The following is a 72,089-nucleotide window of genomic DNA, read 5'->3' on the forward strand; positions in this document are numbered from 1 at the left end:
TGAGCGGAGGGAAGGGCCGGAGATTAAATGATGGGGGGATTATCAGGCACACTTCCCTTATTTGGAGCCATGATTACTGATCAATTTTTAAAGTACAATAGATTAATATATGTTTTGGGAGACAAATTAAACTTCAGGTTTTTGATGTTAATATGTGATGGAGGAATGGCTGTGCAGAGCGGCGGAATGGATTTGAATGATACAATGGAATGATCACAATGTTGTAAATGTTTTTAATGTTCAATAAATAATATATTTTTTTAAAAAGTAGATAGCACACTCGCCTCTGAGTCAGCAGGTTGTGGGTTCAAGTCCCACTCCAGAGATTTGAGCACAAAAATCTAGGCTTACACTCCCAGTGTGGTATCTGAGGGAGTGCTGCACTGTCAGTGGTGCCGTCTTTCGGATGAGACGTTAAACTGAGTCCCCGTCTGCTCTCTGAGGTCGATGCAAAAGATCCCATGGCACTATTTCGAAGAAGAAGCAGAGGAGTTATCCCCGGTGCCCTGGCTGATATTTGTCCCTCAATCAACATCACTGAGTCAGATGATCTGGTCATCATCACATTGCTGTTTGTGGGAGCTTGCTGTGCGCAGGTTGGCTGCTGCGTTTCCTTCATTGCAACAGTGACTCCACTTCAAAAAGTACCTCATTGGCTGTAAGGCACTTTGGGTTGTCCTGAGGTTGTGAAAGGCAAATAAATGCAAGTCATTATTTCTTTCTTTCAAACACAGCAGAAATGGACTCTCATGCCCCTCACCGATCTTCACCCTTTGACCTCCCGAAGCCGTTGTCTCCTTGCTGGGATCTGGGTCCAGGGGCATCACTCACCCTTGTGCCCTTACTTAATGTCCACCTCAGACTCACCTCCAGCATGGTTCGCTAGAGGACAGTCAAGAGTTAAAAAAAAGTCTTGCCTTTACACAACATCTTCCTTGGCCTCAGGACGTCCCAAAGCATGTTACAGCCAATCAACAGCTTTTTTTTTGAAGTGTGGTCACTGTTGTAATGTAGGAAACACAGTAGCCATTCTGCAGACAGCAAGCTCCAACAAACAGCCATGTGATCATGACCAGATAATCTGTTTAATCAGGGTTAAATATTGGCAAGAACACTAGGGAGATCAATCCAGCTCTTCTTCAAATAGCACCACTGGACCTTTTCCGTCCACCTGAGAGAGCAGATGGGACCTCGGCTTAACGTCTCATCCGAAAGACGGCACGTCTGACAGTGCAGCAACTCCCTCAGCACTGCACTGGGAGTGCCAGCCTAGATTTGGTGCTCAAGCCTCTGGAGTGGGGACTTGAAACCCACAACCTTCTGACTCCGAGGCAAGAGTGCAACCATATGAGCCATTGCTGACACTTTAGAGACCCTGGCAGATTTCTCCTGGCATAACCTCAGCTTCTGAAACCAATTGTGGTCCCCAGCACTGGCCTGGATCAGTCAACGCAGCCCAGACTCGGGACTGAAGCTCAAGACTTTCCTGGTCAGTATGGCTCGGTGAACTCATTGAGTCTTCAGGGAGCCTTCCTGAAACTCCAAAAAGAGACCGGTTTATGACAAATTTAAACTTTATGGGCTAGATTTTCAGTATAGACAGTTTTGGGGCGCTAAGCTTAGCGTCCGCCCGAAGTTATCGCCCGCCCCAAAGTAGCGCCCCGTTGCCGGAAATTCAGTGGCTTCGCCCTAAGAGGTTGGTGGAGCGCTAAAAGAGGCGTTCCACTAGTATCTTTAGGCGCTAAGCCGGCGGTGGAGAGCGCAACACCCGAGCTCGGGCGCAGCGCACGGCAGACACTCTGGTGCCAGTGAGCTCTTAAAGGGGAAGGGTGCATGTGTTTTTTTCAAATGCAAAGTCTGGGATGATGATGATGATGATGATGATGATGAAGAGGAGGAGGAGGAGGAGGAGGAGGAGGAGGAGGAGGAGGAGGAGGAGGAGGAATAGGAATAATAATAATGATGATGTGGTGGCCGGAAACATAAATACACCGTTCACAACAACACACTGGTTCCTTCCGCACAACACATGCAGAGTGCCTTTTATACGAGTGCCCTTTAATTTGCGCTCCCCAGGGTGTGTTGCGTTCCATTTTACAAACGCTCTGGACGCCAGCCGCACAATGGGGCGGTCCGACTGAAGTTTGGATTCGGGGCGGCCAAAGGGCGTTGCACGAGGATGTGACGTCATTTTCTGCGCGCGCATCCGGGCGGCCGCTAAACTTTGCGCCGGCGCTAACGGGCAACTTAATTTGGGGCGGGGCGCAAACTGCGCTGCGCCCAGGCGCTACACGCATAGCGCCCGAAAATCACTTCTCTTAAGGCGCTAACTGCTGGCGCAAGCAACTGAAAATCTAGCCCATTGTTCCTTCCTTCCAATCTGAAATATTTTTTTCTTTCAACTGAGTGTTGGTGACACAGTGACATCCATAGAGTTACCAGCAGAGGCCCACTCAATAACCCCAGGGTGCTTTCTACTTCTTGACGCCTACTTATTCAAATGCACTTTTATTTAAACTTCCTAGAAGTGCATTATTATAGAGTGCCAACTGACTCATACTCATCTCTCTTTCACGTTATTTTTTCCAGTTTTGCCTTGGCTCCTCGCCAATGTTCGCTGTAAAGAAAGAAAGACTTGCATTTCTATAGCGCCTTTCATGACCTCAGGATGTCTCAAAGCTCTTTACAGCCAATTAAGTACTTTTGAAGTGTAGTCACTGTTGCAATGTAGGAAACGCGGCAGCCAATCTGCGCACAGCAAGCTCCCACACAACAATGTGAAAATGACTAGACTTTTTTGTTATGTTGGTTGAGGGATAAATATTGGCCAAGACACCAGGGTTAACTCCCCTAATCTTCTTCGAAATAGTGCCGTGGGTTTTTTTACGTCCACCTGAGAGAGCAGATGAGGCCTCGGTTTAACGTCTCATCTGAAAGACGGCACCTCCGACAGTGCAGCACTCCCTCAGCACTGCATTGGCAGTGTCAGCCTAGCTTTATGTGCTCGAGTCCCTGGAGTGGGACTGTGAACCCACAACCTTCTGACTCTAGAGGCGAGAGTGCTGCCCACTGAGCCACAGCTGACACTGCGCTTTGTTCCGCATGGCCTGTTTCTTTTACTGCGCGGTCCCTTTAAATGTCTTCGCGTGCGCGGTTTTTACAACGAGCGAGCGGCCTGCGCAGGACCTTTAAGATTACCGCGCGGCCGCACGTGCGCACCTCAGCGGGAACGTTGCTCCTCACGCACGCGAGCACACAAATGTGTACGCGCGCACACAGACTAGCACGCGCGCACGCTCTTTCCAGCAGCAGGAAATCACCGGGCGGTGATCAGGAATGGAGACCTTTCCCTAACCCAGGGGCACTGATGCCAGTTGTTGCCCGCACTGTGTTTTTTTTACAGTATAACATCTCCAGGTTTTGATCAAAGCTGTAAACATTTCACTGCAGGAGGTAGCCCGTGCGGTATCTCGGAGTGTCCGAATATTTAAAGTACTATGCCCTGGGTCAGCTTACAGTGTAAGCTGCCGTTCTGTTTATTTTAATAACGAATTTTACAGTTGTTCTTTGATGCAGATTTAAGTGCTGTTTTACAGCAGGGCGTTGTGATTTATAAAACTCCCGGTTTTGTGAATTTAGAAGCAAAGGCTCACAGTGATTCATTCAGAATCAGCAACCACCTCACAGCCTGACCTAAAATATTTACACTGATTAATGAGATTAAATGGCCAATACGAGCCCAAAAGATTGGGGATTGCCAAACTCTGCAAGCCAACAATATTGCAAGCTAATCCATAAGTGCTCTGTACCCATTATATCATACTTACTCTTCTTTGTGGTGTTCGGACCCAAGGCACTTGGATTAATGTGATGGTGCTTCATTTGAGGGTCAAACAATCAAGGGAAGCAGGAGTTGATGCTGGCTTTTATGACTCAGGGTCAATCAGCAAAGCATTACAAAGTTACAAAGGGGGAGAAATTCAGTTGATAGCGCCACCGATTAACGCCTAAAGAGGCCGAGAAGTGGGGCGCTAGCCAATTTCCGGGCGGGCACAAGGCGCCTAGCGCCTCGCCCCATATTGAGCATGCATTTAGCGCCGGTGCTAAATCTTAGCGCCCGCTCATGGGCGCAGGCTGATTATGACGTCATTTGAGCGTGCAACACGTTTTGGGCGCCCCGGACTGGAAATTCAGTGGCGCCCCCCTCCGTAGCGCCTGGCGCTAATAGTGACAGCTTACCTGGACCTTACCAAGTCACTCTCGGGCTGGAGGAGCGTTATTTAAAGGGGACTGGTGTGGTTTAAAAGCGGCAGCCATTTTTGGAGCACAACTTCCTCGAGAGCTACAAAGAGTTGCTGAGCTGCACACTGAGAGCCATTTGACCACTGAGCCAGCGCAGGCAGATGATCTTCGGCCTTCTGACCATCACCTTGCTGTTGGTGAGCCTTGACAACGGGGAACCATCCTGTGGGCACTTATTATGGGGGCTGCATTGGAGGGGAATGTCCTGCTGCTGAATCATCTGGAAAGGGCACTGAGACGCAGGGAGAGGGGGGCGGGCATGGCCAGACGGAAGAGGGCCAACAGACGTCGCCACAGCAGTCCTTACGCTGGCAGGGTTATCCGACAGCAGTTTTCCTACATGAACATGCCAGAGGAGCAGTGTGTCAGAAGGCTGCGATTTAGATAGGAGGTGGTGACTGAGCTGTGCCAGCTGCTTCAGCCAGATCTGCAGCCTCAGATAAGGTGCAGGACATCTCTGTAGGCGGCTGAGAAGATGGCTGCTGGCCTGAACTTCTACGCGAGCGGCTCTTCTCAGGCTGCGCGTCAGAGGCTGATCAGAAGTAGCTTCTAGGCCCCTCTCACGGAATGCTTGCTGCCATTCCAAGAACAGGAATGGAACCGGTCTGATACCCCCAAGCCTGTGAAGGGCAAGATGCATGTAAATAACAGGCATGGCCATTGTAAATGAAGAAAGTGTTTCATTACACAAAATGTGGTTCCTTCAAACATGAGAAAGCTAAGGCAACAGAAAGCAAAACTAATACACTGACACATAACTGCCTCTCACACCCGGGAGACTGTCCAAGACATAAATCACAGTCCGACCATCTTCCTTGGCCTTGATTCCACTGCGCCAACCAAAGCATCCAATGCCCCATCAGTGAGGCGTTCCGCCCTCTGCCTCACCCTTTCCATGTCTTGCTAGGCTGGTGCGCCACAGGTAGGCTCCCACCGCTTTGAAGGCCTACAAGGCAGTGAGTGTGTCTGGTGATGCCAATTGACCTGCCCCTTTAAGAGCTGGCCAGCGCCACTGTGTCTCAGGGAAAGTGATTATTGACAGCACCCTCGCTGCGCCCCGCCGCCACGAAATTGGGTTGCGCCACCGGGTTAGCGCCTTAAGAGTAGCGTGCAGCGCCTGATTTAGCGCCGCAATCACCTTTAGGGGCGCTGCAACCCAATATCGCGCTAGGTGGCGCTAAATTGGGCCTGGATCTAAACTTTGCGCATCGCCAGGACTAGCGCCCCAAACGCGGCTATACCGAATTTCTAGGCCCAAGTGTTTACAGCACAGAAACAGGTCCATGCCGGTGTTGATGCTCCACACCAGCCTCCTCCCACCCCTACAACATCTCACCCCATCAACATATCCTTCTATTCCTTTCTCCCTCATGTGCTTATCTAGCTTCCCCTTGAATGCATCACCTCAACCAATCCTTGTGGTAGCAAGTTCCACATTCTATCCATCCCTCTGGGTAAGGAAGTTTCTTCTGAATTCCTTGTTGGATTTATTCATGATCTAGACGAGGGAACTAGATGTAATATCTCCAAGTTTGCAGACGACACAAAGCTGGGTGGGCGTGTGTGCTGTGAGGAGGATGCAGAGAAACTCCAGTACGATTTGGACAGGTTGGGCGATTGGGCAGATGCATGGCAGATGCAGTATAATGTGAGGTTATCCACTTTGGTGGCAAAAACAGGAAGGCAGATTATTATCTGAACGGCAATAGATTGGGAAAAGGGGAAGCGCAACGAAACCTGGGTGTCCTTGTGCACCAGTCGCTGAAGGTAAGCATGCAGGTGCGGCAGGCGGTTAAAAAGGCAAATGGCATGTTGGCCTTCATAGCAAGAGGGTTCGAGTACAGGAGCAAGGATGTCCTGCTGTAGTTGTACAGGGCCTTGGTGAGATCACACCTTGAATATTGTGTGCAGTTTTGGTCGCCTTATCTGAGGAAGGATGTTCTTGCCATGGAGGGAGTGCAGCGAAGATTCACCAGACTGATACCTGGGATGGCAGGAATGACGTATGAGAAGAGATTGGGTCGATTGGGCTTATATTCGCTAGCGTTTAGAAGAATGAGAGGGGATCTCATTGAAACTTATAAAATTCTAACAGGACTAGACAGACTAGATGCAGGAAGGATGTTCCCGATGGCGGGGGAGTCCAGAACCAGGGGGGTCACAGTCTAAAGATAAGGGGTAAGCCATTTAGGACCGAGATGAGGAGGCATTTCTTCACCCAAAGAGTGGTGAACCTGTGGAATTCTCTACCACAAAAGGCAGTTGAGGCCAATTCATTAAATATATTCAAGAAGGAGTTAGATATATTTCTTAAGGCTAAAGGGATCAAGGGATATGGGGAGAAGGCAGGGACAGGGTACTGAGCTTGGATGATCAGCCATGATCTCATTAAATGGGAGAGCAGGCTCGAGGGGCCGAATGGCCTACTCCTGCTCCTATCTTTCTATGTTTCTATGTTTAACATAACTTCGCTGCTTTTCAATTCTATCCCTCATGAATGAACCCCAGTGCTATCACTACCCGTGCTTACACAGCTGAGTAGATATTCTGGCCCCAGCACAGATTTAAGTACAGACGTTCTGCGCCGTTTCTACTGATCTTCCCAGAAATCCAGCGCTCAGATCAGCTGAATAAACTTTTAACACTCACACCGCACCAGACCGAGGTGACGGAGGGGATGTGATTAACAGTGAGGCAGCAGCTGTTGGAGGTCTCCCACTCGCTAAAGGGGAACATTGCAGTTGGCAGCGTCGGCCGATGGGAGAAGGAGGGCATAATAAAATGAAAAAGTGCCAAGAAATTGAGGCCGAGCTCAATCAAAACTGAAAAAAGCATGAATGAACGAATTCCTAAGGCAACTGCAGAAATAGTACAACACACCTTTAAGAATTATGGATAGTCGCTTTGTTACTGGGCTAATGATCCAGAGGCCATGGCCGGGACAAACCATGAATAATGTGAGTGCAAATCCCACCCTGGCAGGTTGAGGATTTGAATTCAGTTTTAATTTTATAAAATCTGCAAATATAAAGCTGGTATGAGTTAAAGGTGACCTTGAAACTGTTGGAATGTCGTAAAAACCCACCTGGTTCACTATTGTCCTTTAGGGACAGTGCCACATGTGGCTCAGTAGGTAGCACCCTCACTGCTGAGTCAGAAGGTCGCGGGTACAGTCCCACTCCAGGGACTTGTGCACAAAAATCCGGGCTGGCACTCCCAGTGCGGTGCTGAGGGAGTGCGGCACTGTCGGAGGTGCCGTCTTTTGGATGAGACATTAAACTGAGGCCCCATCTGCTCTCTCAAGTGGACGTAAAAGATCCCATGGCACTATTTCGAAGAAGAACAGGGGAATTCTCCCTGGTGTCCTGGGGCCAATATTTATCCCTCAATTAACATCACTAAAACAGATTATCCGGTCATTATCACATTGCTGTTTGTGGGAGCTTGCTGTGCGCAAATCAGCTTCCACGTTTCCTACATTACATCAGTGACTACACTTCAACAGTACTTCATTGGCTGTAAAGCACTTTGGGATGAACTGAGGTCGTGAAAGGTGCTATATAAAGGCAAGATTTTTTTTGGAGTGGGATTGGCAATTTAGTGGTAATTGCAGATTGTATTGCCCTCTGGGCTCATGTCCATATGTAAGGGAATAGAAACTCTCTTTCTTCATAATTAACGCAAACTCTGTGTTGCTGAGGAGCTCTTGTTCAGGTGTCAGCCGCGGCAGCACTCTCACCACTGAGTCAGAAGGTTGTGGGCTCAAGTGCCGCTCCAGAGACTTGAGCATGTAACCTAGACTGACATTTCAGTGCAGTGCGGAGGGAGTGCCGACTTTCGGATGAGACGTTCTGCCCTCTCAGCTGGGTGTAAAGATCCCACGGCAATATTCGAAGAAGAGCAGGGGGAGTTCTCCCCCCCGGTGTCCTGGGGCCAATATTTGTCCCTCAAGCAACATCATTAAAACAGATTATCTGGTCATTATCAAATTGCTGTTTGTGGGAGCTTGCTGTGCGCAAATCGGCTGCCACGTTTCCTACATTACAACAGTGACTACATTTCAAAAGTGCTTCATTGGCTGTAAAGCACTTTGGGATGTCCTGAGGTTGTGAAAGGCGCTATATAAATGCAAGTCTTTCTTTCTTTTTACCCAGTCTGGGCCTATATGTGACTCCAGTCCCACACCAACGTGGTTGACTCTTAATGGCCCTCTGTTGTATCAAACAGGGCAACTCAGGATAGGTGATAAACGTTGGTCTAGCCATCAACGCCCACATCCCAAGAATCAATTAAAAAAAAATCAAGATTCAAAAGCCAGTCTTTATGTTGGCTGCAGGACCCATTTTACCCGGGCTCTTAGTTTTGTCAGTACATTCCTGATGGAAAGCTTGGATATTTAACCATGAAAGGTGTATGAGATTCGCCCCTTTGACTAGCCTTTGGAACACTTTGTGTGAGAGCTCACATCGAAGTGATTCATTTCTAAGTAATGTCAGGAAAGACGGCAAGATTAGAATCAGGCGAGATTCAGACCAGCTTGTCCCAAACTCCTGCCTACCTCCTACACCACAATTATTATCAAAATTGATATCCTGTGACGAATGGCCGCTTGGGTGAGTTTATCAGAGAGCTGCCATTGCCCAAAAAAAACATAACCCAAGAAGACCCAACGTCTTCAGAAAGGGGAACGAGGAAATGGAAAGAGAAAGTAAAGAAAGAAGCTTTTCACGACCTCAGGAGGTCCCTAACAAAATAAATGACCAGATATTCTGTTTTAGGTGTTGGTTGAGGGATCATTGTTGGACAGGACATCGGGACAACTCCACTGCTCTTCTTCCAATAGTGTCGTGAGATTTATAATGCCTGCCTCTCATTCAAAAATCACTGGAGTGTCAGCTTAGATTTTTGTGATTCAAGTCTCTGGAGTAGGAATTTGAACCCACAGCCTTCTGACTCAGACATGAGAGTGCTTCCAACTGAGCCAAGCCTACTGAGGGAGTGCTACCTTGCCGGAGGTAATGTCTTCATGATCAGATGTTAAACCAAGTTTCTGCCCATTTCAGGCAGATGTTGATGATCCTATGGCATTACTTGAAGAAGAACAGGGAGTCCTCCTAATAGTCTAGCCAACATTCTTCCCTCAAACACCACCATCAAAAAACAGATTATCCGGTCATTCATCTCACTCTGCTGTTTGGGGAACAGTATCCCAGCGTGGGTAAGTGCTTTGGGGGAGTGGGAGTGAGGAGAGGAGAGGAGTGGAGAGGGTATAGGAGAGGAGAGGAGAAGAGAGGAGAGGAGGGGAGGGGAGGGTGAGGGGAGAGGAAAGGACAGGAAAGGAGAGGAGAGGAGTAGTGGGGTGTTGAGTGGAGAGGGAGGAGTGGAGAGGAGAGGAAATAAGAGGGGGGAGAGGAAAGGAGAGGAGGGGAGAGGAGAGAAGATATGAGAGTGAGAGAAACATATAAGCTTGTGAGGGGGCTTGATCGGGTGGATGCGGGGAGGATGTTTCCACTGATGGGTGAGACTAGAACTAGGGGGCATAATCTTAGAATAAGGGGCTGCCCTTTCAAAACTGAGATGAGGAGAAACTTCTTCACTCAGAGGGTAGTAAATCTATGGAATTTGCTACCTCAGAGAGCTGTGGAAGCTGCGACATTAAATACATTTAAAACGGAGATAGACAGTTTCCTAGCAGATAAGGGAATTAGGGGTTACGGGGAGCGGGCAGGGAAGTGGACGTGAGTCTAGGTTCGGATCAGCCATGATCCTATTGAATGGCGGAGCAGGCCCGAGGGGCCGTATGGCCTACTCCTGCTCCTACTTCTTATGTTCTTATGTTATGTTCTTATGAGAGGAGAGGGGGAGGGGAGAGGAGAGGAGATGAGAGAAGGGGAGAGGAGAGGAGCCCAGCGGAGAGGAGGGGAGGGGAGAGGAGAGGAGAGGAGAGGAGAGGAGTGGAGTGGGGAAGAGGAGAGGAGGGGAGAGATGGGGAGAGGAGAGGAGGGGAGAGGAGTGGAGTGGGGAAGAAGAGAGGAGGGGAGAGATGGGAAGAGGAGAGGAAGGGCGAGGAAAGGAGATGAGAGGAGGGGAGAGGAGAGGAGAGGAAATGAGAGAAGGGAAGAGGAGGGGAGGGGAGAGGAGTCTAGCAGAGAGGAGGGGAGGGAGAGGAGAGGAGTGGAGTGGAGAGATGGGGCGAGGAGGGGCGAGGAGAGGAGATGAGAGGAGGTGAGAGGAGGGGAGAGGAGGGGAGGGGAGAGGAGTCCAGTGGAGAGGAGGGGAGTGGAGTGGGGGAGAGGAGTGGACTGGAGAAGGGAGGAGTGGAGAGATGGGGAGAGGAGAGGAGATGAGAGGAGATGAGAGGAGAGGAGGGGAGGGGAGGGGAAGGGAAGATAAATAAAATAACAACTAAAGAAAATGGAAAAACACACTAATAGTGCCATTTGCCAATGTGAAGGTACACTATGAAGGCTGTGCTGGGAGTGAGTGTTAAGGCAGTGTCGAAGGGGCTACACTCTTCACTTAGCCAATGCTGTAATCTGTCTTAGGACCAAACGAGCAAACAGGTCCAACTTTGCTCATTCAACCCGGATAAAATCCTAATTAAGTGTAAACAGATAATTTGCATGTACAAACAACGAGGAGTATAATTAATGCTAATTAGGTTTGTAAGCGCTCAGGCTCACCAATAATAATTGTGGAGAGTTTCAGGTTTTACTACACGACAACAGCAGCACCTGCTCAATGGTTTTGCCTGTTCGGCAGAGGGGCAATGCAATCCATGTGACCATGGGGCAGAGTTCATACGGTGTTAAATACAACACGAACAAGAGAGGAGTTAGCCCAAACAGAAAATGCTGGCAATACTCAGCAGGTCAGGCAGCATCTGTGGAGAGAGAAACAGAGTTTTGGGGCTGGATTTTGTCAATCGGGAGCTTTTGGAGGCGGGGCTCCCACTTGTCGGGTTTTAGTCCCGCCTCCTTCGACGTCTGGCCAACCCACGCTATTTTTCCTTGATTGACCTTGTTAAACCCGCCCAGCAGGCTTAGCAGGCAAATTAAGGGGAAGCCGGTTACAGAGAACGTCAGCGTATGACGTTTCATCTGTCAAAAATTGACTGAAAAGATGAATTGTCATCGTTTGACAGCTCTGTGAAGCTGTCAAACACTGACATTCTCTGTTTGATGAGTTCTTGTATTCAAGACACATCAAACCTCTTTTGTGAGCAGAAATTAGATGGTTGTTGCATCAGCGAATGCAGCAGCCATCTGTCTGCCGGGGAGATGTGAGACTCTCCGCATCCCCAACGGTTGAAGCCTGCAGGAAGAAACAAAGGTAAGTAAACATTTTCTATCACTTTTCACTCACCTCACAGACTCACCTCTCCACACTTGCACCCATCACTCACCTCCACAGCGCACTTTTGCACCATTCCGACCCCCGCAGACCCACTACTCACCTCAATGACCCTGGCGGGGTTTCCTGATGTCAGGAAGCCCGCACTTCTGGTGGAAAAATGGGGATAATCCTCTTAACTGCTTGTTAACTACCTGTTAACAGACAGTTAAGTGGTTGTAATCCCCTTCCCGCCTCCGGGAGACGGGACCCGGCGTGGGTCGGCTACCTGCCTCCTGAGAAGATGGCACAGAGGTGGGTTGGAGGCGGGATGGATTCCGGCCCCAGATTCTGCCACTTTCCCGGCAGTCCCACCTCCAAACCCGCCTTCCCAGGGCTGGCAAAATCGCCCCCAACGTTTCAGGTCAATCACCCTTAGTCAGAACTGGAAAAAGTTAGAGATGGAACAGGTTTTTAAGCAAGTGTAGGGGCAGGGAGAGGGGGGAGGGGAGGAAAGAACCAAAGGGAAGGTCTGTGATAGGCTGGAAGGCAGGAGAGATTAAGAGACAAAAAAAGGATGATGCTGCGAGGCGAAAGGAGATGGTAATGGGACAAGTCAAGAAACAAAAGATGAGTCTAGATGAAGTGTAAATGGTGATGCCAGAATGATCAACAGCTGCCATGTGAGAGAGAGAAAAAAACAAAATGAAAAAAAAGATAGGGGCCGAGGTTATGGTCTGAAATTGTTGAACTCGATGTTGAGTCCAGAAGGCTGTAAAGTGCCTAATCGAAAGATGAGGTGCTGTTCCTCGAGCTTACGTTGAGCTTCATTGGAACAGTGCAAGAGGCCGAGGACGGAGAGGTCAGAGTGGGAGTGGAGCGGGGAATTAAAGTGACAGGCGACCGGAAGCTCGGGGTCACCCTTACAAACTGAACGGAGGTGTTCCGCAAAGCGGTCGCCCAATCTGCGTTTGGTCTCCCCAATGTAGAGGAGACCACATCATGAGCAGTGAATACAGTATACTAACTTTCAAGAAGTACAAGTAAATCGCTGTTTCACCTGGAAGGAGTGTTTGGGGCCCTGGACAGTGGGAAGGGAGGAGGTAAAAGGGCATGTGTTTCATCTCTTGCGCTTGCACATGAAGGTGCTGGGCGAAGGGGAAGGGGTGTTGGGGGTGATAGAGGAGTGGACCAGGGTTTCGCGAAGGGAGCGGTCCCTTCGGAATGCTGAAAGGGGAGGTGAGGGGAAGATGTGTTTGGTGGTGGGATCACGCTGGAGGTGGCGGAAATGTCGGAGGATGATCCGTTGAATGTGGAGGCTGGTGGGGTGAAAGGTGAGGACAAGGGGAACCCTATCGTGGATCCAGGAGGGAGGGGAAGGGGTGAGGGCAGAAGTGCAGGAAATAGAAAGGACATGGTCAAGGGCCGTGTCAACCACAGTAGAGGGGAATCCTCAGTTGAGGAAAAAGGAAGACATGTCGGAAGCACTGGTATGGAAGGTGGCATCGTCAGAGCAGATGCGGCGGACATGGAGACACTGGGAGAATGGAATAGAGTCCTTACAGGGAGCGGGGTGGGAAAAAGTGTAGTCCAGGTAGCTGTGGGAGTCAGTGGGCTTGTAGTGAATGTTTGTCAATAACCTATCCCCAGAGATGGAGACAGAGAAGTCGAGGAAGGGAAGGGAAGAGTCGGAGATGGACCATGTGAAGGTAAGGGAAGGGTGTAAATTGAAAGCAAAGTGAATGAAATGTTCTAGTTCAGGGCGAGAGCAGGAAACGGCACCGATACAGTCATCAATGTACTGGAAAAAAAGGTGAGGGAGGGGACCTGAATAGGACTGGAACAAAGAATGATCCACATATCCCACGAAAAGGCAGGCATAGCTAGGGCCCATGCGGGTACCCATAGCAACACCTTTGATTTGGAGGAAGTGAGTGGAGTCAAAGGAGAAGTTGTTCGATGTGAGAACAAGTTCAGCCAGGCGGAGGAGGATGGTGGTGGAAGGGGACTGGTTGGGCCTCTGTTCAAGGAAGAAGCAGAGCGCCCTCAGGCCATCCTGGTGGGGGATGGAGGTGTAGAGGGATGGGACGTCCATAGTGAAAAGGAGACGGTTGGGGCCAGGAAACTGGAAACTGTTAAAGTGGCGGAGGGCGTCGGAAGAGTCGCAGATGTAGGTGGGAAGAGATTTCCAGCATCCGCAGTGTTTTGATTTTGTTGTAGAGGAGTTAACCAGATGGGTAGACAATGCATGTTTGCTGTACCTGACCTGGGAATACTTGATTGGGCGTGGTATGAAGGGAACTAATCATGTCCCATAAGAATAACCAAACATGAGAGAAAAGCAGAAATGCATCGAATATCTAAGCGTATAAGAGCACTTTGCCTCCTTCTGCACACCTCCTAATATGATCATAGGAACACAGGAGGAGGCCATTCAGCCCCTTGAGCCTGTTTCGCCATTCAATGAGATCATGGCTGATCGGTATCCTAACTCCATCCACCTGCCTTGGCTCCCTATCCTTTTATACCCTTGGCTAGCAAACATCTATCGGTCTCAGATTTTAAATGATTAATTGAGTTCGCATCTACTGCTTTTTGTGGGCGAGAGTTCCACACTTCTTTGCGTGAAGAGGTGTTTCCTAACTTCTCTCCTGAATGGCCTGGCTCTGATTATAAGGATATGTCCCCTTGTCCGAGACTCCCCCACCAGTGCAAACAGTTTCTCTCTCTCTCTGCCCTGTCAATTCCTTTCAAAATTCTAAGAACCTCAATCAAATCACCCCTTAACCTTCTATATTCCAGGGAATACAAGCCTAGTTCATGTAATCTCTCCTCATAATCTAACCCTTGGAGCCGTGGTAACATTCTGGTGAATCTACACTGCATTCCTTCCAAGGCCAATATATCCTTCCTAAGGTGTGGTGCCCAGAACTGTACACAGTGCTCCAGGTGTGGTCTAACCAGGGTTTTGTACAGCTGTGACAAAACTTCCTCCTCCTTATATCTAGTCCTCTAGTTATAAAGACTAACATTCCATTAGCCTTCTTGATTATTTTTTGTACCTGACTGTCTTGTTTTACACACTTTGTATAAAACTAATAAATTGCAGGACAACGGAGTATTACAGTTTAACTCTTTTATTAAGCATTAGGTCTGATGGTCTTACTCATATCAGCACCGTGGGGAAAAGCATGGCATTAGGACCCCTAGCCTGGGTCTTCAAAACAATAGTAGTCCTTACAGATGCCTGCAGGCCAATGACAACTCAGCATGTGATCACATGTGAATATAATAGGTATTCCTTACAGATGTCTGCGGGCCAATGATAATTCAATATGCAAATGTTACACTGACCACTACATTTTAGTGATCTATGTACGTGGACTCTGAAATCTCTGTGGATCACCACTGTTCCTAGCTTTTCACCATTTAACAATACTCAGATCCATCCTTTTTTTGGTCCAAAATGGATGACCTCACACTTACCTGTGTTGAAATCTATCTGCCACATTTCTGCCCACTCGCTCAATCTATCAACGTCTCTTGGTAATTTTATGTTCCCGTCTATACTACTTTCTCAGCATGTTCCTCAGAAATCAATCTGCAGATCTCTTGATGGTTCTGCACATAAATGCACTGTACAGTTTGATCTCAATGCAATGAAGAACCGAAAGGAATAAGAATATAGGAAGGAATATTTGAAAGAAAGAAGGCTTCACTACCTCATGATGTCCCAAAGTGCTTTACAGCCAATGAAGTACTTTTGAAGTTTTGTCACTGTTGTAATGTAGGAAACGCGGCAGCCAATTTGCGCACAGCAAGCTCCCACACATAGCAATTTGATAATGACCAGATGATCTGTTTTAGTGATGTTGATTGAGGGATAATTATTGGCCAGGACACCGGGTATCACTGCTCTTCTTCGAAATAGTGTCATGGGATCTTTTACGTCCACCTGAGAGAGCAGATGGGGCCTCGGTTAAACGTCTCATCCAAAAGATGGCACCTCCGACAGTGCAGCACTCCCTCAGCACTGCACCGGAGTGCCAGCCTAGATTTTTGCGCTCAAGTCTCTGGAGTCAGACTTCAACCCATAACCATCTGACGCAGAGACGAGAGTGCTGCCCACTGAGCTAGGGCTGACTCTGAACTTAGACTTTAGGAGGAACAACTGGAGATCATTCAGAGGAGTACTGATCCCTGTAATATTGCAACACTCATCCACTTGCCTGGATGAGTGCAGCTCCAACAACACTCAAGAAGCTCAACACCATCCAGGAGAAAGCAGCCCGCTGATTGGCACCCCATCCACCACCTTAAACATTCACTCCCTCCACCACCGGCGCACCGTGGCTGCAGTGTGTACCATCTACAAGATGCACTGCTGCAACTCGCCAAGGCTTCTTCGGCAGCACCTCCCAAACCTGCAACCTCTTCCACCTAGAAGGACAAGGGCAGCAGGCGCATGGGAACACCACCACCTCCAAGTTCCCCTCCAAGTCACACACCATCCTGTCTTGGAAATATATCACCGATCCTTCTTCGTTGCTGGGTCAAAATCCTGGAACTCCCTCCCTAACAGCACTGCGGGAGTACCTTCACCACACGGGACTGCAGCGGTTCAAGAAGGCGGCTCACCACCACCTTCTCAAGGGCAACTAGGGATGGGCAATAAATGCTGGCCTTGCCAGTAATGCCCACATCCCATAAGATGAATTAAAAAAAAACAGATCAGACATGCCTTAAGTGCGGTCTGTCCAGCGCTAGCTGAATTCAGTAGGGGGTGCTACAATTAGTCCTGGTGTCCCCTAAGTTGGGGAAGGAGTGAAATCAGGCAGAGCTCTCACTCCTGATTGCTATTAGGTGACCCCTTGGTGTAAAACTGCTTGTGCGCTGCTGTCAGATGAGGGCAGCATTGGCGCTTCTCGGAGAGCTCCTTGTATTGGAGCAGTCTGCGAGCGCTCACAGTCGCAGCTCATACTGTGATGCATTGGCCACTTGGCCAATGCAGCAGCCAGCTGCCTGTGGGCCTGTACCAGCAAATGTCAGAAAAGAGCGGCAGAAAATTGGAACCAAAAAGTCGACTTGAAGCCTTCGCAGCGGGAAACAGGTACTACAACAGGTGGGACCCTTGACGGGCCTCAAAGTGCCCAAAGAGGGGTTGGGCATTCGCGACTGCAGAACCTCATTACTGTTTCTAATTGCAAATCATTTGTAAATATTTGTTGATTTTTATGATAATGGCTTTGCTCCCGTTGGCGTTTTCTGATGCTGCTGTAGCTTGACACCGTTGCTGCCATATGTCCTGCAGCCCTGCGCCTGCCAAAATCATGTAAAATTCTTTGAGGACGCAAAGCGGAACAGATGCACCCGACAAGATGCTGCATTAAGTCCTTCCTGTGCAAAGGTACAGCTGTCGCCAGCCTCTCTTACCCCACCCAGAGCTCCCTTCCGGATGCTCTCCGCGCAGTACAGGAAACTCTCGTTTAAACGGCACCTAATTATCCGGAATTCTCTAATAACCGTCAAAATTCTGGAGTAGGATTCGAGGCTTCCGTACACTGTATATTTGTGGCTGTGTAACCGGGGCTCTCGTACCTTGGGCCATTGTCACTCCATGTCCCTTCTTCGTTATCCGGAATTTTTAATCAACCGGCACCATCCCGGTCCCGTAGGTGCCGGATACCAAAGAGTTTCCTGTACAAAGGACCCGAGGTCCTCGGACTGCAGCTTGCAGGCTCAGGGAGGTCGTGGGCCGACAAATGATCTGGTTGATTAAGGGAGTAAGCTCTCGCAAAGTAAACACCAGGGAATTGGTCCCTAAGTTTTTGCACTCTGGGTTTCCGTCTGGCCCGGTCCAGCCCGGCCCAGCACTGCGACCTGGAGCAACTCCCGCTGTGCTGCGTAGAAGTGGGAGAGAAACCCAGGGCGTTTGCCCTCCCGAAACAGGATCTCGGGATAAGTACATGCGGGGAAGTGACCAGAGAGGGACTGGGCTGGAAAACAACAACAACCTGCATTGATACAGCGCCCTTAACATAGACGCTTCACAGGAGCGATTGTCAAACAAAATTTGACACCGAGCCACATAAGGAGATATTAGGATAGCAAAATACTGCGGATGCTGGAAATCCAAAATAACAACAGAGGACGCTGGAAAAACTCAGCAGGCCAGGCAACATCCGTGGAGAGAGAAATAGAGTCAACGTTTCAGGTCGAAACCCTTCTTCAGAAGAAGGGTTTCGACCTGAAACGTTGACTCTATTTCTCTCTCCACGGATGTTGCCTGGCCTGCTGAGTTTTTCCAACGTCTTCTGTTGTTATTAAGGAGATATTAGGGCAGGTGACCAAAAGCTTGGTCCAATTAGGTAGGTTTTAAGGAGCGTCTTAAAGGAGGAACGAGACGCAGAGAAGCTGGAGAGGCATAGACAGGGAATCCCAGAGCTTAGGGCCTTGACAGCTGAAGGCACGGCCGCCAGCGGTGGGATGAATAAAATCGGGGGATGCGCAAGTGGCCAGAATTGGAGGAGCACAGAGATCTCGGCGAGTTCTGAGGCTGGAGGAGGTTGCAGAGATAGGGAAGAGGCGAGGCCATGGAGGGATTTGGAAACAAGGATGAGAATTAAAACCAGCAAGAATCAATGTGCCATTCCAGAAGACTTTATTGTTTGAAATGGCATTTACTGTGATATGATGGAGACTTTTGTTGATACCCTGCTCTCCTGCAGAAGAGAGTAGGGTTACTGCATTGTTACTTCGCCCAAACAACCTTTTTCTCTCTCATCGCCCAGTTTCCATTTCTCCACACAAACCTGAGCAATAGTGTACAGTTCTGGTCACCATATTATAAAAAGGATATCATAGAGTCATAGAGTCATAGAGTTATACAGCACAGAAAGAGGCCCTTCGGCCCATCATGTCCGCGCCGGCCATCACGCCCTGTCTAATCTAATCCCATTTTCCAGCATTTGGTCCGTAGCCTTGTATGCTATGGCATTTCAAGTGCTCATCCAAATGCTTCTTGAATGTTGTGAGGGTTCCTGCCTCTACCACCCTTTCAGGCAGTGAGTTCCAGACTCCAACCACCCTCTGGGTGAAAAAGTTTTTCCTCAAATCCCCTCTAAACCTCCTGCCCCTTACCTTGAATCTATGCCCCCTTGTTATTGACCACCCTACTAAGGGGAAAAGTTCCTCTTTATCTACCCTATCTATGCCCCTCATCATTTTGTACACCTCAATCAGGTCCCCCCTCAGCCTTCTTTGCTCCAAGGAAAACAACCCCAGCCTGTTTAGTCTTTCTTCATAGCTGAGGCACTCCATCCCAGGTAACATCCTGGTGAATCTTCTCTGCACCCTCTCCAAAGCAATCACATCCTTCCTATAGTGAGGCGACCAGAACTGCACACAGTACTCCAGCTGTGACCTTACCAGCGTTTTGTACAGCTCCATCATAACCTCCCTGCTCTTATATTCTATGCCTCGGCTAATGAAGGCAAGTATCCCATATACCTTTTTAACCACCTTATCTACCTGACCCGCTGCCTTCAGGGATCTATGTACATGTACACCAAGATCCCTCTGACCCTCTGTGCTTCCTAGGGCCCTACCACTCATTGTGTATTCCCTTGCCTTATTTGTCCGTCCAAAATGCATCACCTCGCACTTTTCAGGGTTAAATTCCATTTGCCACTTTTCCGCCCATCTGACCAACCCATTTATATCGCCCTGTAGCCTGAGGCTTTCCTCCTCGCAATTTACCACCCCACCAATTTTCGTGTCATCTGCGAACTTACTGATCATACCTTTTAGATTCTCATCCAAATCATTTATGTAGATCACAATAGAGGCACTGGAAAGGGTGCAAAAAAAGGATTTACAAGGATGACACCAGAACTGCAAAGTTATACCTATCAGGAGATTCCAGATCTAGGGGTCACAGTCTCAGGATAAGGGGTCGGCCATTTAGAACCGAAATGAGGAGAAATATCTTCACTCAGAGGGTTGTGAATCTTTGGAATTCTCTACCCCAGAGGGCTGTGAAAGCTCTGTCGTTGAATATATTCAAGACAGAGATCAGTAGAATTTTGGATACTGAAGGAAACAAGGGATATGGGGAGGTGGATTTGAGGTCAAAGATCAGCCATGATCTTATTGAATGGAGGTGCAGGCTCGAGGGGCCGAATGGCCGACTCCTGCTCTTATTTCTTATGTTCTTATGAAAGGATGAACTGGCGGCATCTCTTTTCTCTTGAAAAGAGAAGGCTAAGGGGTGACCCAATAGCAGTCTTAAAATTATGAACTGGTTTGGGCTGAATGGCCTGTTTCTGTGCTGTGCATTCTGTGTAGTTCTGTGTAATACCAGCAGGGCGCCTCCCTTGCATCCTGGGAGATAAGACTAGGGAGATATGGAGCAGCGCGCCAGCAGTCAGTGAGCTGCGATCTCTCCCCTCCTTACATCTGCAAGTATATTAATTGATAATAGCAGGCAGTTTGTTCAACGCAAGCCCTTAACTCAAGTACACTTTTTGAAGCATTAATTTCAGCTTCCAACACTTTCTCCCAGCCCTGTCCTCATAGTAATTGACTTGGTGTTGTTCAAAAGCCCTCCCACTAAATAAAATTCAATGTGCTTCCTCCACCACAACAAGTGTCACATCACAATGATAAAAGCACAAGAACTGGTAGAAAGCCCAATATTGATTTACCAAATACTGTAATCTCATATACCCTGATAGAATTCAATTTATCTCAGTGCTGTCATCAGAAGGATATATATTTTTTATGACAATGGCAAGGAGCTTTGCTAAGAGCTAAAATTGCTTTTCGTCTCAACAAGACGCGTAAAACGTCTTCGGTGTCAAACTGCTCCGTACTTTTTTTTCCCCTTCACGCTATCTTCTCCCTGCTCCGCAAACCAATTATATCGCACTGTTGATTCCAGAGGCAGGAGAATGCAACCCGAGCAAGTACAGCACCGACCGTAGCAATGATAAATGGCACTTGGTGTGGGGTCAGCCATTTTTTGTTTTTCGCTTTGGGTGGGTTCTCGCTAATCTGGGCTCCTTTTCCCGTTGAGATCATCAGTTATCGCTCATGCATTCATTCGTGTCCGATCAGATGCCGTAGAACTGGGGCTTGCTGGAGTTCAATTATGCCGGGCCCAGTTCTCGTCATCATGGAGGGCTGCAACTGGCTTCAGGTTCAGCGCATTTGGGAGGGCCCCCTAACTCCCGGTTGACTTCCATCCAGCGCCTCTCGCTGGAAAGCGGCACTGTGTGTGCTCGTTGAATGAAGGCCGGATTGGGATTGGCTGTGTTGCCCTCTATGGGGGAATAGCCCACCTAAAAATCACCGTCTGAGCTGATCCATGAAATAACCGCCGCTTGGTTGAGGTAAAAAAAAGAAAGAAAGACTTGCATTTCTATAGCGCCTTGCACCACCACCGGACGTCTCAGAGCACTTTACAGCCAACGAAGTACTTTTTGAAGTGTAGTCGCTGTTGCAATGTGGGAAACGCGGCAGCAATTTGCGCACAGCAAACAGCAATGTGATGATGACCAGATAATCTGTTTCTGCTATGTTGGTTGAGGGATCACTATTGGCCAGGTACCAGAGGGTTGACAGCTAACAACAGTCAGAACTTTCCCTTAGTCGGGAGCCCATTTTACATCACTCCCAATTTCTATTTCCATTGGCTTCAATGAAATATTCAGCCAATGCAATGTTGCAACTGTGATCACAAATCCTGAAGCATATTACGTGACTTCACAAGCATTCTGACATCTTCTCTTCACGGGCTACAGTTCCATGAAACGATATTCTGGGCACCAGTGGCCCCAAAGGCATTCTTCGCGCAGGAGGCCAGACTGCGAGTGTTGGCAGGGTATCACGCAGGCGCACTTTTCAGCAGGCGCGACTGGATGGGGATCGGGAGGGCAGCCCCTCGCTCGCTTCTCCCCCTGCCCACCTCTGAGGCGCTGAGGTGCAGCGGTAGCGTTCCGGCGGGCCGCCCCAGTTGAGGTCAGTTGGCATGGCGCCGGGGTCGTCCCTGTGACCTTCCTGGTCTCTGGCTCAGCACCGGGCAGAGTAACTCCAGCTGACAAAGACATCAGGTAAGTTTGCATATGAAGTGAAAAAAGAAAGACTTGCATTTACATAGCGCCATCAAGACTTCAGAACATCCCAAAGCGCTTTACAGCTTTTGAAGTGCAGTCGCTGTTGTAATGTGGGAAACGCAACAACCAATTTGCGCACAGCAAGCTCCCACAAACAGCAATGTGATAATGACCAGATAATCTGTTATTTCAGTGATGTTGGTTGAGGGATAAATATTAGCCCCAGGACACCAGGGAAAACTCCCCCCCCGCTCTTCTTCAAAATAGTGCCACGGGATCTTTTACCTCCACCTGAGAGGGCAGACGGGGCCTCGGTTTAACGTCTCATCCGAAAGACAGCACCTCCGACAGTGCGGCACTGAGGAGTGTCAGCCTGGGTTTTGTGCTCAAGTCTCTGGAGTGGGGCTATGAATCCACGACCTTCTGACTCAGAGGCGAGAATGCTACCCACTGAACCACAGCTGACACCTTTAACAAGCATTAAAACTAATGCTGAAAACACCATTTTCTTCTTTCCCTCTCCGGCTCCCGGATTTTTTTTTTAAACCAAAGTAGCGAAGAGTTGAAGAAAAAGAAACAAACATATCATCTAAAACACTCATTTAATCTTGTATGACAAAGTAAAGCCGCACAGATTTGGAAGAGCCTGTTTATGCTCCTGAGCAGATGCTATCTGCGTGTTCAAACCAGCTGTTTGCTGTTTATCGTACAGCTTGAGAAACAAGGGTGACTTTAAAGGCTGCCGTACTCACTTTACGACTAACAATCACGCTGATCTCAATCTCCAGCCTCAGAACGCCTTTCATCTCGTGGAACTCACAGCACCGAATTGCATGACCTGCCCTCAGAATATAAACACGCAAGTGGGTGCAACTCAAACAATAAGGGAAAAGGCTAACTTTGCTGGGCCAAGGTAGAAGTACAGCGCGAGTGAGTCATTAGTTATTTTCAGGGCTTTCAACGTTGGATAGATCCCCGTCGTGAGGTTTTTAGTTGTGAACACTAACCTAAGGCACTGCCTCATGGCAGGGACAGAGCATGGTTCAAGGTAGCAAGCTTTGCATTTCGCATCAGCTGAATCCAGGGCTCAGTGTGTAGCACTCTCGCCTCTGAGTCAGAAGGACTTGTATTCAAAATCCCACTTGGAAGATTCGCAAAATTGAACATTGTCCTATAAGGGTCTATTGGCAGAAGAGGCCGGTAAGATCCATGTGTTAATAGAGACACGGAATGCAGGAGTTGATTTAACAAGTGTTTACTGAACAAAGTCTGGAGGTGAACTAACTACACAAGATGCTACACAGGCTTATATATCCGAGTGGTCACTACTGGTACTACAGTATACAGGGGCTTCAAAAACATAGTTCCTCTTAAAGGTACATACACTACAATTCCTCCCCTTTTAGATAAATAGTACATAACATTTTAAGTAATCATTAAATAACATTTTTACAAGAACAATAATATACACATTTGCTGAAGTTAATCAATTACAAATTCAGTCTCTCTGGAGGCTTCCTGACTCGGTCTGGATAACACCTCGGCGGTGTAGTAGGTTTCGGTGGTGTAGTAGGTTCTTTTGGCAAGGTCGATTCAGCTTCAAAGCCAGTGTCGGGTTCATCTGGTTCCAGTATCACCGGATCGGAGGTAGATGCTATGGGTATCTCTGCTTCATCACTAGGCGTATAGAGTTGTGGTGTAGGTTGTCCTTTTTCGGATGACTGTATGATCTGGTCAGCATGGCGCCTTATTATGCTTTCTCCAATGTCCACGGTATACATCAGCGGTCCTAGTCGTGTGCAAATAGTTCCAGGCTGCCATTTCTCGGTACGGTAGTCCCGGGCCAAAACTGGTTGACCTATCTGGAAGGTTCTAGTTGGCCTTTCATTCATGCTTTGAAATTGCCGGTTCTCTACGTCCCTTCTGATGTTTGGCTTGACCAAATCCAGCCGGCATCTTAGTCTTCCATTGAAAAACATCATGGCGGGGGTTTGGTTTGTAACCACATGTGTTGCATTCCTGTACGCAAACAAGAAGTTATCTACCTAATGTTGTAGATTTATGTCTTCATTACCCATGGCCTTTATGGCCTTCTTGAAGGTCTGGACAAACCTTTCAGCCAATCCATTGGTGGCGGGATGGTATGGGGCGGACGTGTAGTGCGTAACCCCATTGTTTTTTAAGAACTTCCTGAATTCTTCGGATACAAATTGCGGTCCATTATCAGAACAGATCTGTTCAGGCAGCCCATTCCTGGCGAATATGGTCCTTAATACTGTGATGGTTTTTTCCGTGGTGGTGGAGGACATCTTTATTACCTCCGGCCACTTGGAGTGTGCATCCACCGCGATTAAGAACATTGAGTCCATAAATGGACCAGCAAAGTCAATATGTACCCTTTGCCATGGAGATAAGGGCCACTCCCATGGATGTAGAGGGGCTTGTGGTGGGGCGTTTTGGGCCTTCTGGCATCCTAGACAGCTCTTGGTCATTTCTTCGATGTCTCCATCGATACCTGGCCACCACACAAACGCTCTGGCTAAGTTCTTCATTTTCACTCCACTCAGATGCCCCTTGTGAAGCTCCTTTAGCACTCTATCCTTGAGTTTGTGTGGAATCACCACTCTGGATCCACACATCAAGGTTCCTCGGCACACTGACAGCTGTTCTCTTCTTTGCGAGAATGCTGGCAACAATGGTTCGCCATGTGCTGGCCATCCCTTCACCGTTAAATCGTAGACTCATGAGAGAGTCGGGTCATTTCGCGTTTCCTTTTCAATGGTAGAATTTGTCACCGGCAGACATTCCACTATGGTCGAGTGGAACATCTCCACTGGGTCCACTGCAGGCGCCTCTTCCACTGTTGGCAACGGTAGGCGTGATAACCTGTCAGCATTCCCATGCTGTTTTGTTCCTTTGTATTCTATGTCATATTGGTGTGCCCCTAGGAAAAGGGACCACCTCTGTAGCCTTTGCGCTGTCATAACGGGAACACCCTTTTTAGGGTTGAATATGGAGACGAGGGGTTGATGTTCAGTCAACAAGGTAAATTTTTGTCTGTGTAGGTAATGGTTGAATTTCTTCACCCCCCACACCAGGCTGAGTGCCTCCCTGTCGATCTGGGCATAGTTACGCTCAGCTGAGTTCAATGAGCGTGACGCAAAAGCTATCGGCCGCTCCGAGCCATCAGGGAATCTATGCGATAATACCGCTCCCACGCCGTAAGGGGATGCATCGCACGCCAGTCTGATTGGCAGTGATGGGTTGTAATGAGCCAACACTTCCTTGGACATGATCAAGCCTTTGCATTTATGGAAGGCACGTTTACAGTCTTCGCTCCATTTCCAGATTACTCCCGTTTGTAGCAGTGCGTTAAGAGGGTGCAAAACAGTTGACAAGTTCGGTAAAAATTTATGATAGTAATTTATCAATCCCAGGAACGACCTTAATTGTGAGACATTTTCAGGTGCTGGGGCTTTTATGACCGCTTCAATTTTTTCAGGTGACTTATGCAACCCTTCTTCGTTAATTATATGGCCACAATATGATATTTGTTTCTGGAAAAATTTGCACTTGGGACGATTTGCTCGTAGGCCCCGTTCTCTCAGCCTAGTGAGCACCTGCTCCAAATTGGCACGGTGCTCGTTGTCGTTTTCTCCTGTTACAAGGATGTCGTCTAGGTAGCATTGACTCCCCGGAATCCCTTGCAGGACTTGCTCCATAGCTCTTTGCCAGATAGCTGGAGCTGATGCTACTCTGAAAACCAGTCGATTGTACTGGTACAGGCCTTTGTGTGTGTTTATCGTGAGATACTTTTTAGAGGCCTCCTCAACCTCCATCTGTAGATATGCCTGTGCCAAGTCAATTTTGGTGAAATGTTTCCCTCCGGATAGTGAGGCGAAAATATCTTCTATCCTCGGAAGAGGATACTGTACCGTGTGAAGGACCGGGTTTACAGTCACCTTGAAGTCCCCACAGATGCGAATTTTTCTCTGTTCTTCAGATTTATCATTATTCAACGTTTTCTTCATGACCAGGACAATGGGTGTTGCCCACTCGCTCCAATCTGCCTTGGATAACACGCCTGCCTTTTCCAAATTCTCCAGCTCTGCCTCGACTGCTGGACGAATTGCGTATGGCACCGACCTTGCCTTAAAAAACTTGGGAATTGCCGCATCTTCCACTTTTATTGAGGCTGTAAAGTCTGTGGGTTGTGCAGTTAATAAATACACAGACTTCAGAAGTAACAAACAAAACAGGTCTTTACTATTCGAAGGTCCGGGCGAATCTGCCCAATAACTCCTGGCACAACACTTATATACTGGTGTGGTCACTATCGGTATTACAGTATACAGAAGCCAAACAAATAGTGCCACACCTAAAGTAGTTCCCTTAAAGGTGAATGGTTACATTCAATAGTTCCCTTAAAGATAGACGGGTACATACACTACAATCCTCCCTTTTTAGCTTATTACTTACAGAGTCCCCGTTAAACATACATATCTTCAACTTCCTATAAAACAAATTACAGATATAATCTTGGTGGAGTCAATGTCATATAAAACAATTTACAAATATAATCTCGGTGGAAACAGTTCACAGGTTCAGTCTCTGCGGAAACAGTTCATAGATTCAGTCTTTGATCTTGACTCGTTCCGAACAACATTTCTTTGGTGTAGCCGGATTACCTGGCTAGCGTGACTCCTCCATAGCCTTTTTCTTGACGTAACAGCTTGAACCTTCGTCCTGTTGAACCAGCAGTGCGGACTTTTACAACCAACTGGCTGTCTTGACATTTTCCAGTTTTTCAACTAATTTAGCTCCTTTCGTAATGTCCCGCCTGGAATGGTAGAAGTGCTAATATTTTAGACAGTTATTATCTTCTGCTTCTTCTTTTTCTTTTCTGCCTTTTTGAAACTCTCGGAGCTCCTTTCTCAGCTGCCAGCTGTAGCGCCACCAACTCTCTATGTTCCTTAGAACTTAAGTGCTTCCTCCGGATTTCAGCACTTTGAGAGTTCTCATCACAAGCTGGGCAGACCACATCCTCGTAATATTCAGTGTCACTCAACAGGTCATGGTAATATTCGGGTTCGTCCTGAGTTAGGCCAGCGAGAGAGACTTCTTCTTCCTCCTCACCCGTCTGGACGTTAGCTGACGGTGGTTCCTTCCCTAAACATCTTTCTTGAAAAGCCTTCTTCATGCATTCATATTCATCCCGCTCTTCCTGGGTTATCTGCCATTCCTTCACGACGGACCTCATTTGTGAGTTCAATACCTTCCTTTCCATCGGTAATTGCGTTATCAGGCTATTTAACCCTTCTACTGAAGTAACGGTTTCCACATTCTTCTGTTCACCTTGACGTGATTCAACGTACTTTTGGCATCCTTGTAAAATTTGTGTTGCCACCTCAGCTATCTCCGTGACTTTTGAGAGCTCCGAACTTGTTCCCCCTGAAGATTGAAGCTCGTGTTCAGATTGTTCCCCTTGCAGAGTCTTGTCCTTCAGCATATGAAGGAGTTGGCTGACCGTTAACTCTTCCCTGGGAACACGGTGGATCAGAGTCTTCTCCATTTCCTCCACCTCTTTCTCCAATACTTCCACCTTACGTTCCTCTTGAACTTTGGCTTTCAGCGCTCGGAAAAGTTGGGCCCTGATGCTCTCTAGTTCATGTTCAGGGACCATTCTTACAGTGTCCTGTTCTTCCACTGAAAGGATTCCCAGTTGAATCTGTTCTTCAAGTTGTTGAACCTCGGTCATTGCCGCCTCATATTTGTCTTGGGTGTCCTTCAATGTTTTTATAAGTTCTTGGACATCCTGTCTTTCATGCTCTGCCATGATTTTCACCTCTAATTTCTCATCTATGGATGGATCTCCTACCAATGAGTCTGTCTTGGCCTTGAGCTCATCAAGAATTTCCTGCAGCCTTTGGACTTCTTGCTCATGTTCAACCTTTAGTTGTTCATATGCTTCTACTGAAACTAGCTTTTCGGAGGCTGCCGAGTTAACCCCCTCCAGAATTGTAGCCTGGGCCTGTTCATACTGTTCTTTCAACTTCTCACACTCTGCCTGCAAGGAGTCGTAGAGAAGAACTGGAATAAAATCCTGGCTCCCTGAAGATTCCTCCTCCTCTGGTTCATTCCGCAAATATTCTAGTTCCTGAACAGCATCAGGGGAATGTGATTGGTACTTGACCACGATGGCTCTATGGTCGCTCTCTGCTTGAGCTAGCTGTCTCTGTAGTCTTTCCAGGTTCTCCCATTCGGTGTCCCAGAACCTCTCCACATCCTCCATCTCCTGCACGAGACGGTCACTCAACTGCTCCAATTGTCGTCGCACCTTGACACAAGTCTGCGTCCGAGCTCGGTGTTCCTCCGTCATGGATGAATCCCTCGCCTGAACAGGCTCAGAACTCTCTGTCAACCTGGAGTTCTGCTCTGCAGCTTTATTCTTCTTGGTACCATAAGTCCTTCTGCATGTCTTCGTTTTCTTTCCCATCGTCGGCAAGTCCCTTTTAGCCTTGTCTTCCATATTCGACTTGGTCTTATCATCATCCATTTCAGAATCTGAGCTAATAGCTTGCACCGAGTCCTCCCTCATTATGGCTTTTAGGTAATGCCATTCCACGTCTATTTTCTTAATCCACTCCCGTCCTAGAAGTGGTGGTCCTCCCTCAGGTAATACGTACAAGTTCATTCTTGGGTGTTCTTTACCTCTATCTCTCACCTTGACTCTTATTTTCCCCACGGGGTATACGTTATGCCCCGTGTATGTCTGTAATACGAACTTGGTATTTCTTAAAGGTATGTGAGAGAATAGCCGGTGGTAGTCCCTTCGGTTGATGACTGATAGAGCTGATCCAGTGTCCAGCTCCATTCTTACTTGGACTCCAGCTATTTTTAGTATGACCCAGATGGCCTGTAGATCCGTTTCTTTACCCACATTGTGGATTCTCAGCCTACCCAGCTCCTGGTTGTTTGGGTCTGAGTCTGAATTCTGTTCGTCTGAACTCTTCTCAGCCACCTTGTGTACCTTGTTGTACTTTTCTTGTGGTGGCTTCCTTTGATTATTGGTCTTTTTCCCGGACCGGCATACCTTCGCGATGTGACCCAGTTTGCCACATTTCCTACACTCTTGGTTCTTAAACCAGCATTGATTCTGGTCATGCGTGGTCTTCCCACAACGGTAGCATTTTGTTGTGCTTGAAGTAATTTGGTCCACCCCAAGTGCCGCCGCCTTTAGTTGCATTTCCGCCGTTCCTTTCGCTGCGGCTTCGTGCGATGCAGCTATAAGGACAGCCCTGTCCAGTGTGAGGTCTTTCTCTTCCAGTAGTCGCTTCTGCATCCCTTCTTTGGACAATCCGCATACGAACTTGTCCCGCAGCGCTTCTGTCAGATTCCCTCTGAACTGGCAGTATTTCGCTAGCCTATGCAGTTCGACCAAGTATTCCGCATTGCTTTCGTCTTTCTTCTGCGTTCTTGCGTAGAATTTGAATCGTTCAGCCAGCATCAGCGGTGTGGGGTTCAAATGGTCCTTCAGCACAGCCACAATCTCTTCGAAGGTCTGATCCGCTGGTTTATTTGGTGCTATTAGATGCTTCAAGAGCCCGTATGTTTTTGCCCCCATCGAGTTTAGCAATGTTATCGCCTTGTCGTCTTCCTCTATTTTGTTGGCTTCGCAATAGATCTCTATGCGTTCCACGTACGTGGCCCAGTCTTCTATTTCCGAATTAAAGTCGTTAATATTCCCTCGCTTAGGCATTTTTCTTCCCTTGGGAGCAGCACCAGTATTTCTTTAAGTATTCTTATTTATTTGTTTGTTTCTAAGATGGCGGTTTTCCCGCGAAATCGGCGGTTTCCCGCTCTTTCCTTCTCTCCCCGCCCACTTCAATGGCGGTATGTCAATCAAGATGGCGGTTTTCCCACGAAAATGGCGGTTTCCCGCTCTTCCTTTCTCGCCCCGCCCACTTCAATGGCGGTTTCCCGCTTCTGGCGTCTTCTCCGCCTAATGGCGGCTTCCCGCGTTTCTCCCCGGTGGAAGGGGTACGCTTCCCCCACAGCGGACAGGTTCAGCCGCTGGCTGGCTTCCGCACAGCTCCCCTTACTCGGCTATGTCTTTTCCTCCCGCCCGCACGGCCCAACCGGCGCTGGGTACACCCTGTTAACGGAGGACAGTTCAGCCGCTGGACTGGCTCTCGCACAGTCTCTCTCTCCGTACCCGGCTCTGTCGCTCTCTCACCCGCACGTTCGGTGCTACCAGCCCTGGGTACCCCGTTGGTGGAGAACAGTTCAGCTGCTGGACTGGCTCTCGCGCAGTCTCTCACCCCGTTTTCGGCTGTGTCTCTCACCCACTCCCGCACGTTCGGTTTTGCCGGCTCTGAGTGCCCCGTTGGTGGAGAGCAGCTCAGCCGCTGGACTGGCTCCTCGCAGTCTCTCTCTCCGCACCCGGCTCTCACCCGCACGGTTCCCGTTCGCCTCCCCAGCCCTCTCGCAGACCGGTGTTTCCCTCCCCGGCTGCGGCTGGGTTTCTCTTCCCGCGCCTACTCGCAGGCTCAGCGCTTCGTGGCTGCGGTCGCTGCCCGGATTTTTCCCGCCGATCGCGGTCCGGCTGTCACCCGACGCCGTTGGACCCGACTTTTGGCCGGCACAGCTCCCCCTCGACCGAGGTCGAGTGCTCTGCCCTTATCCTCCGGATACTTCTACACCTTCCCCTACTCACAATCTCTTCGGCCGCCTTGTTCCCTGCTGATCGTCTCACTCCGCACCGTGGTAGAAGGGTAGTCAGTGCCTGTTGCTAATGGAAGCTTTTGTTGCTAAAGTCTTCCACCTTTCTCCTGCTGCAGCCTCGTGTTTTCTTCCAGCAGCACGACGCTCTTCTTGCTTTGGTAATCTTGCCGCAGGGTACGATCGGACTCGTCGCCACTGTAAAGTCTGTGGGTTGTGCAGTTAATAAATACACAGACTTCAGAAGTAACAAACAAAACAGGTGTTTACTATTCGAAGGTCCGGGCGAATCTGCCCAATAACTCCTGGCACAACACTTATATACTGGTGTGGTCACTATCGGTATTACAGTATACAGAAGCCAAACAAATAGTGCCACACCTAAAGTAGTTCCCTTAAAGGTGAACGGTTACATTCAATAGTTCCCTTAAAGATAGACGGGTACATACACTACAGAGGCGGTGACGCCTTTCAAGGTTCCTAGTTCCTGTTGAGACACTTCTTTGGCGTTGGCCAAGATGTCTTTTAATCGTTCAGGTATGACGTCATCATCATTTTTTTTCTTACTGGTCACCGTCAGTGCCTGAATGGAGTGCCAGTCTAAACGTATCTTTCTGATCCATTCACGTCCCAACAACGGTGGACCACCATCTTGCAGAACGTATAAATACAACTTCTGTATTTCCTTGCCGTTGTATACAACAGGCACCCTTATTTTCCCTCTGGGGTATACTTTCTGCCCTGTATATGTCTTCAAGGTAATGGATGTGTCTTTCAAAGGTATATGCGGAAATAGCCGCTCGTAATCCCGTCGACTTATGACGGTCAGATCTGATCCTGTATCTAGCTCCATTTTGACTGGGGACCCCGCTATCGTGAGGGTAACCCAAATGGTCTGGTAATCTTCTTTGGCAATTACATTATGTAATTTGAGACAGCTTAGTCTCTTGTTTCCGGAGTCGCTATCGCTCTTCTGGTCTTCGGAGCTACTGTCCGTCATCATTTGTACCTTTCTGTACTTTTCCTTATTGATTTTTTTTCTGCAAGTGGATTTTTTGTTTCCAGATCGGCATACACGTGCAATGTGTCCCATCTTTCTGCATTGCCTGCATGCTTTGTCCTTGAACCAGCAGTCCCTCTTGTCATGGGTGGATCTGCCGCAGCGATAACATCTCTCGAAACCCCGTGTCATTTCATGGGTGCCGAAGTCCTGTGGCTTTTGCTGTATCTCTGCAGCTCCTCTTGCTGCTGCTTTGTATGATACAGCCACACTTAAAGCCTTGTCCACTGTCAAATCTTTCTCAGGAAGTAGCCTTTTCTGTGTTCCTTCACTTAGGAGACCGCAGACGAATTTGTCTCGTAGAGAATCTGCCAGTCCTGCCCCGAATTGGCAGTGCTTTGACAGTTTTCTTAATTCGGTGAGGTAATCAGCGTTACTTTCATTCTTGTGCTGATTCCTCCTGAAGAATTTGAATCGTTCCGCTATCAGCAGCGGTGTTGGGTTTAAGTGCTCCTGTAGCGTATCAACAATCTCCTTAAAATTCTTGTCCATCGGTTTGGCTGGAGTGATTAAGTTTCGTAACAGCCCATATGTCCTTGCGCCCATCAGATTTAGAAGTACCGATGCCTTTTTATCATCCTCTACTTCATTCGCTGTGCAATATACCTCCACTCTTTCCACATATGTGGTCCAATCCTCTATATCACTATCGAAAGCAGTAATATTGCCAGTCTTAGGCATCCTGAAAATCAAAAATGGCACCTCCCGCGCTTTCCTTTCTTCCCTGCCGAGAAAAAAATGGCGCCTCCCACGCTTTCCCGCCGCTGCCGCTGCTGACAACGCTGTTCTCCGCGGTTTTTATTTACACAGATATTTTTAATAGTTGGAGACTCGTTCCCGCCGGACTCTCTGGGACTTTCCCCTCCCTCTGCTTGGTCCGAACGCCGACCTGCTTTGCAGCGCCGGCTGTCTCCTGAGTGCTCCACCCTCTGTCTCTGTTTGCCTCCGCCTTCCGACTCGCTGCTCGGCCCCGCTGCAGAGCAACCCGCCGACCAGGAAGGATTAGTGCAGTACCTGCCACCAGCCCGGCTAGCTGGTGAAACCACAGTTTTTCTTTTTTTTTTCTTTTTTTTTCTTCGACCTTCGTCTGAGGAATCGATCTCCTTGAGGTGCTGCCGAATTGTAGGTAAGTCCATTTCCAATTCGTCGCCACTGTTGTATCCATGTGTTAATGGAGACATGGAATGCAGGAGTTGGTTTAACAGGTGTTTACTGAACAAAGTCTGGAGGTGAACTAAGTGAACTAAAAGATACAAGACACTATACAGGCTTATATACCCGAGTGGTCACTACCGGTATTACAGTACACAGGGGTTCTTAAAGGTACATACACTACAATTATCATCTGCAAACTTTGATATGTTACACTCGGTCCCCTCCTCCAAATCGTTAATATAGATTGTAAAGAGTTGGGGACCCAGCACTGACCCCTGCGGAACACCACTAGTTACTGATTGCCAGTCTGAGAATGAACCATTTATCCCAACTCTCTGCCTTCTGTTAGATAGCCAATCCTCTATCCATGCCAGAATATTACCCCCAATCCCGTGATTTTTTATCTTAAGCAATAATCTTTTGTGTGGCACCTTGTCATTGCCTTTTGGAAGTCTAAATACACTACGTCCACTGGTTCCCCTTTATCCACCCTATATGTTACTTCCTCAAAGAACTCCAGCAAATTTGTCAAACATGACTTCCCCTTCATAAAACCATGCTGACTTTGTCCTATTAAATTATGATTATCCAAATGTCCTGTTACTGTCTCCTTATTAATGGACTCCAAAATTTTACCTACCACAGATGTTAGGCTAACCGGTCTATAGTATCCAGCCTTCTGTCTACTGCCCTTTTTAAATAAGGGTGTTACATTAGCAGTTTTCCAGTCTGCTGGGACCTTTGCCGAGTCCAGGGAGTTTTGGAAAATTATTACCAATGCATCCACAATCCCTACCGCCACTTCCCTCAAGACCCTAGGATGTAAGCCATCAGGTCCAGGTGATTTATCCGCCTTGAGTCCCATTATTTTACCGAGTACCACTTCCTTAGTGATTTTGATCGTGTTTAGCTCCTCCCCCTCTTTAGCCCCCTGTTTGTCCAGTGTTGGGATATTCTTAGTGTCTTCTACTGTAAAGACTGATATAAAATATTCATTCAGTGTTTTTGCCATCTCCATATTTCCCACCATTAATTTCCCGGTCTCATCCTCTAAGGGACCAACATTTACTTTAGCCACCCTTTTTCTTTTGATATAACTATAAAAACTCTTACTATCTGTTTTTATATTTTTTGCTAATTTACTTTCATAATCTATCTTCCCTTTCTTAATCAATCTTTTTGTTATTTTTTGCTGTCTTTTAAAGTTTTCCCAATCCTCTATCCTCCCACTAGATTTGGCTACCTTATATGCCCTTGTTTTTAGTCGAATACTATCCTTAATTTCTTTACTTTGCCACGGATGGCTGTCTTTTCTTTTACACCCTTTTCTTCTCAGTGGAATATATATTTTTTGGAAGTTGTAAAATAACTCCTTAAATGTACACCACTGATCATGTATCGTCTTACCCTTTAATCTATTTTCCCAATCCACTCTACTCAATTCTGCTCTCATACCTTCATAGTCTCCTTTATTCAAGCTTAGCACGCTTGTTTGAGATCCACCCTTCTCACCCTCTAATTGAATACGGAATTCAACCATGTTATGGTCACTCATTCCAAGGGGATCCTTTACTAGGACATTTTTAATTAATCCTGTCTCGTTACACAGGACCAGATCTAAGGTTGCTTGCCCCCTGGTCAGTTCAGTTACATACTGCTCAAGAAACCCATCCCTAATACACTCAATGAACTCATCCTCAAGGCAGCCCTGCCCAATTTGATTTGTCCAATTAATATGATAGTTAAAATCCCCCATAATTATAGATGTTCCCTTATTACAAGCCTCAACTGTTTCCTGATTGATACTCCGTCCAATAGAGTTGCCACTGTTCGGAGGCCTATAGACTACGCCCACTAGTGTTTTTTTCCCCTTATTATTCCTTACCTCCACCTAAACTGTTTCATTATCCTGATCTTTTGACCCAATATCATTTCTCTGTATTAAAGTGATTCCTTCCTTTATTAACATAGCCACCCCACCTCCCCTTCCTTCCTGCCTGTCCTTCCTGGTCGTTAAATAACCTGGTATGTTTAATTCCCAGGCATTGTCACCTTGCAGCCATGTTTCTGTAATGGCCACAAGATCATACCCATATGTAGTTATTTGTGCCATTAACTCGTCTATTTTGTTACGAATGCTACGTGCATTCAGATAGAGAACTTTCAAAGATGTTTTGTGACACTTAGTTCCTGCTTTTGCCCTTTTTATTACTTTACCTTTTACTCCATACCTTCTGCCCCTTCCTGACACGCTCTGGTTTTTAATTTCCCCACTGCTACCTAAATCTATGACCTTCTCTGCTGTCATTTTTATTATTTGCTCTCTAGGAACCTCCCCCCCACTAGTTAGTTTAAAGCCCTTTCTACAGCCCTAGCTATATGATCCACCAGGACTCTAGTCCCAGCACTGGCCAAGTGAAGCCCGTCCCAACAGAACAGCTCCCTCCTGCCCCAGTACTGGTGCCAGTGTCCCAGGAAGCAAAACCCATTTCTCCCACACCAGTCTTTGAGCCACGCATTTAACTCTCTAATTTTATTTGTCCTAGCCAAATTCGCTCGTGGCTCAGGTAATAATCCAGAGATTATTACCCTTGTGGTTCTGCTTTTTAATTTGGCCCCTAGCTGCTCAAACTCCCTCAGCAGAACCTCCTTCCTTGTCCTATCTATGTCGTTGGTACCAACATGGACCACGACAACTGGATCCTCCCCCTCCCACTCCAAGTTTCTCTCCAGTCCAGAGGAGATGTCCTTAACCCTGGCACCGGGCAGGCAACACAGCCTTCGGGACTCTCGCTCTCGGCTGCAAAGAACTCTATCTATCCCCCTAACAATACTATCCCCTACCACTACAACATTTCTTTTAACTCCCCCCACTTGAATGGCCCCCTGCTCCATGGTGCTGTGGCCAGGTTGCTCATCCTCCCCGCAGTCCCTGTTCCCATCCTCACAGGGAGTAAGAGCCTCGAACCTGTTGGACAAGTGCAAAACTACCTCCTGGATCCCCGTACCTGCCTCACTTCTAGTCACACCATCCTGACCCTGGCCACGGGCTACATCTGAATTAATTAATCTAATTGGTGTGAATACCTCGTGATACACAGAGTCCAGGTAACTCTCCCCCTCCCTGATGTGTCTCAGTGTTTGACGCTCGGACTCCAGCTCTTCAACACGGAGACGGAATTCCTCGAGCAGCCAACACTTACTGCACATGTGATCACCGTGAGCATCAATGGTGTCCACCAGCTCCCACATATTGCAGCAGCAACACATCACCTGATCTCCCATTCTATGTAATTAATTAAATTTATTAATATTATTCTTAAATACCCTCTGCCCCGATTCTAGATGGTGAATATCACACCTTAGAACTATAAACCAAAGAGATTTAAGCTTAAAAAGGGAGAAATACTTACCAGCCAATCACTTACCCGCTTTCTGGCGATGTCACACTTGGATTACTTTTTACCTCTCTCCTTCCCTCCGAGTTCCCAGATTGGAGATTGGTACGCCTTACCTGGTCTCTGGGACTTTTAAAGTCCCGCTGCTGCCGCTGAAACACCCACCGACGCACTGAGGCCTTACCTGGTCTCTGGGACTTTTAAAGTCCCGCTGCTGCCGCTGAAACACCCACCGACGCACTGAGGCCTTACCTGGTCTCTGGGACTTTTATAGTCCCGCTGCTGCCGCTGAAACACCTGCCGACGCACTGAGGCCTTACCTGGTCTCTGGGGCGTTTATAGTCCCGCTGCTGCCGCTGAAACACCCACCGACGCACTGAGGCCTTACCTGGTCTCTGGGACTTTTATAGTCCCGCTGCTGCCGCTGAAACACCCGCAGACGCACTGAGGCCTTACCTGGTCTCTGGGACTTTTATAGTCCCGCTGCTGCCGCTGAAACACCCGCCGACGCACTGAGGCCTTACCTGGTCTCTGGGACTTTTATAGTCCCACTGCTGCCGCTGAAACACCCGCCGACGCACTGAGGCCTTACCTGGTCTCTGGGACTTTTATAGTCCCACTGCTGCCGCTGAAACACCCGCCGATGCACTGAGGCCTTACCTGGTCTCTGGGACTTTTATAGTCCCGCTGCTGCCGCTGAAACACCCGCCGACGCTATGAGGCCTTACCTGGTCTCTGGGACTTTTATAGTCCCGCTGCTGCCGCTGAAACACCCGCCGATGCACTGAGGCCTTACCTGGTCTCTGGGACTTTTATAGCCCTGCTGCTGCCGCTGAAACACCCGCCGACTCTACATTGTAGTTCCTGCCTCAAAACCCAGTGTCTAGAACCTAAGGGGCAAGCGGGTCAAACCACTCAAGGTTTTACTGTGCAAGAGAGAGAGGCCTCTGGAGAGAGAAACCTCTGCGATCTAAAACTCCTTACAGAAAATGGCGACCGCGGCAGGACACTGGCAGCAGGATTGCAATGTATTGGACCCAGGTTTGAATGGTCGAAATGTTATGGATGAGAGGATAGCGGTTTATGTTTTTGGCAAGGTAAATCTCACTAAGCAGTGGATTTCCGATCTCTTACTGGATGGGCGTCCGGTAGACGCAGCCATCAGGTGGACAGCGAGCAAAGAACATAAAAAGTCAGTGGAAAAGGCAGTGTGGCTGATGTGCTACAAGAAACAAGTCCAGATTTTGGACAGAGTCGTTGCAGCACAGGCAGCCAAGACCACTACCCAGGCAGCAGAAATAGAGGAAAAGGCCATGGGTGGGGGAAAACTCATCACAGCGCTTCACGCGCTGAATCAGGAACACCAAGTTGTAGCCAGCCAACATCAGGCTAGAATAGAGTACCTGGACTGCCAGGTTACTGAGGCAAAGATCCATGAAGCGAGAATACGGGAGAAAAACGCCCGCCTCACACAACAGCTAAGAGTGCAGGAGGAGAGAGTAGTGGAGGTTAAGGCAGCTTACAAGCTGTCCCTTGAGCACGGGTTTGATAGCGCAGACCATGGCCCCTGCCAAAAGACCATAGAAGACCTAAGAACGGCCTTGGTTAAGGCAAAAGGCATGGTATGCCTCGTAAGCCCAAAAGCAAGTCACATAGACTTTTTGCAGGAATCCAAAAATCCGATTCCTTGTGAAGTAGTTGTGGCACCAGCCACTGAACCCTCAGTGCCACCGAGCTATAGTGAGGCTTGGCCCGAAGGGGAGGCGGTGAAAGAAAGGATAGCCGAGGTGGAGCAGGAGGTGGAACAACCCCTGGTAGTAAAGCCGGAGCCGGCACCAATGTGTCCTACTCGGCACCAGAGGTTCGGTCACACCGCCGCAAATGGCGCGGACGGACCCCACATGAACCAACTCGTGGTGCCCCACGGTGGCCAACAACTCAGAGCGATGATAAGCCACCTCCCAAAACTTTCCGAGAAGGGAGATCCCTCAGTCCATTTCAGGGAGGTAGAGGAGACAGCCGCCATCAATGATTGTGATGATCTTGAACAGGCGAAGATGCTGCTCTTCTCCCTGGGTAGCACAATCCTTCAGTGCCTCTCAGACGGGAGTAAGAGGGGACGGACAGGGTATGTGGAACTCAGAGACGAGGTCTTGGAGGTTCTGGGAGTGGACGACGGTAATCCGTTCCTCCGGGTGGAAGGGACTGTGCAGCTAACTGGAGAACCCCCGCGGGTTTTCGCAGAAAGGCTGTGGCCAGTGTATCGGCGCAGTTGTCCGGGCATGCCTGAACGGGCCGCAATGAACGCCGAATAGCGGGTTCATTGGCTCCGTTGTCTGGTTGCTAACAGCTTGCCCCAGATACGGGCCCTAGCCAAATCTTGGTTTGAACCCCAAGGTCCCGGTATCACGGAGGAGACAGTGTTCCGACAGCTTAACATTGCTTACAAGAATTGTAGAAGTCAGGAGACATCTCCCTCTAAGGGAAAAGTGCATGAGGCAAAACCCGCAGCCCCAAGCAAGAAGGAGTGGCGTCAGGAGGGGAATCGCCCTGCCGAAGCCAATCTCAATTGTTATGGGTGTGGGAAGGATGGACATTGGCGCAGGGACTGTAAAAATCCGTGGAAGGATAATAAGGGAAAAGCTCCCGCAGCCCAAGCCCAAGCCCAGACCGTTGCCCCAGCACGAGTCCAGGTCCAAGACGCAGCCCCTGCCCCTGAAAGAGGAACCGGTGCAGCTATGGATCCCGCTGCGATAGAGTCAATTATAGAGACAATGTGGTCTCTTATGATAGAGCAGGGGAGGATAGCCGTCGCCACCGGTCCTGTCGTTCCTGCAGCCACGACCGCTGCACCCAAATGACTAGAGCCGGCGCAGCCCGTCTACCTGTGCGCGCTGTGATATGATGTATGGAAAAGACCCATCGTGGAGATGGAGGTGCAGGGGACCTATCCATTGGATACGGGGGCATCGTGCACCGTGATCCACTCAGATAACCCTACCACCTCACCTCTGTCCACCGGGGTTCCATATGTGCTATCGGGCTTCACAGGCGAAGAACAGGCTGGCGCATTTTCCATTCCCCTCTCCATTCGTTTAGGACCACCCCGCACCACGTGGAAGTGTACCCTAATGAAGTGGGAGACAGGGGGTGGAAAGGGGGTCCTTGGGCCCGATTTCCTAGTAGAACATGGGATTCTCGTGGATCTTAGAAATCATTGTCTCTGGGGAACGAGTGCGGGAGAGAAAGGAAAAGAGGGGTTCAAGGTGAAACCAAAAAAGGCACGGGTCGGTCGTCAGGAAATAAAATTCCTCGGTCTGACCATCCGCGCTGGGGAGAGAGCCATAGACAAGGCTAGACGGGAGTCGGTGCAAGACCCACCGGTCCCCGCCACCAGCGTGGTGAAGTTGCCCCGACGCACTAAATGGTTTCACATCAATCAGTGCAAACTGTTTAAGCTGGGTGCAAAAGAGCCAACAACCAAAGCCAGGACTGAGGGTAAAGATCCTCAGCCTGAGGCGTGCAATAAGTCACAGACCACACAGGCTGGAACCGCAGCCTGCTTGGAGGGAGAAGCTGTCCCGCCCACCTGGGAGGTTTCCCCATTGGCCTGGGACTCGGACGAGGAGGAGCCCGAAGACCAAGGCCCTCCCCCTGATCCGAACGCCATCGGGGGAGAACCCGAACAGCTAGGCCCTACCCCGACACGATTCTGGAGGAGGTGGAGTCGGAGGATGGAGATCCCGCCCTCGACTCAGGCGTAGGGGAGGAAGAACTTGGGGGCGGAGATTCTCCACCTGCAGGGACAGGTAGGGAGAAGTCATCTGCCACAGACCCAAATCCCAAAGGGGCGGAGCCTGAGGGAAGGGAGCCGAAGCCGGCAGTCATGGAGGAGCCACGGGCTGTGAGGGCTAAAGTCCCAACCACAGGTCCACTCGCTAAGGGAGCCTCGCCCAAGGCACCCTCTCGCAGGTCGTCTCGGACGCCTCAGCCAAGATAAACCTGGCCAGATTCCCCCTACCCCAGCAGACACCGACTTGGCAAATCCCTGGAAAAACGCAGTCCCCAATTGGCAGCAAAAGGCTGCGAGGGACCCAAGCTACAGGTCAATGCAGCCCCGCCACAGGGAGCGGTGAGCTGCAGTCCAAACAGGGATTAGGCAAGCCGCCCGGGGATGGGCGGCGTTGTACATAAGTTAAGTTTAAGTTTAGTTAAGTTTAAGGTGTGTAATTTTTAAGATGATAGTGTGTATAAGTAGTAGTTTTGGAATCTGCCCAGCATGTGTGTTGTTTTGGATTGAGGTCGAAAGACCCGATCATGCCTTCACCTAGGCCAGAATCTCTCGGGAGCCTGGCTGTATCGTTTAATTTGTTACAGGAACCAAAAGGATAATGAAGGGGATTCTCGTCGCGTTCGCGGTGATCGGGTGTAGCCTGGCCTATCGGGGCTACACCAAGGACTCCATCGTGTATGGCTGTTCCGGGGACACAGCCCCCATCACGACCGATGGGACGGGAAGACGGGACGTTGAAGAAACAGCCACCTAGTTCCACGAAGGGAGGTGGCCAGGTAGACTGGGGTCGAACTCTACAGAATACTCCAGCCAGTCGGGTTTCGCATACAGAGAGACTTCTCTAATGTGTCCCAGGGTGAGGATAATCGCGCCCAGAGTCAGCATCACTGTCGGGAAGAAGATCTGTTTAGAATGCTACGGACATGTTCCTTTGGACCGATGGTGGTGGTTGCGCAAGTTGAGCAAAACCATGAAGAACTCCACGGTCGAGTGGGAGCGACTGGGTAACAATACCCATTGGACTATTACGGGGACTCATGGGGGGTTGAGTGTCTGTTGGGACAAATGGTGGGAACCACATGAGGGGATTTACATCTGCATGTGGGGTTCAGAACGAGCCTGCCCCACAGGCGTCGCCATCTTTTTCCAAAGGCAGTGGCAGGATGCTGGAAAAGGGATGAGATTGGACGTCAGCACACGGGCATGCGGAGTCCCATACGCTCAGATCCCGGTGAATGCCACTGAGCTCATCACCCGCCCCCGCAAGCCCCTGCCCACGATTCCGCTAGCGAAAGCCCGCAAGGAAGGGTGCCCCACCACTACCAAAGGACCCGGGAACGGATTGGTATTAGTGCCCACAGGTCAGGTGCTGTACCAAGGGGTGCACTACGCGGTGGCCTCGGTGATCTTAAACCTCACCGAGGTGCGATTGCCAGAGTGGTGCCCCAAGGAAATGGAGCAATTGTACCAGGTCCTGTTAACAAACATGTTCAGACAGTTTTATGAGTTCGACTTTGCCGATGTCGACAGAGCCGGACTGTACACCACACCACATGAGGTCTTGGACAGGGTAGGGAGACAAAGAAGGGGTACAGTAAATGATATTTTTACAGCCTTTAACACAGGGACTTCCGTCATCAACACTCTGGATGACGTGGAGCTGCAGACTCAGATCAATGATTTAAAAAGGCGGTTCAGAAAGATACAGACAGATGAGAATAATGTAGTGGGTTCTGAGTTACATGAGGACCAGGCCATGACACTACACTTAAAAGAAATTATAGGTGAGCTGGAGAAACACGCGAAAACGGTAAATGCTCTCATCAGGGACGATCAGAATGCGTCAGATGAGGCTGCGCAGAATGAAGCTTGTGTGCTATATGGGGCGTGGTTACTGGGCGAGGGCCGCAGTAATCTGGAGGATTTAAAACAAGGTTTGGTCCCCTCCTGGATCAGCAACAAGCACCTCGCAGCCCTCCACCCTTTTGAGAATGCATTAAGTCCGTGCCAGCTCAGACTAGCATCCGAGGCCTACCCAGTCCCAGTGGACTGTGGGAGGTCTAATCACACCATTATGGGTATAGTGGTAAGAATGCCGGTTATGGGAAAGACAGCTAAACCCGCCCCGGTATACAGGGTGGAGAACATTGGAGTCATTCAAGGGGGTGCACACATTTGCTACACAGCGGTCCCACCGTACATCATTCGATGGGAGCATGCAATGACGGGTACTGACCTCTCGGGGTGCCGGAGCCAGGGAGCACACATCATCCTGTGTCCCCAGCACTTGAATGTCTATTCAAAACCACAGTGCGGGTTCAGAACTGCTGGCGCGAAGCCTATAAATTGCACCATGGAGGCAATGGCACAAGGCCATGTGCCCCCGCAGGTGGCATATATAAGAGGTGGGACATACTGTGTCACCACTGCAGCGCCCCACTACCGACATGGACAGCACGGCTGGTGTCCGGTGAGTGACAGCAGTTTCTGCTTCAAACCCAAGGCAGAAGTTCAAGTGGCCCAAGAGCAAATTGTCTCCATTCCTGAACCTTCCACTGTTCACCTCACTGTGAAAGAAAATTTCACTGATCTGCAACGATTCGTTGCACATTTTGGGTGTATCATTCCCCCTCTCCCTGAACACCTCACCAAGATACTAAAAGCGTTGCCGTTTCACAGAAACATTTTTACATGCTGGAGCAGAAGACGTTAGAAATAGGGGCAGACATATTGGATAGCATGACCCCACAGTGGTGGGACCTGTTCACTAATATAGAAGTCCCTTCTTGGATTAGGATAGCCTCCCACATCCTTGTAGTGTGTCAGGTTTTTATTGTGATTGATTTACTATTTGTACACTGTAAAAAGGTCAGACATATGCAGAAGTATGAGAACAGAGGAGAATGGAGGGAGCATTATGTGCGGGTAGACGAGGAGACACCCGTTTAGATTTTCGCTGCTATGTATAAAGTTAAAGTTTCCCTCCCTCTTCTATGGTTGATGTTTGTTCATGTGCAATTTTTGTGTGTACTTTATTTTTATTATTGAAGTTCATTAAGTGAGTTGCTGTTAATAAAAGATAATGTGTACGAACCAGGTGCTGTAGGGGTATTAGGCCCCCCCTCCACGTCTGGAAATGAATGTGTCAGATTTTAAATCCAGTGTATTGCCATCTATAGTTGCTTAATGTACACTGTAGGTTTTCTGAAATGGGAAATGCATGTGTCGTGGGATCATAGATAGGTAAATACAGGGGATGGTTTGATTGTGGAGAGTCAGAAAATTTTGCTCACCCAGAATTATGATACTTCAAGCAAGTTATAGTATCATCAGGGGGGACTGTAAGATTCGCAAAATTGAACATTGTCGTATAAGGGTCTATTGGCAGAAGAGGCCTTAATTTTAAAGACTGTTTTAAAAGAAGCCCAGAAAAAGGGGCATACAAAATGGCCGCCAGGCCCCGTGACCAGCTTTTTGGACACTTTAAAATGGTTCCTGCAGTCCCCAGACAGCCTTTGTGGATTCAGCCCACAGTAAGTTCTGGAAGGCCGTTTCAGAGAAAACGAAACCAGACAGAACCACATACATATGGATTGGATGCAGATCCAGTCAGATCGGCCTGTAGATAAAGGCCATCTACATGTTTACCCAGACAAAGGGAAACAGTTTTATATTCATAGGCGGAGCATCAAAGACCCATTAAAGACATCAAGAAGACATTCAAAACAATACAAGGTCATTCCAGATCAGAGATGGCCGTTACCGGCCATCCAAAGTAGTTTAAAACATAATAACTACCCCGCTGTATTACCAGCCCACCAAAAGTTAAACAAAGACTAACCTTGATTTGGCGGGAGATAAAGGCCTCTTTTGAGAAGTATATCTGGGAGACCCGGGGTAGCGATCGAGGTTCTGAGAAAGATCGAGGTGCTGAGGAGGTTCACAGGATCCAGGGCTCCAGCTGGGCTTCTGCATCGGTACGGAGTTCAAGCGGAGACGACGGAGGATCGAGGTTCGGGATGGGAGGTCGAGTCAGCATCTAACCCCGGGGTAACTGTCAGGAGATCATCGACCAACCCCGGGACGCTGACAAGTATAGGTGAAACCTATATGAAAATGGTGAACCAACTGGGCTGTGCGACGAAACCCATACGAGAATGGTAAAACAGTTGGTCTCTCCCCACACTGACCTCCAGGCCTGCTGACATCCAGCCTGTCTGTGACCTTCACCTCAAAGAAGAAGAGAGTGTCGCAGCCCGCAGCGCTGACCATGTGGAGACAGGACGCCTGAAAGGATCAAAACGCAGACCTGTTTCAAAACTCTATACTTTCCAACTGGATTGGTGAGCATGTTTCTGGTCCCTCACAATCTGATCTAGATAGGCTTAGGGGGTGGGCATTTAAAGGGTCATTTTAACAATGAGTTGTTATCCCTCGATGTTCTGTGTGCTTCCCCATTTCATGATGACTTTTGTAAAGTATAATATGCCTGTATGTATCTTAGCCAGTACTGTATTATGATTTGTTTTTCCCTCCCATGTACCTTATTGGTTTGCAGTTTGATTTGTTCCTTTATGCAATAAAGTTTCATTTCGTTTTTCATTAAACCTGGTCTATAGAGCTTTCTCTACATTGTAGTTCCTGCCTCAAAGACCAGTGTCTAGAACCTAAGGGGCGAGTGGGTCGAACCACCCAAGGTTTTACTGTGCAAGAGAGAGAGGCCTCTGGAGAGAGAAACCTCTGTGATCTAAATCCCCTTACACACTCCAGAGACTTGAATGCAAAAAACTAGGCTGGCACTCCCAGTGTCGTGCTGAGAGAGTGCTGCACTGTCAGAGGTGCCGCCTTTCAGATGAGGGCCTAGAAATTGGATTGAGGCGCCAAACTGGCGCCAAGTTCGCCTGAGCGCAGGATTTAGCGCAGCGTTCGAGTCTTCAGCGATCATCTGATATTCAGTTTCATTGCCCCTAGAGGGAGACGGGGCGAGGCTCGAGGCGCTTCGCGTCCCTCTTAGGGCGCTGAAACTGAATATCGCAGCGCAACGTGCTGCAGCGCCACACGCTGCGGCACGGCACGCTGCGGTACTGCAGGCCTTCCTCCCATTGTTAAGGGGGAGGGGCCTGCAACAGCGCGATCCCCGATCGCGAATGCCGGCAAAAGAGCCCGGCACCGAGGAGAAGTGCTGGGCTCTCGGGAAACAGTCGGCAATGCCGTGGGGTTGGATCAGGAGGCCGGGGACGGAGGTGCTGGCAGGCGGCCGCCGAAAAAGGCGGCCGCCCCGCACCTCCACCTTAAGTTGCGCCGCTGCTGGCACAGTAAGGCCCCATGAACCGGGTAGCGAACGGCGCAACTGCGGCATTCGCAACCAAATATCGTGAACGGGGCGCGAATGGGGCGCTGCGCACACCGATGACATCATCGGTGGCGGCGCAGCACAAAAGGCTAACGCAACCATTAGCGCCCCTGCTCAATATCGCGGGAGGCGCAGCCAGTGGCGCTGCAGCCACGGCCTGCCTCTTTAGGCGCTAACAAGTGGCGCTACTCGCCCAATTTCTCCCCCGAGATGTTAAACCAAGCTTTCCCTCTCATTAAAGTGCTAACTCCTGCAGGGGTTTGCTTCCATAGGCATTGATACCTTGCCCAAATGGCCTTTCTTCATCTGTGAGTCTAGACTGAAAGTATTGGCAGCTACTCGGTAGTAGAGGGAACCATAGCCAAGGCCAATTGTTTCCTCCACTGACATCCACGTACATGTACTGTTACCTTACTGTATGATCCAAATGTTAAATATGTAAATTAATAACTTAAGCAATTGGTTATGGTCGTGACCCAGGTCAGTAGAGGTTTTATGACATCATCAGCCTTCCTTGTGGATTATGAAAGAACTGAAAGTAAACTAACATGAACAAGTCTGCTCTCTCAGATGGACGTAAAAAATCCCATGGCGCTATTTCAAAGGAGAGCAGGGGAGTTCGCCCTGGTGTCCTGACCAATATTTATCCCTTGATCAACATCACTAAAGCAGGCATTATCACATTGCTGTTTGTGGGAGCTTGCTGAGCACAAATTGACTGCCGCGTTTCCTGCATTACAACAGTGACCACACTTCAAAAGTACTTCATTGGCTGTAAAGTGCTTTGTGACGTCCTGAGGTTGTGAAAGGTGCTATAGGAATGCAAGTCTTTCATCTTTCTTCTTTGAATATCAACCTCCTGCATGAGTTGGTTGGGAGTTGTGTGCCTCAGGATTACCGCTTCATCCTTATACTGGTGAACTATAGACCGAAAATAGTTTAGGATGTCCAGCATGCGCTCCTGACCTCTCTCAGAAAACACCATGCTGACAAATCATGCACTTCAGGCTAAAATTACTAAACGCATTTATGACGAGAAAGAAATATACACAGAATCAAATCAAATTATCAGATAAATGGCGATACTTAACTTCCTCTGATACTTCAAGCTTTTCTGAAAGCAAAGAAAGAGTTTCAAATTGTTTTGCAGAATCTCTCAGTTGGAAGTAAAAGATCCCGCGACACTATTTCGAAGAAGAGCAGGGGAGTTCTCCCCGGTGTCCTGGCCAATATTTATCCCTCAACCAACATCACTAAAACAGATTATCTGGCCATTTATCTCATTACTGTTTCTGGGACCTTGCTGTGCGCAAATTGGTAGTCACTACATTTCAAAGGTACTTAATTGTCTGTAAAGCGCTTTGGGCCATCCTGAGGTTGTGAAAGGCGCTATATAAATGCAAGTTCTTTCTTTCTAAGAAGGCGATGTGTCCCTCCTTAATTTTTTTTCCTGTATTGGTTATAGCTCGTCCTTTCCCTTGTTCCAAATCCTGAAAAATGGTCCTCATGTCATTCCTAACTCTTTATACATGGTTGTACCTGCGTGTTCGGACGCATGTTAAAGATCCCATGTCACTACTTAAAAAAGAGCGAGGAGTCTTGCCAGAGTCCTGGCTAGGATTCCTCCATCAACCTCCAAAAGCTCCCCATAGGTTGACTGATCATTCCTCCTGTTACTTCTTGTGTGGCACTCGTGGTGTAGAATGGCTTCCACATTTCCTCCTGCAATGGCAGTGACTGCACATCACTCTAATCCATTTGAGACATGTCTGAGTTACGTGATAAGGTTGCTGTATAAATTCAAGCCTTCCTGTCTTATCAGTCTTCCAGGAAAACGAAACCTCCTCCAAACCCTCCTCTCCTCTTTTGCTATTTAGTAATAGAACATTCAATTTTGAAAGGACAGTGGAAGCCCTGCTCCTGATTAAAGCACCGATTCAGTACATCTCAGTAAAGATGGAGGCGGGCAGAAGTAAGCCCTGGCAGAGAGTGATTGAGTAAGAATAAAGAAGGCACTAGGAATGATACAGAATGACCCGACAGAAGCTACCCACAGCTTATATGGGTCAAGGTCAGCCAATTGGAGCCTGTCTGAAGGAAGACGATGAAGCCATTGAAGTGAATGCAGCCTGTCGTTATTGTTAATGTAAGATGAAACACGCATGATGTCTGTCGCTGGGAATAACCGAGAGATGGGTCTGGCTGTACCTTGTCATTCGCAAAGAATCAAGCTCCCTGCTGGCTTTGCAGAAGTCTAAAGCACACAGACAGGTGTAATCTGAACGCTGGTTGCCAAAGAGTCCCATCAATTCTATCAGAGCTTCTAACTAATCGGAATATCACTGTTTCACCTGTTTCAATTTATTAGGAACATAGGAACAGGAGGAGGCCATTCAGCCCCTCGAGCCTGTTCCGTCATTCAATTAGATCATGGCTGATCTATATCCTAACTCCGTCCACCCACCTGGGCTCCATATCCCTTAATATCCTTGGCTAGCAAAAAATCTATCGCTCTCCGATTTTAAATTATTAATTGAGCTCGCATCTACTGGGAGAGAGTTCCACACTTCTACCACCCTTTGTCTGAAGAAGTGTTTCCTAACTTCTCTCCTGAATGGCCTGGCTCTGATTTTAAGGTTATGTTCCTTTGTCGTTATTAAGGAACTTTTTTTTTTGTCTCTACCCACCTCCTCCTAATGGCCCCGATTTTAACTCCAGGTGGATTCCCCGCTCAGGCCCGAGTTAAAATTATAGGCGGGTCTCAATGATGTCATCGGGCCGCAACATGCAGTTGTAAAGAAGGACCCTGTTGGCTCCGGGTGCCTGTTCTCGCTGCCTGCTCCGGAGAGCAGGTTAAAATCGCAGATGTTGCGATCGTGGCGGCTTTCGGACAGGTGAGAGGCAGGGCGATTTTAACTGCCAGGTTTCTGCTGAGCGAGTAGGGTTAAAATAACCCCCCAAACTGACTCGTTCTGACTCCAGAGACTCCACAGGCACCTCACCCAAGTGGTTCTTATTTGTATGTGAGCCTTGATAGTAAATGGCACAGGCCGTTTTACCGTGAGGGGCACCACAACCGAGCTGTGTCTGACTTGCACCAGTGGTCATTAGACAGTGATCAGGAGCGGGAAACCTGACCCATGGGCCTCTGCCCTAGCCCAGAGGTGCTGAGGCCAACTGGAGCAACCAGCTACTGTCTGAAGCTGAACCAGACCGTTCACAACCTTGGTGTCATGTTTGACCCCGAGATGAGCATCTGGTTGCCTATCTGCTCCATTACCAAGACCACCAACTTCCACCTCGATAACGGGCCAGAAATTCGAGTCCCCACAGGTGAGTACGCATGGGGTACTCACATGTAGGGCCCAACGAAAGTGCAAGTTTTGTGCGCGCACTGCGCATGCGCGGGAAACCGGAACTTCCGTTCACTTAAAGGAAGGGGTTCACAGGTTGAACGCGTGCACCGGAGAGGCAGCGCGTACGCCTGGAACATCCGTTTTTTTCCCAGGTTTCTCCGTGAGGGTAAGTCTCCAGGAGCTGCACTTTTAAAAAGCAGTCGCAGGGCCTGCTTTTAACAAGGTAAGTGGTGAATTAAGTAAAATTAAAACATTTTTTCCACAGGTTTATTATTTTTAAATACTTTAAAGAAAGGTAAGTTCATTTTTAGCCCTGTTAAAAACTGTAATTAATTTTTTCAAAAATTTAAATTATTGTTTAAAATAGTTATTTTATGTAATTTATAGTTATTTTAAAAATGTGATTAAAAAAAATGTATTTGAAGTTTTAGTTATGTTTTGGAGCTGAACTCTAATCGTAGATTTGACAGGTCTTCCTGTCAAATCTATGAATAGAGATTCCCTGCTACGATTGGCTCTCCATGGCCCACGTGATCCCAGGGGACGCATCGAACTAACTGCGCCCCTGGGATACGCAAGCACTGCGCGCCGGCAGCTGGAGCAGGCCCAGGATTGGAATCCCACGCAGGCCCACAGCACAACGGCCGGCGCACTAGGTAAGTGCAGGTCGGGGGTTTGCACCCGCGCGAAGCCTCCGACCTGAATTTCTGGGCCAACATCACCTGAATCCGCTCCCCCCTCAGCTCATCCGCTGCCGAAAAACTCACCCGTGCCTCTGTTACCTCTAGACTTGACTATTCCAACGCTGTCCAGGCCGGCCTCCCACCTTCCACCCTCCATAAACTTGAGCTGATCCAAAACTCTGCCGCCCATATCCTAGCTCGCACCGCGTCCCGTTCACCTATTACCCCTATGCTCGCTGACTTATAATGGCTCCCGGTGCGGCAATGTCTCAATTTAAAATCCCTCCACGGCCTCGTCCCCTCTCGCTATCTCTGTAACCTCCTTCAGTCCTACAACCCTCCGCGATATCTGCGCTCCTCCAATTCTGGCCTCTTACCTATCGCCGATTTTCGTCGCTCCACCATTGACGGCCGTGCCTTCAGCTGCCGAGACCCTAAGCACTGGAATTCCCTCCCTAAACAACGCCGCCTCTCTCTCCTTCTTTAAGACGCTCCTTAAAACCTACCTCTTTGACCAGGCTTTTGGTCATCTGTCCGAATATCTACTTACGTGGATTGGTGTCAAATTTTTTTTTGCTCTGGAAAAGCGCCCTGGGACATTTTACTAGGTTAAAGGCATTATATAAATGCAAGTTGCTGTAGTTTCAACATAGGCCAGTGATGAAGTCTGGACCTTCCTGATTCACCACTGATGGAGGCTATTCGTCCACTGAGCCACATGAAGGTGGGGGCCGGGGAGTAGTGGGGGAGGGGATGGTGGACGAGGCATTATTATTTTGGTCCTGTGTAGTCATTTATTGCATTGCAGTCACATCCAGAGTTTGCTCAGCCTAATAGAAGCAGACTTTTGTACAGTTCATCAGCCAATCTGCAAGAGACTCAAAAAACCCCAGGAATCATTTTAGGTTGAGGAAAGAAAGAAAGACTTGCTTTTGTACAGCACCTTATCGTAGCTTGCAGGAGCTTCCTAAAGTGCTTCACATACAATGAAGTACTTAATGAAGTGTAGTGGCTGTTGCTAGGTAGGTGAAAGCAGCTGCCATTTTTGTACACAGTGAAAGCCCACAAGTAGCAATGCAATCGATGACCTGTTATACTTGCATTGGAGGCAGTTCAGAGAAAGGGAGGTTATACCTCTATAATGTCTCTGGTCTTTCATAAGAACATAAGAAATAGGAGCAGGAATAGGCCACTTGGCCCCTCGAGCCTGCTCCGCCATTCAATAAGATCGTTGGCTGATCTTGGGCTCAAAGCCACTTCCCTGCCCACTCCCCATAACCCTTCACTCCCTTATCTTGCAAAAATCTGTCTATCTCCACCTTAAATGTATTTAATGACCCAGCCTCCACAGTTCTCTGGGGCAGAGAATTCCACAGATTTACGACCCTCTGAGAGAAGAAATTCCTCCTCATTTCAGTTCTGAAAGGGCGACCCTTTATTCTGAAACTATGCCCCCAAGTGCTAGATTTCCCCACGAGGGGAAACGTCCTCTCTGCATCTACCTTGTCGAGCCCCCTCAGTATCTTATATGTTTCAATAAGATCACCTCTCATTCTTCTAAATTCCAATGAGTATAGGCCCAGCCTGCTCAACCTTTCTTCATAAGTCAAACCCCTCATCTCTGGAATCAACCGAGTGAATCGTCTCTGAACTTACTCAATACTCTGACATTACCGGTCAGTCTCCTGGCTGTTCACTGGGTGGCCTTCAGGGTCTGAATGTTTCAGCAGTGTCTCAGAACCGAACACAATACTCCAGGTGTGCTTTGGTTAGAGTACAGTACAGTTTAACAATAACAAAAACAACTTGTATTTATGTAGCACCTTTAACATAGTAAAATGTTCCAAGGTGCTTCACAGGAGCGATTATCAAACAAAGTTTGACACCGAACCACATAAGGAGATATTAGGGCAGATGGCCAAAAGCTTGGTCCAAGAGGGAGGTTTTAAGGAGCGTCTTAAAGGAGGAAAGAGAGGTAGAGAGGTTTAGGCAGGGAATCCCAGAGCTGAGGGTCAAGGCAGCTGAAGGCACGGCCACCAATGGTGGAGCGATTAAAATCAGGGATGTGCAAGAGGCCAGAATTGGAGGAGCGCAGAGATCTCGAAGGGTTGTAGGGGCTGGAGGAGGTTACAGAGATAGGGAGGGGTGAGGCCATGGAGGGATTAGAAAACAAAATTTAAAATCGAGGCGTTGCCGGACCGGGAGCCAATGTAGGTCAGTGAGCAAAGGGGTGATGGGTGAAAGAGACCTGATGCGAGTTAGGATACGAGCAACAGAATTTTGAATGAGCTGAAGTTTACGTAGGGTGGAAGATGGGAGGTGGGCGAGAAGAGCATTGGAATAGTCAAGTCTAGAGGTAACAAAGACATGGATGAGGGTTTCAGCAGCAGATGAGCTGAGACAGGGGCGGAGAAGAGCGATGAGTTTAGAAACATAGAAGATAGGAGCAGGAGTAGGCCATTCGGCCCCTCGAGCCTGCTCCGCCATTTAATGAGATCATGGCTGATCATCCAAATTCAGTACCCTGTCCCTGCCTTCTCCCCATATCCCTTGATCCCTTTAGCCTTAAGAAATATATTTAACTCCTTCTTGAATATATTTAATGAATTGGCCTCAACTGCCTTCTGTGGTAGAGAATTCCACAGGTTCACCACTCTCTGGGTGAAGAAATTCCTCCTCATCTCTGTCCTAAATGGCTTACCCCTTATCTTTAGACTGTGACCCCTGGTTCTGGACTCCCCCGCCATCGGGAACATCCTTCCTGCATCTAGTCTGTCCAGTCCTGTTAGAATTTTATAAGTTTCAATGAGATCCCCTCTCATTCTTCTAAACTCCAGCGAGTGTAAGTCAAATCGACCTAATCTCTCCTCATACGTCATTCCTGCCATCCCAGGTATCAGTCTGGTGAATCTTCGCTGCACTCCCTCCATGGCAAGAACATCCTTCCTCAGATAAGGCGACCAAAACTGCACACAATACTCAAGGTGTGGTCTCACCAAGGCCCCGTGCAACTGCAGCAAGACATCCTTGTTCCTGTACGCGAACCCTCCCGCTATGAAGGCCAACATACCACTTGCCTTCTTAACCGCTTGCTGCACCTGCATGCTTACCTTCAGCGACTGGTGCACAAGGGCACCCAGGTCTTGTTGCACTTCCCCTTCTCCCAATTTATTGCCGTTCAGATAATAATCTGCCTTCCTGTTTTTGCCACCAAAGTTTACATCAGTTTCCACCCTGCTAATATTTAGCCTACACAGTTGAGCCCTGGATCATTGTTGCTCCGCTGTGTTCGGACATGTCAAGTGTCGAGCCTATAAAAGCCCCAAAAACTCTTTCAAGTTCACCTTTAGCTCGTTTGGCAAATTCAAGGAAACCTATGCAGCATATTTTTTGGTTGTAATAGCAGATGCCCCATGGCATTGTTCAAAGTGAGTCAAAGGACACCAGTTTTATAACAATATAGGGGCACTTGTGCCATGGAGGAGATAATATCAGGGATATTTAGTTGCAATGACTGGGTAAGTCGAACACCATTCCTATTAAATGACATTCTGGAATTTTTACTGGCTCTGGGGACTGAATTCCATTATTCTGTGAAAATTGTAAATGAGTGGCCTTTATTTTATATTCTATTCCCTTACCTGTGTACCTAGTTTTTATTTCTTACTAATTTAAAAGCCGAGAATGCACAGTAAGGTGGAAAGATCCTTATGTTTTAACCCCTTCATTGCCTCATCCCTCCCCACCTCTGTAACTCATCTAACAACAACAGCATGCATTTCTATAGCGCCTTTAATATTGTAAAACGTCCCAAGGCGCTTCACAGGAGCATTATCAGACAAAATTTGACACCGAGCCACAGAAGGAGATATTCGGAAAGCTGATCAAAAGCTTGGTCAAAGAGGTAGGTTCCAAGGAGAGTCTTAAAGGAGGAGAGAGAGGTAGAGAGGCAGGGAGGTTTAGGGAGGGAATTCCAGAGCTTAGGACCCAGGCAGCTGAAGGCACGGCCGCCAATGGTGTAGCGATTAAAATCAGGGATATGCAAGAGGCCTGAATTGGAGGAGCGTAGATATCTCGGCGTGTTGTGGGGCTTGAGGAGGTTACAGAGATAGGGAGGAGTGAGGCCACGGAGGGATTTGAAAACAAGGATGAGAGTTTTAAAATTGAGCCTTCCAACCATTGGATTTCACCCTCCAATTCTGACCTTTTTTTGTGCAACACTTCTCCCTTCGCCCCATTATTAGCAGCCGTGCCTTCCTCTGTCTAGGCCCTACGCTTAGAAAGTCCCTCCTTAAAATCCTCCCCATGACCAAATCTCCCTCCAAAAATGGCTCGGTGTCCATTCCTATCCGGTTTCACCTCTGCGAAGTGCCTTGGGACGGTTTTTCTACATTAAAATTGCTGTACAAATTGCAAGCTGTTAGTGCTGTTGATCAGCAGATATTTCCAGCTCCTTGTAAATGGAGAATAATGGACATCGGGAGCACAGTAAGATAGTAATCGGTTCAAGGAGCTCAGATGTCGTAACAAAACACAAAAGCAAGCCTTGAGTGGTTGGCAACTGTTCTCTTTGTGCGAGGTAAAACTTAGCCTTCTTGGAAGCATTCTAAAGACTTTCTATTTTGAAAAAAAAGAGACGGTCAGCACATCTTTGTTCAATTACTGTTGCTTTTGTACACAACAGTGGTTGTCATGGCACCCACTGTTGACCATGACAACTCATAGCTGGTGCATGATGGCATCTACACTGATGGATTAACCCTCCAATTTGTTCCTTCAAGGTGCTCTTGGGTTGCACAGGCTGTCAATGAACATAGAAGGCAGGTACAGCAAGCAAGTAAGGAAGTCTTGCTGCAACTGTACAGGACTTTGGTGAGACCACACCTGGAGTACTGGGCACAGTTTTGGTCTCCTTACCTAAGGAAGGATATACTTGCCTTGGAGGCGGTGCAACGAAGGTTCACTAGATTGATTCCTGGGATGAGAGGGCTGTCCTCTGAGGAGAGATTGAGCAGATTGGGCCTATACTCTCTGGAGTTTAGAAGAATGAGAGGTGATCTCATTGAAACATACAAAATTCTTACAGGGCTTGACAGGGTAGATGCAGGGAGGATGTTTCACCCTGGCTGGGGAGTCTAGAACTAGGATTCAGTGTCAGGATAAGGGGTCGGCCATTTAGGACTGAGATAAGGAGAAATTTCTTCACTCAGAGGATTGTGAATCTTTGGAATTCTCTACCCCAGAGGGCTGTGGAGGCTCAGTCGTTGAGTATATTCAAGACAGAGATCGACAGATTTTTGGACTCGAAGGGAATCAAGGGATATGGGGTTTGGGCGGGAAAGTGGAGTTGAGGTCAAAGATCAGCCATGATCTTATTGAATGGCGGAGCAGGCTCGAGGGGGCCTATGGCCTACTCCTGCTCCTATTTCTTAAGGCAGCAGCCTGTCTGGATTGGAGGTGTTTTGATGTAACTAGGACTGATCCAAAACCCTGTCAATCCACAGGATTTCAATTAGCTCGAAAACCAAACCTTTAATGCCAGTTTTCAGCCAAAATAAAAAACCTCAATCTCCAAAGCGAACACTAAGAGCAGAGATGCAGAGCACAGGTATGGTAGCATAGTGGTTATGTTACTGGACTAGCAATCCGGAGGCCTAGATTAATTATCTTGAGACATGAGTTCATAATCCCACCACAGACGTCTGGGAAATTTAAATTCAATTAATTAAATAAATCTGGAATTAAAAAGCTAGTATCAGTAATGGTGACCATGAGACTACTGGATTGTCATATAAACCCATCTGGTTCACTAATGTCCTTTAGGGAAGGAAATCTGCTGTCCTTACCTGATCTGGCCGATATGTGACTCCCGACCCACAGCAATGTGGTTGACTCTCAGCTGCCCTCTGTGATTCAAAAAGGCGGCTCACCACCACCTTCTCAAGGGCAATTAGGGATGGGCAATAAATGCCGGCCTTGCCAGCGACGCCCACATCCCGTGAACAAATAAAAAGAAAGAATGGCAAAGGTCAGTAAACTCTGTTAACCTCAAGGAAGAGGAAAGGAGTTAGTATATGTAGAAGAAGAATGTTAGTTAGTAAATGTTAAGTCCGTGAATGATTGAGACACGGACTAGCAGGAGAGAAACAAACAAGTCTTTACTGTTGAAAGGCATAAATGAATCTAACCAACAGAGGCTCTCTAGCGCCTTTTATACAGGGGTGGTCACTGCCGGTACTGCAGTCTGAGACCAGTTATTCTCTTAAAGGTACATACACAACAGTAAATACCAAAATTAATATTGAACAGGACAGGGGGAGTGTGGAAAAAGGAGACAAACACAATGGACAATTCAGCAAGCGCATGGGTTTCACATAAAACATGTTTTAAAGTTTTCAGTCTGGTAGTCAACTGTTGATATTAAATTAACAAAGCCAAGTCCGACCCTGTTTTCACCTAATATCCTCATTCTCATGCTCTCCAGCAGGGGGCACCGCTCATGGTTAAAATAAGGATTTTACTTTTTAATCGGCTCCCAAGCTAGGGCTAAAAATTGGATTGCCCTCGAAAACGGGCACGGGGATCGTGATGCGCGATCAACCCGTTCGAAGTGGTGCAGGCAGCAGACCAACCTCGCACCAGAAGAGCGTGCGTGCGCGCGCTGCTCAGACACCATTTTCGAACCACAAGAGCACCCATGTAGCGCCCGCCCAAACAACGGGCGCGATGTGACCGAATTTCTCGCCTCTCTACTGCGGCCCTTGCTAAAATGCGCCAACTCAGCATAGGCCAGTGATGGGACGAATCTATAACCAACCGACTGGTCCACAGGGCTCGGGTAAGTACGAGCTTCATGAACTGAATCATCGGTAAGGCAACATGTTAATATTCAGCTTCAAAATCCCTTCGAGAACATTGTCGCATTTGATTCACATCGGTTTGACAACAGCTAGATAACAACAGTAAATAGTCGACAATCACATTCAAATCTCATTCTCTAACTTTCTCAATTGCCTTCTGCTGTGTACAGACCCTTAGATAACTTTCCTTTGAATGTCATCAGTCTCGAGTGTGGCTGCAAACCTGCATCAATTGAGCCGAGGTACTTAATATTGACACGCTTGGTGAATCTACATTTTCCAGTTCTGCACCAGACATACCCACAGTGGCTGTGCTGTCCCTGAAATTGAAAGTTACAGTGACTCTGACCTGCTTTTGTAAAGGTTGCTATGAACTGATTATTACATCAACAGTGCGTTTGCTTCTGCAGGAGCCGTCACAGCCAGCAGTTGGAATTGGAGATTACTTCTGCAAAAGTAAGAATATTTGTGCTACCACAATGGCCCTCTACACCCCCTCCCCCTCCCTTTACCACCCCTCCCTTTACCCCTCCCTCTCCCTTTACACCCCCTCCATTTACCACCCCTCCCTTTACCCCTCCCTCTCCCTTTACACCCCCTCCGTTTACCACCTCTCCCTTTACCACCCCTCCCTTTACACCCCCTCCCTTTACCCCCCTCCCTTTACCACCCTCTCCCTTTACACCCTCTCCCTCTACATCCCCTCCCTTTACACCCTCTTCCTTTACCACCCCCTCCCTTTACACCCCCTCCCTTTACACCCCCTCCCTTTACACCCCCTCCTTTTACAACCCTCTCCCTCTACATCCCCTCCCTTCACACCCCCTCCCTTTACACCCTCTCCCTTTACATCCACTCCCTTTACACTCCCTCCTTTTACAACCCCCTCCCTTTACTACCCCTCCCTTTACCACCCCCTCCCTTTACCCCACCCTCTCCCTTTACCCCTCCCTCTCCCTTTACCCCACCCTCTCCCTTTACCCCACCCTCTCCCTTTACCCCACCCCCTTCATTTACCACTCCCTCTCCCTTTACCACCCTCTCCCTTTACCCCTACCCCTCCCTTTACCCCTCTCCCTCCCTTTACCACCCCCTCCCCAGCCCTGTGTAATTCTAAGCCCAGCAGAGCAAAAGGTTGCCGCTCCAACCTCTGATCTGCCTCGAGTTGGCTAATCTCACCCATTGCTGCACCATTGAGGCTGCTGCAATTATCCTCAGTGCTTCTGGGCTCGAGAGGCAAAGAAACTCGCCAGGGTTCCCTCCCACTGTAAGACCTGTGGAATTACCCCTCGCCCCGTCCAACAGTTTATAGAGTTCAGACCCGTGGAACAGACAACACAAAACCCAAGGATTTCAGGAAAAAACTTACTTTTATTTAGAAATTGGCCGGAGATTACCAGTAAGCATTTAACAGTACTGTTCCGTATAACAATTCCTGATTATACTTAAGCATACGCAGATCTATTCCTTTACTTTAAACTCAAGCCATCATAAGCAAACACCACATACGTGCTAACAGCAGCGAGTGGTCGGTTCGGTGATGACTGGACGTACGACTTTAAGTGGCAACTGACCAAGTTGCCCCAACTCCAGCCTCTTTTAGCAGCACTTTTTATACCCCAAAACCTGGGCAGGCCCCTCAATGCGTATGCATCCCAAACTGTGTGACCAATGGTGGGCAGTTGTTTTTCTCTTCTTCTTATCACCAATAAGTTAATCAGTGGGCCCCAAGGCCATTCAGAGCATTTGCCTGAAGATGTTCCTGTCTCTGTCACGCCCAACAGTTTGTTCCTGCTCAGGGTCTGTCGCTTCCTTATCTGATTAACAGCTCGCAGCCCCAGCAGCTTTATTTTAACATTTGTTCAGCAGAAATACTCTTGGCCTCTCAAGGCATGCTGGTACATTTAATTTGGTCAACTTTTAAGTTTGGTCAAGTTACAGCAAAGTTTTACAGCAAATGGTGTATCCTTACACCACTCCTGATCACGGTCCAGTCACTGCTCTACTAGAAGTGCATGCTCGTGGTCCTTTGATATGGACAATATTGAGCAAGGTTGTGATGCCCCATAATTATTATGAGACTTGGGAGGAGGGTTAATTTCCTTGGAGCTTCTCCTGTTCCATGTAAACCAGAGGGGGTGTAGAGCAGCAGAAACACCGAGGAAATTCACCGTTTTGAAAAACTAGGGCTGTGTTGACTGAAGCTGGGTAGACCTAACGGGTGAATCTAGGAACATAGGAAGAGGAGGCCATTCAGCCTCTCGAGCCTGTTCCGCCATTCAGTTAGATAATGGCTGATCTGTATCTTAACTCCATCTACCTGCCTTGGTTCCATATCCCTTAATATCATTACCTAACAAAAATCTATTAATCTAAGTTTGAAAAGTTTCAAATTGACCCCCCAGCCTCAACAGCTTTTTGGGGGGAAGAGAGTTCCAGATTTCCACTACCTTTTGTGTGAAGAAGTGCTTCCTGACATCACCCCTGAATGGCCTGGCTCTAATTTTAAGGTTCTGCCCCCCTTGTTCTGGACTCCCCCCACCAGGGGAAATAGTTTCTCTCGATCTACCCCATCAACTCCTTTAATCATCTTAAGCACCTCGATTAGATAATCCCCTTAATTTTCTAAACTCAAGGGAATACAAGCCTAGTCCGTGCAACCTGTCCTCATAATTTAACCATTTTAGCCCCCGGTATCATTCTGGTGAATCTGCACGGCACCCCCTCCAAGGGCAATATATCCTTCCTGATGCCTGGAACTGAACGCAGTACTCTAAATGGGGTCGAACTAGAGCTTTACTTAACGGTGGCATAACTTCCACCCCTTTGTATCCGAACCCTCTTGAGGTAAAGGCCAGCATTCCATTAGGCTTTTAAATCATTTGTTGTACCTGTCCACCTGCTTTTAGTGATTTCTGTTCTTGGACCCCCTAAATCTCTTGGCTCCTCCACAGTTCCTTGTTTCTCACCATTTAGAAAATACTCTGATCTATCCTTCTTCGGTCCAAAGTAGACGACCTCGCACTTCCTCACATTGAACTCCATCTACCGCAGTTTTGCCCACTCATTTAATCCATCAACACCCCTTTGCACCTTCCCGCTCCCATCGACACTATTTACTGTGCCACCTAACTTGGTGTCATCAGCAAACTTCGATGTACGGCTCTCTGTTCCTTCATCTGAGTCATTTCTAAATATAGTGAAAGGCTGAGGCCTCAGTACAGATCCCCGAGGGACACCACTAGTCACGTCCTGCCGATACATACCTATTATCCCTTCTCTCTGTCTCCTACTGCCTAACCAATTCCCTAACCAATTGCCTCCAATTGCATTGCACTCTCATTTTTGTTAAGTCTTCTTACGTCTTAGGCAATCCCTCGGAACCGAGGATGACTTGCTGCCACGTTAAAAATGAGTTCTCAGGTGACTTATGAGTCCATTGCGGGACCTACAGTCTCTGTCACAGGTGGGGCAGGCGGTGGTTGAAGGGGTGGGTGGGTGAGGTGCTTGGGTTGACGTGCGCTCCTTCTGCTGCCTGCGCTTGGCTTCCGTTTGCTCCCGGCGAAGAGACTTGAGGTGTTCGGCGCCTTCTCGGATGCTTCTCCTCCACTTTGTGCGGTCTTGGGCCAGGGATTCCCAGGTGTCGGTGGGGATGTTGCACTTTTTCAAGGAGGCTTTGAGGGTGTCCTTTAAGCGTTCCCTCTGCCCACCTGGGGCTCCCTGCCATGTCGGAGCTCCAAGTAGAGCGCTTGTTTTGGGAGTCTCGTATCGGGTGACATGAATCAGTCATTCATGAAAGAAAGACTTATGAAATAATACTGAGCGGCCTACGGGTGGCGCTGTCCAGGGAGAGTATAAATACTCGGGCACAGGCCCAGCTTGCGCAGGACATTCTTAACAGGAACTAGTGAAGGACACAACTAGACCTTCATGTTGTAAAACAGTTGATTAAAGCTTTGTTTAATGCTTAGACCAAGTGCCTAGTGGTTTTCTTACGTCATCGGGCATGCGGACAATGTGACCCGTCCATCGGTGCTATCGAGCGTGGTCAAAGCTTCGATGCTGGGGATGTCAGCCTGAGCAAGAACACTGACGTTGGTGCGCCTATCCTGCCAATGGATTTTCAGGATCTTGCGGAGGCAGCATTGGTGGTACCTCTCCAGTGCTTTGAGGTGCCTGCTGTACATGGTCCATGTCTCTGAAGCATACAGGAGGGCGGGTATCACCACTGCTCTTTAGACCATGAGCTTGGTGCTGGGTTTGAGGTCCAGGTCTTCAAACACTCTCTTCCTCAGGCGACTGAAACCTAAGTGGAACCTTAGCGACTGCCTTCTGGAAGTCCATATAAATAACAGCCATAGACACTCCCTTATCTACCACATTAGTTACCACCTAAAAAAATTCAATGAGGTTCGATAGGCATGACTTACTCGTTACCCACTGAGCAGTTCATGTTGTCCAAATGCTCAGTCTCTCTGTCCCTGATAGCAGATTCTAGTAACTTTCCCCACAACAGACTAATAGGCCTAGAATTTCCTACTTTATCTCTCCTACCCTTTGACATAAGAAAACTACTAGGCACTTGGTCTAAGCATTAAACAAAGCTTTAATCAGCTGTTTTACAACATGGAGGTCTAGTTGTGCCCTTCACTAGTTCCTGTTAAGAATGTCCTGCGCAAGCTGGGCCCGTGCCCGAGTATTTATACTCTCCCTGGACAGCGCCACCCGCAGGCCACCCAGTATTATTTCATAAGTCTTTTTTTCATGAATGACTGATTCATGTCACCCTTCCTAAATAATGAAGTGACATTGGTGATTTTCGAATCCCAGGGGACAATTCCTGAATTGCGAGTTTTGGAAGGTTATGACTAGAGCATCTGTAATTTCCTCATCTACTTCTTTTAAGACTCTCTGGTGGAAACCATCAAGTCCTGGATATTTGTCTATCTTTCGTCTCATTATTTTCTTCATCAACATTTTTTTAACTTATATTAAATCTAATAAGTTACTCCCTATGATCTATTTTTATTTTACCTTGTATCTCTGGTACTTTATCCTCATCCTCTGCTGTGAAGGCTGAAACAAAGTAAGTATTTAGCAAATCTATCATTTCTTGATTTTCAGTTGCAATATCAGCACCCACAATCTAACAGAAATGTTCAATTTTGAAAGAGTTTGAGAGACAGAATGAAAGATTATTTCCACTGGCAGCTGAATCAGTAACAAGTGGACATGAATTCAGTATTAATACAAGAAGCATAAGGGCGATGTTAGAAAGGGCCATTAAATAGAGTGCATTACCACAACCGACTGAACAATGATATCTGAGAGGGAATTGGATAAACAATCAAAGGAGAAAAATGCTAAAGGATACAGTGAAGGAGCACGGACAAGGAACCAACATAGATCGATAGCACCACTTGGTGCTAGCACCTGAAGAAGCATGATGGGCTGAAATTTGCTCCAATTAAATATTGGGAAGACCGAAGCCATTGTTTTCAGTCCCCGCCCGCCACAAACTCCGATCCCTAGCCATTGACTCCATCCCTCTCCCTAACATGTCTGAGGCTGAACCACACTGTTCGCAACCTTGGTGTCACATTTGACTCTGAAATGCGCTTCTGACCACATTTCCGCAGCATAACCAAGACCGCCTATTTCTACCTCCGTAACATCGCTCATCTCCGTCCTTGCCTCAGCTCATCCGCTGCTGAAACCCTCATCCATGCCTTTGTTACCTCTAGACTTTGACTATTCCAACGCACTCCTGGCTGGCCTCCCACGTTCTACCCTACGTAAACTTGAGGTGATCCAAAACTCGGCTGCCCATGTCCTAACTCGCACCAAGTTCCATTCACCCATCACCCCCTGTGCTCGCTGACCTACATTGGCTCCCGGTTAAGCAGTGCCTCGATTTCAAAATTCTCATCCTTGTTTTCAAAGCCCTCCATGGCCTCGCCCCTCCCTATCTCTGTAATCTCCTCCAGCCCTACAACTCCCTGAGATATCTGCGCTCCTCTAATTCTGCCCTCTTGCGCATCTCTGATTATAATCGCTCAACCATTGGTGGCCGTGCCTTCTGTTGCCTGGGCCCTAAGCTCTGGAATTCCCTCCCTAAACCTCTCTGCCTCTCTAACTCTCTTTCCTCCTTTAAGATGCTCCTTAAGACCTACCTCTGCCCTTAATTTCTCCTTATGTGGCTCGGTGTCAATTTTTTTGTCTTATAATACTCCCGTGAAGCGCCTTGGGGCGTTTTACTACGTTAAAGGTGCTATATAAATACACGTCGTTGTTGAATGACCTCTTTCACAATTCTCTGAAATAGCCCGACAACACTCATTATCTAGGATCCCACATAAAGATTTGAATTTGAGGTGCAGGATCGCACCCCAATATTGAGTCACTGCTTCAGGAGAGGAGGGAAGAAACCTGCAGGGAAGGATGGAAAGATCAGAAGAAAATGGATGAAGAATTGTATTTAACAGGGGTCATGAAAATAGAGCAAAACAACAGTGAAAGTACAAAACACAACAGGAAGAAAACAAGTACTCTCACACAGTCTGGGATTTGATGATAAGGTTTAAGCATTTCAAAAGAATGCCACAGGGAATACAAGTCAGTCAAGAGTGGGTTCCAATCAGGAGGGATATTGCCAACCGAATTAATTGGTGGGAACAACACAATGCTTACTCTTTGCAGAATTGAGGAATGCCTCCGTGTATCCAGACTCCGAACATCATTATGTCACCCTATCCCTAACGCACACCCCCTCTATGCTGTTGGTGCCATACACATCCCAATGCTGCCAACAATGAAGTATTGATAGTTGCCTTTGTGCAGGAGGTTGCATGGTGCTCGGCTAATTCCCATTATCAGCAAACCATGCCTGGCTTCTGCGCCATTAGTACTGCGATATGCCAACTATTCACCAGCCAAGACTGTCTCTAAATTTGGTTTTGGAATTAAGTACAGAACATGATTACACGCCATTACAATGAAGCACATCTCTGAGAAGTTCCATTTGCCTGTGTTCCCCGTCCAAATGAATATCATTTTGCAGACTTCTGTGTTCATAAATGATAAGACTATATTGGTAGAAAAAATATGTAGGTTGAAGCACTTTCATAAGGCCATTCGATGCAGTATGGGCTTCCGTGCCATTGTTAAGAATTTTAAATGTCAATCTTTCTCCACAGTGCTCCGTTATTATGAGGTTCCATTTTGCAGATTAGCGGAAAGAACAATGAGCCATATTTTCCTTTATTTGGGAAAAGGGCCCGGAATTTTTCATTATTTTTTTGGCCCATGAACCAAAATGGTCGGAACGAATGGTTCTAAAATGTCATGAGAATGTTGAAGTGCCATAAGTGCCGTAAGTACGGACCAAGAGCTGGAAAATGGCATCAGGCTGGATACAATAGCAAAAATACTGCCTGGATGCTGAAAATCTGAAATAACAACAGAAAATGCTGGAGACACTCAGCAGGCCAGGCAGCATCCGTGGAGAGAGAAACAGAGTTAACATCTGTGACCCTTCGTCTGGGTAGCTCTTTTTCGACCGGCGCAGACACGATGGGCCGAATGGCCTCCTCCTGTGCCGTAAATTTCTATGATTCTATAATTCTAGAATGTAACCGTGAGAATGAAGATTTGGCGGCAGACCATTGTGCACCTATGACTTCGATCTTTCGATGCTCCTCAAATATCTGAGGAGTCACTTCGCCGGTTATTACAACAGCGACTGCACTTCAAAAAGATACTTCATTGGCTGTAAAACACTTTGGGATGTCCTGAGGTCGTGAAAGGCGCTATATAAATGCAGGTTCTTTCCTTCTTTATTTACCTATACAACAAATCTCACAGAGCTCCCGATTTTTGTTCAGCAAAGGTATGAAGGATTATGGAACCAAGGCGGGTGGATGGAGTTAAGATACAGATCAGCCACGATCTAATTGAATGGGCGAAACAGGCTCAAGGGGCTGAATGGCCTCCTCCTGTTCCAAAGTAATTCATTGTTCAAAGCGGTTTTGACACAACTGCATGGTAAGGCTTTAAGGAAAGTCAGCCTTTCTCTGCCTTTTTTTCTACAAATGTTCATTTCTCCAGCCACATTTTTACTTGCGCATGCCTTAGGGTTCATGACAATTCAAGATTGAAACGCTTCATTAAGGCTTAAGGGAACTTTATACGGGACAGCTCAGGGTGCCTTCACTCGTTACCTGGAGCGTGCACTGTGATTATAGTGGAGACTGAACCTGGAGTCCGAGTCCAACCTCAATGAAGAGGATTCAGTTCAAGCGGGCACTAAATTTGTCCAGTGTGATGGTGTCAATAGCCTCTGCTTACAAAACTTTATCTTGGTGTCAGCCGTGGCTCAGTGGGTAGCACTCTTCACCTCTGAGTCAGGAAGGTTGTGGGTTCAAGTCCCACTCCAGACAATTGAGCACAAAGATCTCAGCTGACACGCCAGCGCAGTGCTGAGGGAGGGCTGCACTGTCTGAGGTGCCGTCTTTCGGATGAGATGTTAAACCGAGGCCCCATCTGCTCTCTCAGATGGATGTAAAAGATCCCATGGCACTATATTGAAGAAGAGCAGGGGAGTTATCCCCGGTGTCCTGGCCAATATTTATCCCTCAATCAGCATCACAAAAACAGATTATCTGGTCATTATCACATTGCTGTTTGTGGGAGATTGCTGTGCGCAATTTGGCTACCACGTTTCCTAAATTACAACAGTGGCTACACTTCAAATAGTACTTCATTGGCTGTAAAGCACTTTGGGACGTCCTGAAAGGCGCTATAGAAATGCAAGTATTTCTTTTTCCTTGGAGACACCTGACTTGTACGGTTTCCATGCAACCAGCTGCCTGTACTATCAGTTAATGATTATGAAGGGAGTGTCTCTAAATTACAGACTGATCCAAGGATCACAAGATGGTCATGGATGAGGAAGGCCATTCAGGAATGAGGAAGATCAGCCAGAGTTCTCACACCATTGATTACTATCCAGTGACCCCTGTGCAAGTGCGCATATCTGGAAGTCACATGTGAACAGAATGGGACTGGGTTGTGCTGCCGCTGCAGTTGTCTACCTTTCTGACACTCACTGCCAAGCTCACGCACAACCAATGAGCACGTTTGGGTGACGAGCCAGAGCTCACAGCGTGCTCAAAGAACCATACTGTAGGAAGTCAATCCCTTGAGGAGAGAGGAGGAAACCACACTGAGAAAACCAGTGACAAAAAAAAAGAACAAGGTCAGCGATGAAAGATTTGAAGGGACGTTGTGGCCTAGTTGATAAGGAAAGCTCTCGAGGGAGTGTCTGGCTTGCTGTCCTCGATTGAAGTAAAGTGCTCTTAGAGAAGAAGATCTGGAAGACATTAGAAAAACTGACTATATACAGCAGATCAACCCAGTTTATATGCATTAGAGTATGAAACCCAGAGGGCATTTGCAAAAATCAATGATCGACCTTGAATTGACTGCAGCAATCTGATATATATTATTTTCTACAAAATGAATGCAGTTTTTTGTCAAATATAAATCTCTCACTTGACTGTTGACCCACAAACATATCTCCCTTTCCTCTCTGTACCTCTTCCCTGAAATTTTGTGTTAATCAAGGTGAGGGATGTAGATAGTGGTGAAGAGAACATTTTCCTGTTTTAGACCTCTGGTGTCAGCACTAAAACACTCTCAGGTCACGTACGGCATGGTGAGCTACAGAGTGAGGCTGACTTCACAGCGCCACAACCTCAGAAGAATCATCTCCTACTCCACCAGCCTTTCCTGCAGCCCCTTCGTTCCCCAGAGACTGAAAACTGTGGAACTTCTCAGCTCCCTCGGTCTTCTCTCCATCCTGCAATCTGCAGGACTTTAAAACTCAAGCTGGGCATTGACTTAGCCCTGCGTCTTGCTTTATCTCATCTTCTGTCCGACTCCTTTGCGGAAAGCCGTACCCTTTGCCTAGGCTTCTCAGTAACTAAAGCCCACACTTGGCATAGCATGTGTTAACCAAGGCACCATGGAATGGTGGGGCGCTTGATAGAGCCCACCCAAAGACCTCAATCTCAACCAAGCTCTACAGGGCTATGGTGAGCAGAAGAGGAAACCATCGCTAGATTAGACACCTCGAACTTACTGCCATTGGTTCATCCTACAAATTACAGCACAGATAGAAAGACTTGCATTTCTATAGCGCTTTTCACGACCACCAGCCATCTCAAAGCGCTTTCCAGCCAATGAAGTATATTTTGGAGTGTGGTCACAGTTGTAATGGAGGAAACACAGCAGCCAATTTGCGCACAGCAAGCTTCCACAAACAGCAATTGTGACAATGACCAGATAATCTGTTTTTTGTTACGTTGGTTGAGGGATAAATATTGGCCAGGACACCGGGGATAACTCCCCCTGCTCTTCTTCGAAATAGTGTCATGGGATCTTTTACATCCACCTGAGAGAGCAGACGGGGGCCTCGGTTTAACGTCTCATCCGAAAGATGGCACCTCCGACAGTGCAGCGCTCCCTCAGCACTGCACTGGAGTGTCAGCCTAGATTGTTGTTGTTGACGCTCAGTGGCTGGGCTGGAAGGTACTGGGAGGTGAAGTGCCCACTGCCCAGGGGATGATACCTCAGGACAAGTCAGCAATGTCGGGAGGGGATGGTGACAAAGCTGGACCTCCAGCTCTGGAATTCTCTCCCTAACCCTCTCTGCCTCTCCACCCCTCCCTCCTCCTCTTAGATGCTCCTTAAAAACCTGCCTTTTGACCAAGCTTTTGGTCACCTGTCCTAATATCTCCTTATGTGGCTCAGTGTCAAATTTTGTTTGATAAGTCGCTCCTGTGAAATGCTTTGGAAGCTTTTTCCTACGTTAAAGACGCTAGATAAATGCACGTTGTTGTTGTTGTTGTTGAGATGTGTTCTGGGCAGAGGGATTTGAAAACAAAGATGGAGAATTTTAAAATCGGGCTGTTGCCGGGTCGGCCGTCTCCGCCCATAATGATACACCTGCCCCCAAGGTACAGAGCCTCATAAGCAAGTTCCCTGCATTTGCGCTTGCTCCGAAGCTCTCTCCTAAATTACGACCGGATTTTCAGGAGCAGCAGGGGGACCAAAGTAATTTTCTCTGGCATTTTATCTCAATGCTTGTGAGCGTTCCTTTGAAAGATTTACCCTCACCGAGACCTGCTCTGTAATTGCTGTTTCTTTGAACACATTTAGATGGCGCCAGTATCAGTCACATTAAAAACCGGAAAAGCCTCTCAGATTGCAGGTTCTTAAACACGCTGTGATTGATGTGAATGGGTTAAGTGAGTTGAAACTTCATTCTTAGAGAAGGAATATGCGGTGTGAGTTCAGCATTTTCCCTTGGGCTGACTTACGTCCATTTTACCTTCGGGCGCATTTTAATGAGACTCGAGCGAAATTTGAGCGCAACATGACGCCGGCAGAATGGGCACGGGATTGGGCGCGTATTCGGGTCTAGCTTCCAGGTTTTCCCCCGCATGGAGGAAGTTCCAGGCCATTTACCCGCCCTGTGGTCACGAGAGAGTAAAAGGGCAGAAAATGTCCTCACGAGTAGAAAAATAAGGCAAATGAGGAGCAACCACGTTGTTTTCTTTAATTGACAATGAACATTGCAAAAAACATCCTAAGTGTCTCCACAAGGACAAGGGACAGGGAGATGTTCCCAAAGGTATAGTCGAGGTGGTAGACTTTGAGGAGGCTTTTGAAAGTGGGGAAGAGATGGAAAGAGGTGGAAGAATTTAAGGAGAATTTTCCAGAATGCAAAAGGTGTGATAGTTGATGGCAAGAGAGATTGTGAAGCGAGACAGTCATTGACGTGGTGAGTGTAGTGTATGTACCTTTAAGAGAGAACTACTTTTACAGCTCCTGTATACTGTAGTACCGGCAGTGACCACACCTGTATATAAGCCTTGAGCATGCCTCTGTACTGTTAGTCTTCAGACTACCCTCCTCCGGTAAACACCTGTTGATTGTTAATTTACAGCCTCCGTCTAGTTATTGGAAAACATCATACTTTAAGAATCACGGATTCAACAGTGGCGACGAGGTCGATTCAAATCTACCTGCAACTCTGCATTTCCTTTCAAGGATTCGCTCCGGGAGGACGGTGGAAGAAAGTCGAGGCCAGAAGCACGGGCGTCGACCACGAGCAACCGCCCAGTCATCCGGCAGAGAGTGAACATCGCAGGGGAGGCTGTTGAGAGCTGGGCTTGGTTCTCCAGCCACGTCGATCCAGCAACAGACTGGCAACAGGTACAGCGCAGACCCTTCCCAGACAGCGGCGGCTGGAGCCGACCGACGGCACAGAAAAGGCCGAGCAGCATCGACGGGGTAAGAGAGAGGGTGAAGCACACAGGGCGCAGCCGGGGGTTGAAAACCGAGCGGCGTCGACGGAAAACAAAAAGAGAGAGAGGGTGAAGCAGCAGCCGGGTTCAGGACCGAGCGGCGGCAACGAGAGAGGTGCACAGGAGAATGCGCAGAGCACAGCCAGGGCTCAAGGGCTGAACAGCATCCGTAGAGGAAAGAAAGGAAGCGCGGGAGACGCCATTGAGCCGCGGAGAAGAAGGGAGAGCGTGGGAGACGCCATTTTAGACAGTTTAATCACACCCAGGGATGCCGAAGAGTGGCAGTATCACTGCGTTCGACAATGAAGTCGAAGATTGGGCGACATATGTGGAACGCATTGAGGTGCACTGCAAGACGAATGAAGTGCCAGATGCTAGGAAAGCACTGGTTTTATTGAATTCCATGGGTGCAAAAACTTATGGCTTACTGCGAAACCTAATAACCTCAGAGAAGCCAGTGGATAAGAATTTCGAAAGAATAGTGGAAATCCTACAGGACCACTTAAACCCCACACCGCTGCTGATAGCAGAAAGATTTAAGTTCCACAAAAGGAACCAGCATAAAGACGAAAGTAATGCTGAATACTTAACGGAACTGCGCAAGCTATCGAAACACTGTCAGTTTGGATTGGGACTAGCAGATACGTTAAGGGACAAGTTTGTGTGTGGGCTTCAAAGTGAAGGAACCCAGAAACGGCTTCTATCAGAAAAGGATCTTACGCTGGACAAGGCTTTCAGCATGGCAGTATCACACGAAGCAGCCGCACGGGGCACTGCAGAGATACAACGGAGACGGCAAGAATATGGCACCAATGAAATGTCATATGGAGCAGGGAAGTGTTATCGCTGCGGCAGAACAACACACGACCAGAAGGATTGTTGGTTCAAGGACCAAGTGTGTAGACAGTGTGGAAAGGCAGGACACATAGCAAGAGTCTGCAGGTCAGGGAAGAAAACCAGCAGCAAGAAATCTCCACAGGAGAAGTACAAAAATTCTGTGATAGTGGATTGGCGGTTAGGATCAGATCAGCCATGATCTTATTGAATGGCGGAGCAGGGTCGAGGGGCCAATTGGCCTACTCCTGCTCCTATTTCTTATGTTCTTATGTTCTTATGTACATAAGGTGATGGACAGTACTTCAGACGAACAGAAAAGTGATACAGACTCCGGAACCAAGGAGCTGGGTTGTCTGAAACTACATAAGGTAATCAAAATGGAGCATCACCAGACTATCTGGGTCACGCTCAAGATAGACGGAGTCCAAGTGAAAATGGAATTGGACACAAGATCAGCCCTAACAGTCATAAACCAAAGGGCCTACAAGCGGCTATTTTCACATATACCCTTGAAAGCTACAGAGATTGTCTTGAAGATGTACACGGGGCAAAAAGTCTACCCCAAAGGAAAAATAAGGGTGAACGTGATATACAAAGGCCAGGAAATACCCAAAATGGACGTTTATGTATTGCCAGATGGAGGACCACCACTACTAGGACGTGAATGGATCCGGAAGATACAATTAGATTGGCATTCCATACAGGCACTGAAGGTTGAGGCCAAAAAGGATGACGACGTCACACCTGGACGACTGTCAAAAATGCTAACTGACGCACAAGAAGTGTTCCAGGAGGGACTCGGAACACTAAAAGGCATAACAGCGATGATTAAAATAGAGGAAAATGCAAGCCCAAAGTTTTTTAAGGCCAGACCGGTGCCTTATGCGATCCGACCAGCCATCGAAGCAGAGCTGGAAGGGTTGGAACGTTCAGGAGTACTGTCCAAAGTAGATTGGAGCGAGTGGGCTACACCCATCATTCCTGTAATGAAGAGGTCGTTGAGTAATACGCCTGGGGAACCAAAGAAGGTCCGCATCTGTGGGGATTTTAAGGTGACAGTGAACCCAGTCCTTCACATGGTACAATATCCACTTCCACGGATTGAGGATATTTTCGACTCGCTATCGGGAGGTAAACGCTTCACCAAAATTGATCTGGCCCAGGCTTACCTGCAAATGGAGGTAGAAGAAGCCTCGAAACAATACCTCACGATCAACACTCACAAAGGTCTCTACCAATACAACCGGCTGGTGTTCGGGGTAGCATCAGCTCCGGCTATTTGGCAAAGGGCAATGGATCAAGTCCTGCAAGGGATTCCAGGGACCCAGTGTTATTTGGATGACATCCTGGTCACGGGCGAAAATGACAGTGATCACCTCGCCAACCTGGAGAGGGTGCTCACGAGATTAAAGGAATATGGGCTATGAGCTAATCGCCACAAGTGCGAGTTTTTCCTGAAGCAGATCTCGTATTGTGGCCACGTTTTTGATGAAGAGGGGTTACATAAGTCCCCTGAAAAGATTGAGGCAGTAGTCAAGGCTCCAGCACCAGAAAATGTGTCACAACTGAGGTCGTTCCTCGGGCTGGTGAACTACTACCATAAGTTCTCACCAAATTTGTCTACAGTGTTACACCCACTGAACACCCTACTGCAAACAGGGGTACCATGGAAGTGGAATGACGAATGTAAACGAGCTTTCCAGAAGTGCAAAGAATTGATCACGTCAAAAGAGGTGTAGGCCCATTTCAACCCAGCACTACCAATTCGGTTGGCATGTGATGCATCACCCTATGGTATTGGAGCGGTGCTGTCGCACAAATTCCCAGACAGGTTGGAGAGGCCAGTAGCCTTTGCGTCTCGGTCACTAACCTCAGCCGAGCGCAACTATGCCCAGATCGACAGGGAGGCCCTCAGCCTAGTATGGGGAGTAAAAAAATTCAACCACTATCTGCATGGGCAGAAGTTCACCTTGCTGACTGACCACCAACCACTTGTCTCCATCTTTAATCCAAAGAAGGGCGTTCCGGTGATGACTGCACAACGGCTACAAAGATGGTCCCTTTTTCTAGGAGCGAACCAATATGAAATAGAGTATAAGGGCACGAAACAGCATGGAAACGCTGATGGGCTATCACGCCTGCCACTGCCTACTGTGGAGGAAGCACCAGCAGTGGACCCTATCGAAATATTTTATTCATCGATAATTGAACGATTGCCAGTAACTAACGCGGATATAGAGAAGGAGACCCGCAATGATCCAACACTGTCTCGGGTTTTTGATTTGTCGGTGAAGGGATGGCCAACACATGGCGACTCACTGTTGCCAGCATTCTCATCCAGAAGAGAACAGCTGTCAATATGCCAGGGGACAGTGATGTGTGGATCCCGAGTGGTAATTCCACCCAAGTTAAGGGAGAGAGTGCTCAATGAGCTTCACGAAGGCCATCTGGGAGGGGTGAAAATGAAAAGCCTTGCTAGGGCTTATGTGTGGTGGCCGGGGATCGATCAACAAATCGAGGACCTAACAAAGAGCTGCTCAGGATGCCAGAAGGTCCAAAATGCACCACCACATGCCCCTCTACACCCATGGGAGTGGCCCTCCTCTCCATGGCAACGGGTGCATATTGATTTTGCTGGTGTTAAGTCTGTGAGTTGTTCAAGTAATTAATACTCAGACTTAATCAGTAACAATAAAACAGGTCTTTACTGGTTGGAGGTAGGGACTATTCTGAATACAAGATTACTGCACAGT

General features: G+C 48.1%; 1 protein-coding gene across 1 annotated transcript; it reads left to right on the top strand.

Moving 5' to 3' along the window:
- Positions 1 to 21,504: 21,504 nt before the first annotated feature.
- Positions 21,505 to 44,477, top strand: LOC147097923 (uncharacterized). Its single transcript, XM_085970998.1, has 2 exons — positions 21,505 to 21,746; positions 40,461 to 44,477. The coding sequence occupies exon 2, from the start codon at positions 40,721 to 40,723 to the stop codon at positions 42,587 to 42,589; it is 1,869 nt and encodes a 622-aa protein (XP_085827124.1). The 5' UTR covers positions 21,505 to 21,746; positions 40,461 to 40,720; the 3' UTR covers positions 42,590 to 44,477.
- The last annotated feature ends 27,612 nt before the right edge of the window (positions 44,478 to 72,089 follow it).

This window comes from Somniosus microcephalus, chromosome 30, assembly GCF_052327205.1.
Source record: "Somniosus microcephalus isolate GS21.2 chromosome 30, FLI_Smic_1.0, whole genome shotgun sequence".
Taxonomy (NCBI): domain Eukaryota; kingdom Metazoa; phylum Chordata; class Chondrichthyes; order Squaliformes; family Somniosidae; genus Somniosus; species Somniosus microcephalus.

What these genes read in the sequence shown, in the direction of transcription:
- LOC147097923 (XM_085970998.1), top strand. Translation starts at nt 40,721, where the DNA reads ATGTGTCCCAGGGTGAGGATAATCGCGCCCAGAGTCAGCATCACTGTC.